At 43.7% G+C, this 67680-nt stretch overlaps 1 protein-coding gene across 1 annotated transcript; it reads right to left on the bottom strand.

The window, feature by feature from the left end:
* Positions 1-22340: 22340 nt before the first annotated feature.
* LOC119465086 (uncharacterized) lies at positions 22341-28165 on the bottom strand. The gene is made up of 3 exons (XM_049660979.1): positions 28110-28165; positions 24767-24807; positions 22341-23154 (listed from the first exon to the last, which is right to left on the bottom strand). The coding sequence occupies exons 1-3, from the start codon at positions 28135-28137 to the stop codon at positions 22747-22749; spliced, it is 477 nt and encodes a 158-aa protein (XP_049516936.1). The 5' UTR covers positions 28138-28165; the 3' UTR covers positions 22341-22746.
* Between the last annotated feature and the right edge of the window lie 39515 nt (positions 28166-67680).

Raw genomic sequence — 67680 nt, 5'->3', positions numbered from 1 at the left:
ACTGCCATTCACAGAAGTTTGCTAGTGCCACTTAATTTTGTTTGTTTATTTATTTGCAAAATACTGCAGGCCCATCTGGGCCCAGGCAGGAAAGGTAAAAGTACAAAACAACTAACACTGAAGAGGCCAATGTAACATAGTTCAACATGAGATGTTTCACAGAAGCCTTTTAGTTTGAGTGGGCAAAATATACTGAGCTCATATTCCTACACAGAAGACCACTTTTGTCTGCCTGCATCACGGCTCATCATGACCGATCGAACAAATAAAGAGCATAGAAAATTGGGAAAAACCTGTTGGTCTTCTAGCTCATTGTGTCATTTGAAGGAAAAAGAGAAATTGAAAAAGGCTTATTGGCCGCCAATTTGTGTTTAATGCAAACCCTGAGGAAACTCATACCGCTGCGGGCGAATATGAATGTTTCACCTTTTAATTACATGGTTGCCATGATCATGAATGTTAGTGTCCAAGTGCAGTTCACTGAGTGACATTTATTATGCTTCAGCTATTAAACAGTTGCTATGAAAATAAATGCTACTTCACTTGGAGTTACCTAAGGAAACAAGTATGTAAACGTTGTAGTGGTCGAGTATTATCCTTATCATAGTATGCCTTGCTGTTCGATGTGTCGCGGGGTTGTGCGTAGGCAGCGCTGCAGAAGCTTCACCCTTGAGCGTCTTGGAGGGCCTTGGACTGGGAGACTGGACAAAATACACCAAGTGCAATGATAAGGGACTGCTTACTGTAACATAGCTTGAAATTGCTGACCGTGCAAACGAAATACCAGATGCACAGTTGAAGCTAAAACCCAGGAATAATAGCGGCACCATTGGCTTCATTTAAAATTTAAGCACAATAATGACCAGCAAGCAGGACGTTGTTAGGGAGATCAGTGGCTGGTGGCTATGTGCTGTATTTTTTATCTACTGTCCCAAAAAATGATGTTCATAAAGCTTACCTGCACAGTTGGCATGTTATAAATTTTATTACTGTAATAAATGTTGGAGCCTAGCAAGGGTGTTAATTACGCGTGTAATGAGAGGACGTGGCTGAAGTATAATTAAGAGAAGGAGTGTGTTTTCCTTATTCCAACTTTACTGAAAGAAAAAAAGTAGTTTTTCATCTTGTATAACACTGCTTTGCTGCACTTTGTTTTATTTTCCTTATCTTGTACTTATCTTAGATTGACTAAAATGAGGTTATGATGTAGCATATACGGCTTTCATTCATTAGCACTTGTCTTTTCCAGTGTCAGCAATGAAATTTGAACGCAGTATGCTTGTCACCTGCGTCAAAAAAGGGCTGTAATGTAGCTGATTGTATGTTGAACAGTTCTTTCTCTTCATTCTGAGCATTACTAATAGATTTTTAAAATCTGTCGAAAACATCTTACAAAAAGCTGTATGACGGTCTCATATGGATTTTTGAAACTGCAATAATTACTTCATAGGTGAAATCCAAAATATATATTACAGGGAAACACCAGCTTTTTGCAAAGCAGATCAGAACATGAATGAACTAAGGCACACATATGAGAAAATGCCTTAAGTAAGCCCTGTGATCATAACGACAATCAAACATGCCAGGATATGTTAGATTTTGGAAGGCTCATCAGCGATGTCTGAATCAGTGAAGGACGAGCTAGAAGAGGTAGAAGTACGCTCTGCCAGCACATCAGACAAGCCCTCAGAGATGTCAATGTCCATTGTGGCTTGAGAGAGACCTACCTGAATATAAGAAAAGCATACTTCACTTCAGGAATGGTGGGGGACATCTACCACAGTCATGAAAAAGGCATGATCAAACTGGAAACATGCATTATGGCTGTATACAGCTGTGCATCAACTTACTGGCTCATCTTGATGCTGCGATGTTCCCGTGGATGTAGCTGCTTCACTTTAAGGTTGACTCATTGTTGTGGCATTGTCCTTTGCAAGCGTCTGCAGTTAAAGAATAACCCACCAGGTATTTTTAAGGTCCAACAATAACATTTGCTGTGGAATGAATTTACACAACTTTTGCAGAGTCATGCAAAAGGCCTCGCATGATCTGTGCATGCTTTCCCTACACACTGCATCCCTTTGTGTAGAAAACTATGTTCGATCTAAGTGTGCTTGTAAAATACACATACAACTGATTGAATCTTGGGGAAAATGGAGCTGTAGTACCTTCGGAGTACATATGTCACACAAAAATATCATAGACATAGCTGTAACAGATATATAATGTAATATAATGCCCCTCTGTATGCCTCCAGGCCTTGATGGTACTACCAATAAATGAATGAAAATGATGTTCACTCCTGTAATTTAAAGTACAACTGTGTTATTTTATCTCCACTGTCATTTACCTGTTAAAAATTTGTCAACCAACACCATATCTTCTGAAGAAAAGAAAAAGGAAAATGGTATTTAGCCTCAACACGGGAAGTGATTGAACTTTGCAGCATGATGATTGAACTTTGCACTCACAAGCAGAGTTACTACGTGCAGAATATTCTCTACGAAATTATTGTTCTTATTGACTATTGCAAAACTTAGTATGTTACGTGAAGACTAATATTTCATGATTTCTTCAATTAATAGGTTTCATTGCAATTTTGATTGTTTTCAGCCACAAGAAATACGTACAAAATTAAGGCAATAATAATTTTTAGAGCAGGAATTGTAATTGTTCGACAAATAGTTTCACATCGTGCGTTTTTTAGGAGTGTACGCTAGCTGATAAAAGTACTTTAGGGAGAAATAAATGTTTAACACTTTGCGGGAATTATGACAAAGTTGAAAAAAAAAGACTTCACTTGTATGGCACCACTATTTCGCCAGTTATAATTCACACGAGCGCGTAGTCACTAGCTAATATTGCAGTTCAATTTTCATAAATAAAAGAAACGTTCATTGTGCTTACCTACGAAAGGAGAGACCATCGCACCGATTTTCTGTTCGATTAGGGCATCCTGGCACACAACACTTCCTCTCGCAGGTGCGCCTACTGCTGACGGGAGTTCTCGCCGGTCTTCTGCGAGGCCGCATACTTTGAGCAGAACAACAGTGTCGACTGCGCTACCTGAACTACGGGCCGGCACTGCCCTAAATATGTTCGGAGTCTCCGGCTCGCCAGTCCATTCTTGGGCACAAGACAGGACGGATGTTTTTCCCGTGGGAAAACAGTCGCTTCGGACCTGGCCTGTACGTTCGCTTAATCGCCTGTACATTTTTAGCATATCAACATGGTTTGCTTTCTGACAGTAACCGGTTTTCACAAGATTACCAGTGTTATCAATTTGTCGTTTACCTTTGCTCGTTGTCGTTTACCTTACAAATTGTAGCCGTGGAGTTCGCAAGGCGGATCCACTTTGAATTAATTCTCAGGATGACGCCAGTTTCGAGATATTAATTCCCGAACTTTGCGGAGATATGCATTGGCGTTCCAGTTAATTTTGTGCTTCAATGCATAATGCGACGTTTTGTTAAGAACCTAACTCTAACGCCAATAATTTAATTATGGGGTTTTACGTGCCAAAACCAATTCTGATTATGAGGCACGCCGTAGTGGGGGACTCCGGAAATTTTGACCGCCTGGGGTTCTTTAACGTGCACCTAAATCTAAGTACACGGGCGTTTTCGCATTTCGCCCCCATCGAAATGCGGCCGCCGTGGCCGGGATTCGATCCCGCTACCTCGTGCTCAGCAGCCCAACACCATAGCCACTGAGCAACCACGTCGGGTAACTCTAACGCCAATGCATTTGTCATTTCGAGGCGCTGTCTCGAAAATGGTGTCATCCCGATAATGCGTTCCAAGGGGATCCGCCTTGCGAACTCCACGGCCTCAATTTGTAAATTGCAATATGGGCCATCAGGTAATTAGTGAAAAACTTAAGTAGTAAATTTCTCTTAATTATTCGATTATAGATTTCAATTTCTTGTACAAGTAATGTCCGCCTCTTCGTGTAGACCAGCTCATGAACTAGAATTGTGCTATCTGCCACAGGCAACCTTTAAGAATTTTTGAAAGTGTTCGCTGAAACACCCTGTATATATATATAGTGCAACCGATGGCGGTCTGCTCCGGACCACCGTTAGTTTCACTTTGAAATGTGGTTTACTTTTCATGGATCCGGGACCTCAAAGAGGTGCGACGTAAAGCTACGGCATTTCTCTTGCATTTACCGCTAAATCGCCATTGAATATTGTTTTCTACACGCACGTGTGCCAGAACTTTTAATTGAACTCCACCCAATATCGCTTGAAAATGTCAGCATGTTCTTATAAGGCGAATAGTATTTGTGACACAGGCCACCCTTACAATCTTGCAGATCTCTGTTCTTCTGCGAATAATGTTGACAGCAGCATGCTTTTGAATACGTGGATTGCTACTGCGCAGAGACTGAAAGAGAGCGTAGCTCAGCCGGTTTCGCTTCTTTTGCGTGCCTTAACGTCCGCGTCCGAGACACATTCCAGGCTTTCAGCCTCCAGCCGCTGCTCCTCAGCGTGCCGCTCAATTCATTAGTAGCGGACGTGCGCGGCGAACACGTGTCACCCGCAACGATGTAAGCGCGCTCGGCACTTCGGCGTAATGCAACGTGTGCGGCCACAATGTCGTACAGGTGCTGCGCCGGTCCGTCGTAAACAATTTAGAGCCGCTGGGAAGACCGGTCAGGTGCCCGGTGCCTCTGTCCCAAATGAGGTTTCGAGGACCCGGTGAGACGCGGAGCTCCGCTCATAGTGCCCGTATCCGCCGCCTGAATGGAAGGAAGCCCATCGCCGGCGAGCTCCGCTGACGCGGTTCCGGCGGGTGGCGATGACAGCCGGGAGAGCACGCCCGCGGGATCCTTACCCCCAAACACCATCGGAGGTACCGCGGGGCGTCCATCCACATTGCACTGTCGTGCACGTTTCCGTTCTAAGCGAGGGCGCCCGCCGAGAAAGGACCACGCCCATTATTTTCAAGGGTGCTGTCGCGGCACCCGGGCTTTGGCTGAAGAGAGCACGGACTCGGGGCTATCGGCCTTCACCGATCTCAGTTTCGAAGACGTACGCACAGATAAACAACGCGTACGCTCGCACGAAGATGCTCTGGAGCATTCTGGGGCTGCATGCATGTTCAACCGCACAGTGATCTCTTTAGCTGCCACCACCTGTTGCCACGCGCCTCACCGTTCCAGTCTCCAATGGGCTGAAGCGGACCTGCATGCATACGCAGAAAAGAGCCGAACAACACCTGAGCGAATTGTCGAAGGTCCGATAAGATCAGAAGATCAGCTAGTCCCCGCAGGAACAAATGACCACGTTGAATAAAGATTATTCCACGCCAGCACTTGTTCGGGCTGCTTCTGCAATCGCAGTGGCAAAATAATTTCACGTATTTTTACTGTATGTCTGGTAAACTTTGCAGAAAGGAGGCCTGAATGGAAGCGATGGTCGTGCGGCATGTTGCATTCAACAAAGCATCCGTTGCGTTATGGGCGAATAAATCGCTGCGAAGGATATTAGTAATTTTAAAGCATGGGCCTGGTGTGACACTGTAATCTTTGCGTAACATTTTGCACGGGCAGCGCGCCTTTCTGAAACGATCTTGACGAGAGACGAAAAAGAAATGTTATACCAAGCTGATTTCGTAGAATATACCTTAGTAATTGTAAATAAGTCAATGAGTAAATAGGTCGTACCATGACCATAGACTTTATAACTCAACGTCGTCCCTAATTTAGGATGTTTCTAGTAACTACTCACGCAGTGACTAAAGCTCACTGGTATTATCACCAAGCACTTTAAACCTGCAGTAGAGGGCAAGTCCTTGGTACTCGAGAACTTGAAGGAGGTATACAGACATCGCCTTCAAGTCATCACCGATCCCTCGCTTGACGTGGAACACGAAGCTAGTACTGCGGCGTTATTGATACCATCCCTTGAGACCTCATGGCGTGCCTTACTTCAGTACGATGTTTCTACGACGGTGAGCAAACGTCGCAATTAAAGCTGCCCGAGGAAACCTAAATCTTACCAAGCATCTCTGGTTGGCATATTAACTTTGTACTGCAGGCATTACTGAACTTCGGTAACTTCTACTAAATAATTCTTTACTTTGTCCCATTCATTTATTCCGTTGCATTACCATGTGTAGCATATCTTGTATTTTGTACCCCCTGTATTGTACTCGTCTAAACCTATACTGACCTTATATTTTTTTATACAGGGTGTTTCAGCGAACACTTTCAAAATTTATTTAAAGTTGCCTGAGGCAGATAGCCCAATTCTAGTTAATGAGCTGGTCTACTCGAAGAGGCGGACATTACTTGCACAAAAAATTGAAATGCATAATCTACTAATCAACAAAAATTCATTAGGTTTTTAACTAATTACCTTATGGCCCATATTTCAACTTATAAATTGTAGCCGTGGAGTTAACAAGCCGGATACACTTGGAACGAATTATCGGGATGACACCAGTTTCGAGATATTAATTCCCGAACTTTGCGGAGAAATGCATTGACGTTCCAGTTAAGTTTGTGCTTCAATCTATAAAGCGACGTTTTGTTAAGAAACTAACTGGAACGCCAATGCATTTCTCCGCAAAGTTCGGGAATTAATATCTCGAAACTGGCGTCATCCCGAGAATTCGTTCCAAGTGGATCCGCCTTGTGAACACAATGGCTACAATTTGTAAATTATAATATGGGCCCTCAGGTAACTAGTTAAAAACTTAATTAGTGAATTTTTGTTGATTAGTTGATTATGCATTTCAATTTTTTGTGCAAGTAATGTCCGCCTCTTCGAGTAGACCAGTTCATTAACTAGAATTGTGCTATCTGCCATAGGCAACCTGTGAGAATTTTTGAAAGTGTTTGCTGAAACACCCTGTAAATTCCGCGATTGTCCTATTTATCGTTGTTCCTTCATTAATGCATCACTGTATAACCTGTGGTTCCTACTGTAATTTATAGAATCCACATATGATTGTTAAAACCAGTATTCTATGCAACATTTCTACTTGTGATTTATTTTTCAGATTTAGTTGTTGCAACCTCTTTCCTGCTTTGATCTCTTGTGAGATTGGCAGCGTTTCTCAATCAATAAATAAAATGATTAAATTATAGCTGGGATTTCCGCTGTAATTTGCGAACAGCAGTCATTCCGCAGCCTAAAGCAGCTACGCTATACTTAAGATTACACTTGTGCTTCCAGTGGCTTCCCTCATACATCGACGTGTCTGGAAACGAAGCTGCTGTCATTCTTACGCTCCTAACACTGACGTAGAGGCAAATGGCAAGTCTGCCCCAAGAGACTCGGCGACCATTACAACAGCTTTTGGGAACCACTCTCAATCCTTGATGTCTGCACCCTACTAGCCATGCGTGACCAAGGAACTAAGCGGATAAGAAGGCTATTTACTACAAAAATTCCTCTGAAGTGTATTTTGAATGTGAGGGTACCGCCGGCTCATTTCGCCTACATAAATAGTTTTGTTGTCGTGAAACAAGGCTTAATTTACTGCATTAGAAGGGGTGGGGGACGGGGCGGCTCTCAGGGCTTTGGGGGGGGGGGGGGGAGGTGCACTGCCGCTTCTGCAACGGAACCAGGATAGGTGGTGTTGGAGGCCTTCATTGTTGGCCGCTTTTTAGTTTTGTTTTCGCACAACTCGGAGCACGTAGGTGTCACAGTTACCGGCGCATGATACATGAATCCGGACAAAGACACAAAACACATTTATAATGTGCCACACCAATAAGTCCGCGTCAAATCTACATACAACCGCATAAATGGTTACGCTGAGTTCAATCTCTCACCTACCCACTAATATCTTTCCCGAGTTCTTAAGTCATGTCACGAGTTCTTAAAACGGCCTAATAAGTCACGTGCGATGTGGCGCTTACATGTCTGAGTTGGTTTAGTTATTTCGCATTGCCCGGTGGATTAGTGGCATCTCTGCTGAGGGTTGTCTCCGTAGAATAGGCCTGGCTCGTTGAGCGTTGCCATCGGCAAGGGCGAGGTTGTCCCCGTAGCATAGGACGGGGCCGTTGTCCTCGGACCAAGCCGCGGGGCGTGGAGGATCAAGCCCGACTGGTGCAGGGCCATCGGTGTCCTCCTCCTGCTCAACTCTTCGATGTCGACGCCACTGCTTCACCGCCTTCTTCGCCCAGTGTTCTAGCGGACTTATTCCTTCTTCTCGTCTAGCGGTGTTCGCTCATTTCCCACCTCGCTCCTTCCAGGCCACGTCAGCCTTCTTCCTCTTCCTTCTCTTCTTTTTCTTCTTCTACTTTATCTCGTGACAGTTGGACTCGAAGAGCTTCCGTGACATACAGTTTGAATGTAAACGAAACCTAACAAAATAAAGAAACACATGACCAGCAGGTCACGTGCACGTCGCGTGAACGGCTCTTTATCTTTGGTAGCTGGCCATTCATCACGCTTCCATGCTAAAGAATTTCCATGTACTGACACACTCTAGGTGGATCTTTTTGTATTGTTGCAATAACAATGAGTGTGCTTGTAAAATGGAACAAAGTTTAGCGTAGCTTCCTCACTGTATTTTTTTTATTGCGACTTCCGTCTGTCTTCCGTGCACTCACAATCAGGCAGCGTGCTAAGCGACTTTCAATGAAAAGAGTGGTCGCCCGCAGGCTTCTCAATTTACTTTCAATATCGCGACTTCAATCACTTGCTTCTATGTGAATGTATAATGTGAATGTCCGAGAATAACTTTTTGGAATGACACAGTAGAGGTCAATGCTTTAATACCTTCATTGATAAGCGTACGTGCTACGCTGCTGCGGACGTCAATATCTTTTGTCGAAGGTAGTTCATATGATCCCATGTGATATTGTTCATTACTGTTTTGAGTTAATGGGCCACACGTGATAACACTACGTGTGTTTCTTTCGGGAAATAAGTGAGCATGACTTAGAGGTATACCTAATTAAAAAAAACACATTTCTATCATTGTATGCTTTTTATAAACACATCACGCCCGTCTTCATTTTCTTTCCGCCAGCTGAAGCCTTAACGCATTCGGAAGTCAGCCGTCTTCCGGTAATGGACGTTCTTAGTTTAACTTGTAAGTACATGAAAACAAATATTACAACGCTCCCCTGGACCGGAGATGAGCAGTTTACGTTCAGACAAAGGACGGCACAAACATGAGCGAAATATCACCTTGAGAACAGACACAAAAGTTTGCCACCCGGATGCTCCGTCGAGCAGACCAAGGTGAGCGGTGAATACTCCTATAATGTGTAACGATCGTGCCCTCACTGCGTCTAAAGGTACCGTAGAGAGGGATTTCATTAACGCTTGCTCATTTTTAACTTATCGCAGCTTTTCATGAAACCTACAAGAGAAAGCGTTAAGTCATCCAACATAGTAGACCTGGTGCTCACAACCCATCCTGACCGCATTCCGCCGCTTATGCACTTACCTGGCCTCAGCAATCAAGTAATACTTCGCGGTACATATTTTTGTGAACTAGCGCGCCTTGGAAAGCAAACAGAAACTATGACGCTTTACGACAAGGGTGACTACGGCAACATTATCAAGGAATTAGGCGACTTTTGTACTCTCTCTGAATAATTTTTCCCAGCATTCAGACAAGCCGCACTGGTCCCTATTTAAAAATGAAATAAAAGAATTAATTGACTTATACATCCCAATCATTACCGTAACAGAACTACGAGCCATCACCATGGTTTAACAATACCTTAAGGTGAATTAAAAAACGAAAAAACAACAACAACAAAAAAAGGCTATTTCGCTCGGCAAAGCTATCTAACGCCACTTCCACGTAGAGGTGGTACCGCATCATTAAAACAGAATATAATAAAACCCTTGCCGCCAAAACTAAATGTCCTTCTTTTCATCCACCCTACCGGCCAAACTCCCTAATAATACTGAACCGTTCTGGCAAGTTATCAACCATAAAACTTGCCCGCAAATATTTATTTATTTTATTTAACGATATCTTACAGGCCCCTAGAGGCATTGTGTAAGGGGGGAGAGTACAATAAAAAATTATGACTTATACAATAGTTAGAATACATCTGTGAATACATATACAAAAAATGTTGAGTACGAAATGTGCTAATACGTATAGTAATATAGTGTTACAATATGACCTAGGAAACAAACCAAACGCTTTAGACATGACAGCTCATTCAACAATGAAATGTCACACAGTAAAACATAGTCAAAATAATTACAGAGCAAGTGAGACATAATTAGGTTATAACAAAACAGTATTTAAGGCGTATAGTTGCACATTAATAAAGGTAAATGCAATAACAAAGAATAATATGTCAGGTTATGTAGAGTTGTTTAAGAAATGCGTCGTTGGAAGCCCGAAATTTTCTTGGTTACTTTATAGACAATGATGTTAGGAAGGTCGTTCCAAAGACGAATGGCTCTTGGAAGAGCGGAGTAGTTAAATGAATTAGTCTTTCCGTAGATGCGCATGAAATTGAACCGATTGTACAACCGTTGTGACCTGTAATGAGGGGTTTTAAGAGGCAGAACTGATGGCGCTGTGTTATGGACGTATTTATGAAATACGGATAGCAGGGCTAAATCACGACGATCATGCAAGAGCTGAAGTGAGAGGTCGAGTTTAATTTGTGTTATGCTTTTGTTATAGTCACAACAACGTGTAATAAAACGCGCTGCTCTGTTCTGAACAGATTAAAGTTTTTCGATTAAATATTTCTGATGGGGAGACTAGATGGATGCAGCGTATTCAATGCTGAGGTCGGACAAATGTTAGGTAAGCTAGTTTACGAATATATTTAGTAGAATTATGTAACTTGCGGCGTATGTACCTTAATGATCTCGAGGAATTAGCGCATATGTATGCAATGTGCGTTGACCATGAAAGAGTCGAAGTTGGGCTAGCACCAAGATATTTATATTGTGTGTCATGCAACATAGCGATGGAATTTATGTGATAAAAACGTAGAGTTAGCCTGCTTGCGGCTAAAAGAGATAATTTTACATTTAGAAACGTTAAGCTTCATTATAGCCAAGTGTTACATGTCCAAAGAGATATAAGTTCTAGATCTTTTTGGAGGATTGTATGATCATCAGCGCCCTTAATGAAACGATAAAGAATGCAGTCGTCCGCAAAAATGCGCACGTGAGGGGAAATGTTATCCGGTAAGTCATTAATGTATATTAGAAATAGTAACGGACCAAGAATTAACCCTGCCTTATGGTGCACCTGAAGTAACGTGTGAAAGCGGAGATGAAAAATTACTAACTGCTGTGAATTGCTGACGATTATAAAGGAAATTGTGAATCCATGTTACTGTAAAAGAATCTATAGTTTAAGAACAGATAATTTCAAAATCAAACGGCAATATGCTACAAGGTCAAACTCTTTCGAAAAGTCTAAAAAAGCACAATCAGCTTGTAGATCCTCTTCCATGTTAGTATGCAAATAAGTTGTTCAATCGAATAATTGCGTCTCACTTGAGAAATTTCTCCTAAATCGGTGTTGATTAGTAAATAAAATTTTGTTAGCTTCCAAGTGGCTGTAGACATTTGTTGCAATTACATGTTCTAGCATTTTGCAGCATGTAGATGTTAACGATATTGAACGGTATTTTTCCGGTGCGTGTTTATTACGTCACTTAAATATGGGCATAAGCTTTGCTATCTTCCAGTCCGAGGGCAGCAGGCCAGTCTTTAATGATTGCATGAATATGTGAAGGGATATGTGGCTTCAGGAAGGGATATTCTACGATGGACCATATCCATGCCATCAATCAGGTAATCGAGAAATCTGCGGAGTACAATCAACCTCTCTATATGGCTTTCATAGATTATGAAAAGGCATTCGATTCAGTAGAGATATCAGCAGTCATAGAGGCATTGCGTAATCAAGGAGTGGAGGAGGCATACGTGAATATCTTGGCAAATATCTACAAGGATTCCACAGCTACCTTGGTTCTCCACAAGAAAAGTAGAAAGATACCTATCAAGAAAGGGGTCAGGCAAGGAGACACAATCTCTCCAATGCTATTTACTGCATGCTTAGAAGAAGTATTCAAGCTCTTAGACTGGGAAGAATTAGGAGTGAGGATCGATGGCGAATATCTCAACAACCTTCGGTTCGCAGATGACATTGTCCTATTGAGCAACAATGGAGAGGAATTACAACAAATGATTGAGGACCTTCATCGAGAAAGTGCAAGAATTGGGTTGAAGATGAATATGCAGAAGACAAAGATAATGTTCAATAGCCTGGCAAGCGAACAAGAATTCAGGATCGCCAGTCAGCCTCTAGAATCTGTAAAGGAATATGTTTATCTAGGTCAATTACTCACAGGGGACCCTGATCATGAGAAAGAAATTTACAGAAGAATAAAATTAGGTTGGAGTGCATACGGCAGGCATTGCCAAATCCTGACTGGGAGCTTACCGCTGTCGTTGAAAAGAAAAGTGTACAATCATTGCATTCTACCGGTGCTAACATACGGGGCAGAAACTTGGAGGTTAACAAAGAAGCTCGAGAACAAGTTAAGGACCGCACAAAGAGCAATGGAACGAAAAATCTTAGGAGTAACGTTAAGAGACAGGAAGAGAGCGGTGTGGATCAGAGAACAAACGGGGGTAGACGATATTCTAGTTGACATTAAGCGGAAGAAATGGAGCTGGGCAGGCCATGTAATGCGTAGGATGGATAACCGGTGGACCATTAGGGTTACAGAATGGATACCAAGAGAAGGGAAGCGCAGTCGAGGACGGCAGAAAGTCAGGTGGGATGATGAGGTTAGGAAATTCGCAGGCGCAGGTTGGAATACGCTAGCGCAAGACAGGGGTAATTGGAGATCGCAGGGAGAGGCCTTCGTCCTGCAGTGGACATAAATATAGGCTGATGATGATGATGATGATGATGATGAATATGTGAGAAAGAATTTTACTAGACACTATGACTGTTTTTGAGAATTTTAGAATTAATATCTTCAACCCCACAGGATGTGGTTAGCTTGAGGTTATTTATCAGGCATGCGACACCTTCAACTGTTATTTCTATAGGTGACATATATCGGTAGTTTAGTTCTGATACATCCGGCAGATCAGACTGATCTTCTGTGGTGACTACGGAAGAAAAATAAGTATTGAAAGTAGAAGCACATTGAGTATCTGGAAGGGGAGTTTTATTGTTGTGTAAAGAAATGTTATTGCGGTCCTGATCTGGGTTTTAATGTGCCAAACTTCGAGGAATTAGTTTTTAGAAGAGAAGGCAAATCATGAGTGAAGTATTTATCCTTAGCAGAAGACAGGGCAGAACAGTAAATTTTTAAGCTTTTCTTGTATTTGTCCCAAGCTGCTTGCGTGTGCAAGCGCTTAGCGCTGTCGTAGTGGCGTTTCTTCCTGTTTCGCAGTAAGCGTAGGAATTTGTCGAACCATGGGTTAGATTTATCATTAGTTATCTTAATGAGAGGGACGTACTGGTTGACTAAGGCAGACATCTTATTCCTGAAGAGCATTCAATTCTCCTCCACGGATCGACTGTGAAATGAAGGAAACATCACGTGGGAAAAGAATATATCTAATTCGGAATTCATAACATTGAAATTGGCTTTATTATAATCGCGTATTTTTTTACTAGAAAAACCTGTAAAAGATGACGGTACGTTAATAGTTACGTGCGGTAACGAATGATCACTAAAACCATTAATAGACGCAATTTGGTCAGCTGTCTCCGGGGCAGTTCTGAGAATTAAATCTAAGATATTGTTACCCCTTGTAGACTGCGTAACAACCTGAAACAGGTTAAAATGTATGGTTAAATTGATGAATTTTGTTAAGGTATTACATGATGAAGATAAGTTAACCCAGTCGATCAGAGGAAAATTGAAGTCTCCCAGAATATAGATGGCATCAGACGGGTGAAGCTTCGTCACTAAATGGGTGAAGTCGTTAATGAATGAATTAGTAGAATTTGTAGTGCGGTAACAGACACCTATAAGTATTTGGGAGGAGGAGGACATGCATACAGCCCAGATAATTTCTATGTTAGAGTTTGAATTAATTACATAAGACGGAAGTGTTTTTATTCCTAGAAGGACGCCACCGCCTCTTTTATCTTTTCGGTCACACCTGTAAATGTTGTAGTCGTGAACCGAATCAAATAATTCTTTATCAGAGATATCCGGATACAACCAAGTTTCAGTTAGTGCTAGTAGGTTACATTTGCTATCTTCGATGAAGGAAGCAAGCTGGTAGCGTTTACGCACAAGGCTTCGAATGTTAGTTAACGATAATGATACTGGTGGAAATGCATGATAGGAGTTAGACCTATTATGGCTTTTTGGATAGGTGTTGCCCTTGAGCTATCTACTAGAAGGAATAACCGAGTTAGTAGCGATATCAAATATATATGTCTTGTTTTCTATGCGCAGCCTGTCAACCGTTAGTTTGAACTGTTTTTTCTGTGTCTTCGCTAATGCCATGAGCTGCCTTCTTGCCTGCCGTGTAGCTGGGGAGAAAAGTTTACGTGCTGACGTAATAATGTTTTCTTTGTCATTGAAAAAGGTAAATTTTGCAATTATTGGCCTGCGTTTATCGTCGTGTACCTGCCTATCCTACGAACTCGCTCAAATTAGTTGTTAGTCACAGTAACTTGAATCTTCTCTGAGCAGAACCTTATTATTTTTTGTTCTGATGATACCCAGTCTTCGTTAGGGGCGTATTCAATTCCAAAAAAAAGAAGGTTAGAGCGTCGCATCCGATTTTCAGCGCTATCACACCTGGACGAAATGTTAGACAATTGTTCAGTAACACTGCGCAAGTCAGTTGTAGTTGAGACAACATCGAATGTTTGCTGTGCGGATGTGCTGCCTGTTTCCAAAGCTGCAATTCTGGCATTCAGAAGTTTAATTTCGGTCTCCGCGATGCGCACCTCTCCTTATTTTATAACAATTCGCCAAGTAAATCAGCCTGCCCCTTCTCAAGCTTTGAAATTGTTTCCATGGCAGAAGCGAAAGAATCTGCCTCCGCCTTGTTTATGGGACCTGGATTGCTTTCCACATCGCCGGAACGAATAAGCAGTAGACCAGAAAAACAAGAGCACAAGCGATTGAAAAACAAAAACAAAAACGAAGAATTGGTTCAATGGATCAAGCAAGTGTGGTTGGCTCGACACCGCGACAGGGCAGTAATTACTGGACCTAATACAAGATGCTGCTTTCAGGTAACTATAACCTGTAACAAGAATGGTGGTAAGTGCGCCATCCTTGCTGCGGTGTTGAGCCCCAAGTGGATCGTTGACGAGTGGCGGTTTTGTACTGCTGTGGCCGTTTCAAGCGAGGCGAAGAGTACGTCAGGTTGCCAGAGCGAGAAGACGGTTTTGTCCAGATATGGCTCCAAGGAACCCGTAGTTGAGTTAGCCCAAGAGGCGGCACTGGAAAGCTGCCGGCATGAGCGAAACGGCTTCGCGTGAAGTGGACCAGGCGAAGACGGGAAGTTGTCGCAGGAGCGGATCCGGGAGGAACCTTGCGTAAATGGGCACACCGAGAAAGGCCATTCTGGAGAGGCGCCATCGGGGAACAGTTGGCTGGAACTGAGCGGCCCGTAGCACATCACGAAGGTAACCGCTGCATGTAACAGGAACGGTGGTAAGTGCGCCATCCTTGCTGCGGTGTCGAGCCCCCTATGATGATTCCGCTTTCTCGTACCCACCGTGGTAACTATGGCAGTTCCGCTACTAAGCCCGAGGGCGCAGGATTGAATCCCGGCCGCGGCGGCCATATTTCGGTGGGTGTGAAATGCAAAAAACGCCCGTGTACCTTGCATTAGATGCCTGTTAAAGAACTCTAGGTGGTCAAAAAATTAATCCGGAGTTCCTCACTACGGCGTGCCTCATGACCAAATCGTGGGCCTGGCACGTAATTCCACAGAATTTCCACAAAAATTTTTAACTTTACCTTACCGCACGTGGACGCCGCTAAAAGACTAACATCGACTTTCTCTTCTGTGTTTACTGAGGAACTAGTAGGCGACCTTCTCGATTATCCACACTCTGATCACCGTATGAGGCCTGATATCGCATCTGAGGTTAACGGCGTAATAAAAATAATTGTGTGCCTTGAACTAACATATTGGCTGGAATCGACAGGATAAAGGCAGATACTAAAAAACACCCCATAAATTTCCGGTGTTCTTCTATCGCACATTTTTCAACAGTCTCTCGACTGGCATTGTACTTCACGACTGGAAAGGTGTCAAAATCATTCCTGTGCACAGAAACAGCCCCCAGTCATCGCGAAAACAACTATCGCCCTATATATCTAGTACAAGTGTCCTTCTAAAACTAATGGAACACATAATCTATTCATACATCATGAAATTCTTGCTATCTCTAAATTTTTTCTACCCTGGCAAACGTAGATTTCTTAAATATCTCTCGTGTTCTACTTAACTAGCCGTATTCGTTAGCGATATGAGCTCCAGCTTCGATATTATGCACCCATGGACGCACTCTTTCTAGATTCAGAACAGCTTTTGTCAAGGTTGCTCACCAACGCCTTCTACACAATATTTCGCATTCGAACCTTAACCCCCTTGTCCTAAATTAGGTGCGTCACTTCCTTACTAATCGGCGACAGTTCATGTGGGCTGTTACGGGCCAGGGTTTGATGAACCTTCAACAGCGTCTGCTTGGAGCTCGAACCAGGTTGACCATCGGAGAGGGTCCAGCAGGGAAGACGAGGTGACGTCAAAACAAATAACGCAAGTTTATTCCATGGTTACGGGTGAGCGGTGTGCTCCAAAGAAAACATACAAGAAACGTTCAGCGTGCATGCACCTGCACGCTATGGCAAAGCAAAAGTGTTCTCCACGTGGCTGCTGGCTGGCTTTCTTATACCCTTCACGATCCAGGCAATCTCCCCCTCTCTTCTCTGCCACTGCAGGACATCGGGCAGACCAGAAGAAGTAGAGATGGTGGGTGAGCATAGCGGCGTGAACGTCGTCAGCGGGGGAGGAAGGGTTGAGGGCGGCACGGTGGTTTCGTCTCTGACCCTCGCGACTGACACGTCTATTCATGTTAACGAGCGAGATCGTTAGGCACGCCGATTACCATTCGTTTAAATGTGGTCGGAGCATGGCCACTCGAAGTGAATCAGAATTGACTACACGTGGTCCGGGTATCGCAGCTCTAACGGAATCATAACAGGGCTAACAACTGTGCCTCTCGTAACACATCGGTTGTATCAGGCGTGCCCCAGGGCACAGTTTACATTCCTCTATTCCCCGACTACTGTGTTAATTACCGCTGCATCAATAGCAACCATGACTCTGACAAACTTCAAAGGGATCTGTGTCACATGAAAAAATTCACCAACGATTGCGATACTCCCTAATGCGAACTTTGAGCACAGCTGTATACGTGTTTTCATTTCGCGATAGGTTGGCTGGCGCGGACAATCTGCGTCGTGTGGCACGTTGCATACGGAGCGAAGTGTGGCGCGAATGCCTCGATAAACGGGAGATCACGACAGGTGGTGCGTGAGGGACGCATCGGCGCGATTCACAGTAGCCGCCGCAGACAGACCTCCGCTCAAGCAGTACTTTGTTTCCATACAGACGACGCGCGATACTCTGGCGCCATCTCGTAGCCATCGCTATCGCAAAGCCGCGGCACTACACTTTCCTTCTCATGGCTTTCGCCATACCATCCTCCTCCGCTTTCCTCCTCGCACTCTCTTCGCTATCGCCGTCTTTCATCTCCCGCTGCGCTCCACGTTCGCTTTCATTCTTCGCTGTGTTCGTTCGCTAGGTTACGCCGAGGGCACTGACGTCGACGCCTACACTCGCCGCAGGAACGGTCGCCTAAGAGCGACGCTATGAAATGGTGCTACACGTGGCAGATGTCCCTCAACACTAACAAAATTGCTATAGATTCCCTCCACGGACGGTCCTCGTATTCAACAGAATACTATATCATTTACGGTTCCGAAATATCTTCCTTGCATTCACATAAATATCGTGGCCGTCTGCCCATCTCATCACCTCACGTGGTCATTACACACAATGAACATTACGAACAATGCTAACCGCAGCGTTTCTCATTTACGTCGTAACTTGCGTCACACCTCATAATCTGTAAAAATACTTGCTTACCAAACGCCCGTATGGCCGAAGCTCGAGTACGCATGCGCGATTGGGGACCTCGACCAGATTAACCTTTCAAATATGTTAAAATGAATCCGAAATCGCGTCATGAGGTTAATTTATTCTGATTACTCTTGTATATCCAACAAACATGAAAGCACTCATAGCCCGGGTCAACTTTCCCATTCTTAAACGCTGGCGCAAAATCTTGAGGCTTTCCATTTTTCACAAATGTGATCAATCGTCAATTGACAACCCCTTAATCACCCTCACTCACCGACTATCGCTTGGTATAAGGCACCAAAAAGCCGTTCATCGCCCACGTCCCTACACTTCTGCGCATCTGGATTCATGTTTCTTGCTTTCCCTAACTTATATAGATGATCTGCAGCAATTAACACATCCTTTACATTCCTCTATTCCCCGACTACTGTGTTAATTACCACTGCATCAATAGCAACCATGACTCTGACAAACTTCAAAGGGATCTGTGTCACATGAAAAAATTCACCAACGATTGCGATACTCCCTAATGCGAACTTTGAGCACAGCTGTATACGTGTTTTCATTTCGCGATAGGTTGGCTGGCGCGGACAATCTGCGTCGTGTGGCACGTTGCATACGGAGCGAAGTGTGGCGCGAATGCCTCGATAAACGGGAGATCACGACAGGTGGTGCGTGAGGGACGCATCGGCGCGATTCACAGTAGCCGCCGCAGACAGACCTCCGCTCAAGCAGTACTTTGTTTCCATACAGACGACGCGCGATACTCTGGCGCCATCTCGTAGCCATCGCTATCGCAAAGCCGCGGCACTACACTTTCCTTCTCATGGCTTTCGCCATACCATCCTCCTCCGCTTTCCTCCTCGCACTCTCTTCGCTATCGCCGTCTTTCATCTCCCGCTGCGCTCCACGTTCGCTTTCATTCTTCGCTGTGTTCGTTCGCTAGGTTACGCCGAGGGCACTGACGTCGACGCGTACACTCGCCGCAGGAACGGTCGCCTAAGAGCGACGCTATGAAATGGTGCTACACGTGGCAGATGTCCCTCAACACTAACAAAATTGCTATAGATTCCCTCCACGGACCCTCGTATTCAACAGAATACTATATCATTTACGGTTCCGAAATATCTTCCTTGCATTCACATAAATATCGTGGCCGTCTGCCCATCTCATCACCTCACGTGGTCATTACACATAATGAACATTACGAACAATGCTAACCGCAGCGTTTCTCATTTACGTCGTAACTTGCGTCACACCTCATAATCTGTAAAAATACTTGCTTACCAAACGCCCGTACGGCCGAAGCTCGAGTACGCATGCGCGATTGGGGACCTCCACCAGATTAACCTTTAAAATATGTTAAAATGAATCCGAAATCGCGTCATGAGGTTAATTTATTCTGATTACTCTTGTATATCCAACAAACATGAAAGCACTCATAGCCCGGGTCAACTTTCCCATTCTTAAACGCTGGCGCAAAATCTTGAGGCTTTCCATTTTTCACAAATGTGATCAATCGTCAATTGACAACCCCTTAATCACCCTCACTCACCGACTATCGCTTGGTATAAGGCACTAAAAAGCCGTTCATCGCCCACGTCCCTACACTTCTGCGCATCTGGATTCATGTTTCTTCCAGACAGCAAAATACTGGAACTTGCCAGCCGATGCTGTGAGCATCACCGCCCCTGATAAACTTAAAGCAGTTCCCGTGGACATTATTAAATACTGGTATTGCCCACTCGTTCTGTCCATATGTAACCCGGTACTTTGAGGCCTTTGTATCTGATATGAAGTATTGTAGTATGTACTACAACTTGTACTTAGTGTGTTTGTGGAATTTTCGCGTTTGTACTTACTTTTGTTGTATTGTGCTCTCTCTTTATCGGGTTTTTATATTATGTTTGTTCCCCTTCACCGTCTCGTTTCCACACTCACCCATTCCTCATGTAAAACCCGCAGAAAGAGGTACTTGAGGTAAATAATAAAAAAAGAAAAAGAAAGAGCAACACATAGCCAACACGCACAAAAGAAGGGACACAAAGACACGTGCAGGACGCACACACAACTAATACGCAGTAGTTAACGCGGTCTTTTCTTTTTATTATTTGTTTATTTAAAAAAATGTTTGCCGTTTACGCACACATCCCGCTTTGATTGTTCGTTGTAGTTTTTAATAATCTCGTCACATTAGCTTGGGGGACTGCAAATGGTTAAAATTTTTGTACATAGTTCGTGCGTGAAATATAATTGGAAGAAAGATTTATATCCATCAAAATACATGCAACGGATCTGCTGATTGGCGGCATACTACTCACGAAGATGTACTAGTAGCAGCACTCTTCTTCTGACTTCGTGTCTTCCTGTCGGTATTCTTGTGATTTCTGCTTTTTGACGTTTCCCTGCTTAGAAACCATACACTAGAAGCCCAGCAGCGCTCGGGCAATGGGCGATCGCCGAGGCACCAGCTTGAATGCCCAAAGATAACCCAGAGAGGGCCACAACCGAAAGTTTTGTTGACATTAAGATTACCCGTTCCTCCACTAGTACAGAAGTTTCACTGAAGAAAGAAAAGAATAATTCATTTTTTCGAAGTCGGTTGTATAAGCTGCGGTCCGGACGACGTGGATGCCCAAAGAAAAATATTTGGACGTTTTTATGGGTTCGTGGTTATGGGTGGATGCCTATGCTGCACTAAAAAAATTAAAAAAAAACAAAGAAAGGGAGAGAGGATGAAGTGGTGGTGAAGGGGGCAAGGAGGCAGCTGTGTTCGACCTCAACTGCCGCGCAGGTGGATGAAGATGACTCAAAGTTGGATTCCTGATCGAACGTTTCAAATCGAACTCCGTCTGAAGAAGCTGTGAATAGTGAATGGTGCAGCTTAAGCCACGCAGTCTAAGAATGGTGAACGGTTTGTTTCAGCGACTTTGTACAGGGTTTATGTGATATTTCTCTTGTGTTGTACTAACAGCACAAGGAAGTGTATGTCAATGAGGAGAGGCGATAGGGTGGAGCAGCGGTTGATGTGATCGAAATTGCGCATGAGGCCTTGACCGCTGTAGCAGCGGTTACACGAGGAACACTAAGATGTGTTTTCCTTTGATATACTGCCTTGAATAACTCCTTTATCGCCAAAGCGATCTTCACAGTGAAATGTTTGCCAGATATGCCGTCACTGCACAGAGGCTGGACGAGGAAAGTCTGCATTCTTCTGCGTTCAAGAGTAAGCTTAAACAACTTTAAACATCCATATGCCAATATATTTGGGTATTGGACACATCAGCACACACGTAATGCATGATTAAAACTTCTGAAGGTTGCTGAAGGGTTTGCCTGCGGATTGCGCTTTTCGCCCTTGCAACCAAGTCAACTGAGACAAGGAATACTGCGTAGTAATTTTAACAACTGGTGCTTTTTTTACTAAGTTAAATTAACCATTGTGTGTTGCATCTTCCCTATACATAAAAAAGGCAAATAGACATTGCAAATACAGGTAAGTATTCCTGTATTTACGCAAAAGATGTCCCTAAGGTCTAGCTCCGAGTAACGGTATTATGGTACGCTCAAGTGTTTTGCAGAGGGACCTGTCCTGCACTACCTGTGTATTGCTGTTATGCCCTGGACTTAGTCCCCCGCGGGTGCGCGGCACCTTACGAAGGCGGCAGAGTGTGTTTAGAAGCTTTGGGTTCAAACAGAAGGCCATTGGAAACTGAGCCTCGCAACATTCCGCACTAAGGTGAGTGAGTCGAGAGCAGCAGAGTATTAGATGAGATAATGAGATTTCCACAGAAAAATGGTAACTATCGATCTTTGGGAGAGGTTTTCTTCCTGAGAAAAAGGTAATTAGGTTCGTAAGGATTGGAAGGATTGTTTTTTCCGTTTCGTGCATTTATATGTGGTTTAATGCCCCATTAATATTAGGCAACGTTCACTGCAATAACTAAGAACCTCAAGCTGTGATAATGAATTGAGCGCATTGCACATTACAGAATTTGCACTGGTGTTCAATGTATTATAAGCGCAGAAAACAAATTAAGCATGTTATAAGAGAAATTGTTTTGAATCGATTCAAATGAGAATGCTCGAAGAAAAAAAAAGCAATGGTATCTAATATCAGATTGATATTCGAAGCTATTGGGTAAAAAAGATGTTCAAAGCCAGTCTTGTTGGCAAAAAATCGGCATATAACGGTGGCCGATGAACACAATTTTGGCAAAGTGAACAAGAATATCATGTTGCTGAGAGCTGGTTGGTTTCTTCAGGGTAAAGTGAAACAGCACAGCTAAAGAAGACAAAGAATCAAACGTCCACACCTTCGTCTTTCCTTTGGTGCGTGTTGGCTTCTTTGCTTCTAATTTGTACGAGAATGGATAGAAGTGAATTGAGAAAATGTTGAGCGTGGTGACCTCGGATACAGTGGGTGAAGAAGAGTTACCTTTCTGCTTAATTTAGGAGTTTGTGGCTTTATATGCGGGGAAAGAAGGGAAGGAGGGACGGAGGGGGAGTAGGCGGTAATGCGTTATAAACTCTTCGGTGAGGTTAATGGTAGAGGCGAGTAAGGCACATACGGGGTTTGGGTTTCTGCCTATCTTTAACCACCTTGCATCCTAAATCAAGAGACCAATAGCTGACGGCTATCCAAACACACGCGACGACGTCCGACCACCGCCAGCAAGCCTGGTACCGAACCCTGCTGCGTTGGCAAGACCAACGTCAGTGTCAGTGAGTAAGAGTGCGTTCTCGATGCCAATGCGATCGTTGAGATAGAAGAAGTTTGGTGCTTTGCGACAAGGCACAGCGTCCTCCGGATATGTGCAGGTCAGGCTTAGCTGGTTGAAAACCGTCTGGTTGCCGCAGAAGAAGCTGAAGTGTTGCATCTCGGAAGAGCCGTCGGCGTGGCGCACCTTGTGGCACACGTGGTACACCCGGCAGTAATTGGACACGTCGGCGAAGTAGCCACTCCGCCGGCACCTGAAGGTTTTCGTCACCGGCCCCACGACCAGATTGGCGCCGTCTGCGAGGTCGTATGCAAGCCGCTTCACCTGCGCAGCCAGTAAGCCGCGCCAGTAGTTAGGCTATAACGTATGCGGCCATCATTATGCGCAGTCCTTAAGTTCTCTTGGCGCAGAAAGGGCAAATGGTACCGAAGGTCCACATGCACCGCGGCCACGCACGCAGCAAGTAACGAGTGTACTTCTTCACTGTCAAACCAGAACAAGCGTTCATCGAACCGTTCCAATAGTGCGAAACGAGTGGGCGCCTTCAGTGTTCTTGTGTTGGTCAGTGCGCACTGACGACAAAGCAAAGCGAGCTCCTGCAGATATCTATAGAAGCAATCTCTCATTGTTTATATTGCAGGCTCAAAACAGCTGGGGCCATACTTTGTAATGATTTTTTTTTGCCAATGCATAAAAACAAAATCTTTTGTCGATACTTCGTGCCCTTTTCGACAGGACCGGCCACTCGGTGCGAGGGATGAGAGGAAAATTTAAAGAGGTGTTTAAAGAGCGAAATGTCAAAATCGAACTAAATACGAATATTTCTAAAATAAAACAATCTTCAATTTTCTAACAGAATACCAATTATTTTTTTCATTTGTTTAAAAAATGAAATATAAAGGTTACGTGAGGTGCGTGTGAAAAAAGAAATAAAAAGAAAGAAGGCTTATTTATACTATTTTATACATGTAATGCCACTAAGAACTGCACGTCCGGTCAAATGAGGAGCTTGTAAATGAGAAACAACTCAAAGGTTACTTTATATGGCACACCATCACAACAATAGCAATGGAATACAGAGGCATCCATGTTGCCACATGCACCGTGATGCACATAGAGTGTAAAGGCTTGTGTTCGTACAAAAAGCAAAGTAATACTAAAGCACCGCGCATCGTTTTAAAGGTGTATGGTATTTTCCAAATAGTAAATTCCATTGCCTAAACAGGGAAAACAAATGCCTAAGCTGCCCTAAAGGCGATGCATCCTTATTGAATATCTAAAGCATATTGCGCATATGTTTGCTACTTCATGCGTTTGTATCAGCAACTGGTGTCTCTGTGCAGTAAGCACGGCCACCCCGCAGCAATGTCATTCGCAACAGTCAACACTTGCATCTGTATTTTTCCCTGTAGGCTCCAATAAGTGTTGTTATCCCTTATATTAGAACAAAAATGTGTTTTCTACTATGGTGAACTGTGAATTCTCGAATCGCGTGCAAATCGAATATTCTTTGCTATTCGATTCATATTCAGAATTTTGTATTTCGCACACCTTCGGAGGAAATAAATATAATTGAAAAAAAAATGTTTACGAAGTGCGACCACTCTTCTCTGGGCTGTGAAAATCGTGTGATGAAAACGCGTGCTGCGACTTTCGCTGCATTCTACCGGTTGCATACATACGTTTAAAACAATACCAAGTGTGGTATGGCGGTATGGCCGCGAGCCGGGACCAATCGTTTGAAAGGTCTATAATATAAGAGTACATTCGCCACGCTATAAGCACACTGCCGGCAGGCTGTCAACGGTTCGCGTGGCGTTGTGAATGTTGCACTGTATTGTTTGTGACCACGACTATATATATATATATATATATATATATATATATGCGAGGCTGAAAGTAACGATGTCGGAGAAATGCAAGCTTAGCACCTTACCCTGGTATCGGCCACAGCAGCGTGCATCACAAAGGCACCGACTGAAAGTGACCAAAAGCAGCAAGAAGGCACATGATAACAAACGAATACGAGAGAAAAACAAGAGGAAAATATGAAATATATTAATATAGGGGTTAAAAATTGCTTTGGTGGAAGATAATGAAGGTATATAGTAAAACGAGACAAAATCACGAAACGGAAACATCTTAAGCTCCCCCAAAATGGAATTTCTGAAACAGAACCGCGGTGGCAGCAGCTGAATAATCGCACTGCGTAAGAAAAAAAAAAGAAGTTAAAAAAAGGCATTTCAGCCAATCCCGTATACGCCTTAATCAGGAGCAGCCACCATCGGAAACAAAGAGTGAACGGTCATTCCGAACACAATGTTTAGTGCAGGCGCCCGACGAACTGCATATTCGCACGTTTTTCTTCATTAAAATTTTTTTTCGCGGTTCATACATGGGTTCATACTTTCCGAGTCAGTTCAAATTTAAACTGGAAGCCACGAGGGGATATAAAGCAAACTGAACGTTTCGCTGTCAGCCAGAGTTCAGGCTGATCAAGCCGAAAGCAACGTAGCTAAAATGACACGCCAGATTATGCTGAATTGCTCTAGTCCGTCGCGAGGCTTGGTCCAGGACTGGGAATAATGAGATGCAGGCAACGAACCCTACAAAACTCATTAGTAGCTACAGGAGCACCTTTGTTCTTTCAACTTGTTTTTTCTCAGGCAACGTTATTTTGGTACGCTTATCTATGACATTGCGTAAAGATGGCCTAGCGCAACCCCTAGTAGTATCCGGTTCAATCACCTTTCTCGCTTCATCTTTCGTCACTTTTCCCGCGCTTTCTTTTTTTGCAAGCGCCCCCAAGCCAATTAAGCTTTCCCAACACTCGCTACATGTTATTTCGAGTTTCTCCATGTCGGAAGACAGAACGGAGAATAGAACGCCGGGTCAGGAGCTTTTTTTTCTTATACCAACGGCTGCCAAGATTAATCTTAAGTTACAAAAGAAGAAAACAAAATATGAGGTCTGATTTGTAATGAGAATCGTGTAAAGAGTACGTTTTAATTGGAAATAGATAAGAACCATGAATATATATAATTTAAACTCGGAAAATTAGACCCATATACCCGTTATGGTCCTGACAGCATACCAAGTCAAATACTCGAGCGTTGTGGGGCACATATATTGGTTTATTTAGCCGTGATCTTTAACAAATCGTTCCAGTGTAAAAAAAAAAAATGCCACCCAAGGACTCGAAATTAGCAAATGTGGCACATATATAAAGCTGGTGACCGGAGCAGCGTTGAAGATTACACGCCGGTATGGTATGGTATGAAGAACTTTATTGAGTCCTTAAGGTCAACCCTAGGTTGACGCGGGCCGCTCCCACGTTGGAACTGTCAGGCCGAGCCCTTCAGCCACATCGCGGGCCTTCTGGACTGCCCGTAATTGGTCAGGTGTAATCTACCTTCATCTGCTGTGAAACACTTGGACATCTTCATAACTATACTCAAACAGCGCGACTGATGCACGGGCACAGCGAAACACAAATACCACAGAACAAGCGCTGTTCTTGCGTGGTATTTGTGTCTCGGGGTGTCCTTGTATCAGTCGCGCTGTTTGAGTATTGTTCTGAAGATAAACCAAATAGCCCACACCTAGATGGTATTTGGACAGGTGCTGTACTCAAGTCCTAATAAGCATCTTTAAGAAAACCCATTTACCGAATTCGCTCCATATGGTTTTTCGCTCAGGTTTTTTTAATGCACAACGCAGGCAGCTCACGGAATTTATTTATGAAATAGCATTAGGACTCATCAGCTCTGTACAAATGGACCTACTTTTTCTAGATCAGAAAAGGCATTTGAGGTCGTACTGCATGATTTATTGTTGCATAATATGTCGTTCTTAGGTTTGCCAGACTCGCTGCTTGGATGGCTTAAAGGACGAGAACAATGCGTTGTGATGAACTGCTCGTCATCGTCTCCCGTGAATGTGTTACCTGTTAATCAGTGCTGGGCCCATTACTTTTTCTCAAAATTATTAATGATTTGCCCGATGGAATTCAATTCATCATTAGGCTATACACCAAACACTGCGTTATATATCCCCCAGTCACATGTCACAATGATGGCGATGTTTTACAGACCGACCTGATCAAAGTTCTTACTTGGTGCAATGAAAGGAAGATGACAACCGCGAGCTATCACATTCTTTTCACAAAATAAAAATTTAAAGTGCGAAGCGCATATTTTTTGAATGCGGAGTCAGTCCAATTAAATAGGCAGAGTCAAGTATCTCGGTGTCACAATTACTGATTTTCTGGCCAGGGCTACACATGTCGATAATATCAAACAAGGCTACGAAGTTACTGAACTTTTTTTCAACGCAATCTTAAGCATGCCCCACAGTCATTAAAAAGCGACACCATACTTTAATTTGCATGCGTAGCATGGTCAGTTTACTGGTGCCCTTGCAGACAATATAAAGAGGGTTTTAAATAGTTCTGCTGAATTCGTCACAGGTAATTGTAATTTTTATATCAAAATCTTTCAAATCCTGAATGACCTTGGCTGGAAACAGTTAGCCTCACGTAAACAGACGTTAAGCCTAAAATTTTTGATTTAGGACTACCAAAATCTAACCGGCATTGGTAGAAACAGTTATTTAAAACCATCATATAATGTTTTAAAAAGGAAACTTCACTAAAATAGGAACAAACAGGTGTCACCTTAACGCGTTTAACTATTCATTTTTTCCTCGCACGATTAGCAATTCGAATGCTCCACCACGGGAAGTAGTTGATGTATCTAATTTTTTTATTGCCGTATGGAGTATGTTCTAAAGCATGCAATTTTTTTTGTTCCTTCTCGTTTGCTTTTTCTCAAGCGTCCGGTAATATTGTCTGTTCTTGTGGCCATTTTTGTACTTATTCTATTTGAACGTATGTTTGTGGCTTTTGTTTTCTATAAGAGTATCGCCACCCCCGCCCCTCCCCTCTATCCAATGTAAGCTTCGTACAATAATGCCTTTTTTGGCTGTAGGTACTCGTAATAAATATATAAATAAATAAACACCACGTGACTCTAACTGCACGAGCCTTTAGCAATCGCGTACACATCTGTTGGGAACAAGCATCCCGAATTGTCACCGTTGCCCTCGTCGATGCGAAATCACTGCCGGCTGTTGGTGTCGTACAAGCGATACAACCACGTGTATTTGCGTGCAAATACACGTGGCAGACCGCACTGCCACGCAGACCGCACTGTGAATTGGTAGCAACAATGGGGACATTCATGAAAATGGGTGTGCGCGGGTATTGCAGGTGAACTTACCGCAGAGGTAACCAATTAAAGCTTCCATATTCCGATTCGTATGGGCTGCCAGAGTGGTGGTGGATTAGCTGCAAAGAGGAATTAAGTCAGTCTTACAAAAATGTTTAGACACACCTTTGGAGGACTTCTCCGTGACCAATTCCCGAACGGTAGGCTCGTTTGGTTAACCAATTAACTGTTAATACTTGTCAGTGAATTGAGCACTGATTTTTCTTAAATGACAAAAGGACCAATCGATAAAATACCATGCCATACATTTAATATTACTACTACTCTACTGCTACTACCACTACTACTAATACTAATGTTATTAATATTGAGTTAATCCCTTTAGTGCATTTTTGAGAGCCAGCCGAATCTTGGCAAATCACCTTGAGTGGGTAAGTGCCAATGCCTTTGATATGGAGGAAAGAAGAAGACTAGAAGGAAGCTACACGTGAATTATTGAAACGTATTCATAAAAATATAAAGTAAGGGTCATGGGCAATAGGCACTCACCATGTGATAGGCAAGCGGTAATTTCTAGCCGTTCAGAGTGCGGAGAGTAGAAGGAAAAGTAAAGCGGAGAGCGGGTGTGAGGACCGATCGTGAAAAAAGGCGTAACTAAAACCTACCGCGAACCAAACAATGTCTCGAAAAGTCCGGCAGCCATGTAGGGCCTATTTACCCAAATGGACCCCGAAAAAAAGGTGGTGCGGCGTTAGAGGAGGTTGCCTTGCCGAAGTTAGCTGCCTGATGGCATGCTCCCTCCTAGTTTTTTCTCCCTTCCTCCATAATTCTTAAGATCGTCATTTATCAATGGCAATGTCTGCGCGGCAAGGAGAACGACCTTAAGCGGGAGTTGACGGCTGAATGGGGAGCAGTGGCTGTAATTTGCGCGGGAGTTGCCACAGACGATTACATGAGTTTCTTTGGTCTTGGCGAATAAGCTAAGCAACGTCGCCTAAATTAGCAAAAGACGATACAATCTATCAAATGTCTTCTTTGATGAAATTAGGGCACGAACGGACCAGTATTTTTTTTAGCTTTTCATCGTTAGTTAGCTTGCGAAAAGACCAAGCGATCTGTTCGCGCGACGGCCCGTTTCGTCGCTCGAAGCCGTCGCTCGTCGCCGTCGCGCACAAAATCGCGTGAATGCGGTTTGGGCTTATTTTTTTAGCTTTTCATCGTTAGTTAGCTACACAAAACAACAGCCCCCCCCCCCCCTTTTTTTTTAGGTCTGACCATCGCCTGCGCGAGCCTCGTGCTCCTAAGAGGTCTAATTTTTGTCAGCGCATGATTGTCGTATTTCAGTGTCCAAGTGGTATACGGCGTTGGAGCTTCCTTGAAAAAAAAAAAAGATTATGACAGATTCAACCCCCTTGTTGGAATCTACGTGAAGCGAAGCTTTCTTAAATAGTCTAAATTTGAATTCTATGCAGTGAGAGAAATGATGCCTGCAGTTTTCTTTTAACGCGACAGCGTTAAGTGCCCTGTGTCGCAGAAAATCCGGCGTCGGCGTTGGGGTAGGCGTGGGCGCCAGCGTCCGCGTCTGAGAAAATCATCCTGAACCACCCCAACCACGCAGGCCCTCCGCGGGGCGCAGGAGCGTTAGTGAACTATTTGAATTTTTCAAAGTAAAATCCGGTCAGAAAAATCGTAAAGTACAACTTAACCACAATCTACAGACATGATAGCATCAGATTGTAATTTGAATCTACGAGAAAACATAATTCTATTACGGCGGGAACGCAAACACAAATCCCTTTTCCAACATTTCTACCATACCAACAGCGGAGCGCCCGGGTAGGTTACTTTCAAAAACACTCTCCAGATGGCGCTCGCGTCCTCGGCAGCGTAAAATGGCAGCGGCGCGCAGAGGCGAATGTAGGAGAAAAAATAAAGCTGCAGTTGCCGGAAAGCCTGACAAGCATTCACGGATCTTTGAATGTTTTAACGTTCCACTCTTAAAGGTGGAGCTTAAGCGTCCTCCAAATTTTATTTATCCGCCCAGGTAGCGTAGTGACAATGGCGTTGTGCTACTATGCTCGAGGGCGCGGGATCGAATCACGGCAACGGCGACCGCATCTCGATATAAGTGGAATGCAAAAAAAAAACATTAAAAGAATGCACGTTTACCGTGCATTGGGTGCACGTTAAAGAACCACGCATGTTCAAAATTTACCCGGAGTCCCACAATACGGTGTGCCTCAAATCAAATCGTGGTTTTGGCAGGTAGAACCCTGGAAGGTATATATAATTTAATTTTATTCCCACGTTGCGTAATAAAACGTTTACACTTTCTGCTTAAATGGAAATCAAAGCTGGCGGGGCATTATACTATGCGATGTGGATGCAGCGATGGCTTTCAGGCTATTAGACGTTTTGCGAGTGGTGAAAGAACATTGTGTAAAAATATTTGTACGCACACAGAAATATGAAACCTACCGACGCATGTTTAACGCTTCCATACCTCTGACGAACACCCCCAGCAAGTGACCCATGAGACTGTGAAACTTTCCCACTGAGGATGTATTGTGGTACATTTTACATAAGATTAACGCAGAGAATGGCCCTCTTCTGTACACAAACGCTCGCTAATCTTGCATAATAATAATAATAATAATAATAATAATAATAATAATAATAATAATAATAATAATAATAATAATAATAATAATAATAATAATAATAATAATATTATTATTATTATTATTATTATTATTACAGGGCTTTTCAGCACATTTTGTTACACGAAGCATGCGTCGTGGCGGAGGCATTGCTCTCTTTGTAAACGACAACTGTGAAGCTTTTTCTGTTGATGTTTCTTTTGTGCATGCTGAATCTATGATGGTCAAAGTTTGTAAGAGGTCATTTTCTGTGCATATCTTATCGGTCTATCGACCGCCTTCATGCAGCCTCTCACGGTTTCTTGTAGAGCTTGATGAAACTCTGCGGCAGTGGAGCTCAGTGGACCAATTCTGCTTGATCGGGGACTTTAATATCAACATTTTATGTCCTGAAAAAGTATCTGTTTGTGATTATCTATCTACGTTGTCCGCTTATGGTCTGGAATGTACAATTGGAGCTCCCACTAGAGCGGAATTAGTTAATAATTGCCTAGTGCAGTCCTGCTTAGATCACATAGCGGTCAGAGCTCCCAACTGTACATTTAGGTCATGTACTATTTTACAAAGGTTGGCTGACCACTACTTTGTGGCATGCCGTCTTGAATTACCGGATGCGCCTGGAACGCCGTCGGTTGGAAATACACCCGGCCAGCGCAAATGCCTTGTCCCTATAGTTAATCAAGCTAAGTTTGATAATCTTGTCGTTTCGTTTGACTGGGCATCCTTAACCAAAGAAGGCTCGTCAAGCAACGTGTATGAAAAATTCTGTACGCAGCTAAAAAATTTTGAATTACGTTGCACACGGTTAGTAGCTAAACCAATAAGAAAGCGTCACTGCTGGATGAACAGCGGAAATTCTTGCTGCGATTTCGTATCGAGATACCCTGTGGAAACGCTGTAAAAGAAATCCGAGAAACCAAACACTGCGATTAGAATACAAGTCGGCAAGAAATAGAGCTGTTGCTCTTCTGCGTGGCGCCAAACGCCGTTAATTCTTTCATAAATTTCAGCAATCTTCAAATAATGTAAGCAAAACTTGGTCTTTGGTAAATCATCTCAGAGGGATGAGTTCCAGTAAACGGTCTGTTTTCGATTCTTTTCAGCAACCTCCCACAGCAGTGGCTGATGCTTTCAACAGGCACTTTGTAAAAGCATCCCTAAGCGCTGTTTCTTTATCCACAAACACTCGGTCGTTAACGCATTCCATATCTGAGTCAGCTTTTCTTCCGAAATTTTCGAAGTGTGATCTGGAAGAAATTCTTTTCAATTTCCGTCCTAACAAGCCCACTGGATATGATGGAGTATCATTACACATCATCCGAAGGAATTTCAATGTTCTGGCAGATATTATTCTTCATATACTGAATGGGTTTTTGGAAGGGAATGAAATTCCGGCATGCCTAAAAACGGCAGTTGTTTTACCGCTACATAAGTCAGGGAAGAAAGATAAGATTGAAAACTATCGGCCAATTTCTATCTTACCGGTTATTGCTCAGGTCTTAGAAAAATTTCTTTTCCACACTATGTCTTCTTTTCTTAACAAATTTTCTATCCTGACCGATCGCCAGTTTGGTTTTGTTTCTGGGCGCGGTACTGTTGCACTGCTTGAAGAATTTGCAGACGACCTGTTCTCGGCATTCGATCAGAATCTTTTCACGTGTGCTCTCTTCTTAGACGTAGCGAAAGCGTTTGACACCCTGAACCACCAAATATTGTTAAGTAAACTGTATTTTTGGGGGATTTCGTGGACCCTTTTACAACATTCTCAAAAATTACTTGAGCAACCGATTTCAAGTGGTCGCTACTGATGATAAGGGCGTTTTCAGTTATAAGTTGTCGCTGAATGCGGGTGTACCGCAGGGGTCAATTTTATCGCCATTGTTGTTTAACATCTTCGTTAATGACTTTCCTTTGGCGATTTCCAAATGTTCTGTGTTCCAGTATGCTGACGACACTGTGTTACTAGCAAAACATCTATCTTACAAAATGTCAACTGAACTGTTGCAAAATGACGTGTACAATGCGATGCTTTGGTTCAGTAACAATGGAATGGCTGTCAATTCCCAAAACACACAACTGGTATGTTTTCGCTCTCCACTCAAGACTACTGTGATTAACTTGCCTCTCTACTTACATAAGTCTAACTGTGTTCCTTGTAAGTGTACTCCTATTCCATACGTAGATTTTGTTAAATATCTTGGAATATTTTTCGATAGCAACTTATCATGGCAACATCACTTATCACTCATTTGTTCAAAACTGAGGTCAGTCGCTTGGCTGATGTTTAATATGAAAAGTATTGCGCCTCTCTCTGTAAAAAAATTGATTGTGCATGCATTGGGTTATAGTGTATTGAGATATGGTATTACGGTCTTCGGATTCTGTTCGGATCGTTGGAGATGCAGGGTAGACAGGATTATAAAAAATATCCTTATAAATGTTGCCTACAATTCCCAAACAGCAACAGCTGCAAATATCTTCCGTGAACTTGGTCTGCCTAATTTTCATTCTTTGCTCGTTGAAACAGTTGTCATAAAACACTTTTGGACTTCTGCTTTCAAACAAAAAAATACCTCTACAAGGGAACTTCGTAAACACGTCCGCTATATGGTTCCTCGTTCATCCACAAAGTATGGTGCGGCCAGACGCTGTGCATATGTGCCGGACATGTTTAACAAGTTACCGAATGAAATTTTTAACGCTACTTCAAAAAGCATGCTGAAAGAACTATTGAAGGAGTCATGGTGAAACTAACTTCCACAACACTTTGGCATCATAATTTTCACCGCTTCAACTTCTGTTTCACGTAGAATAACCAAATGTTATCTTATTTTTTTCTGGTCATTTTTTTCTTTGTCTTTCTGTCTCATCAACATCTGTTTATTTACCGTTTGTATCATGTTCATGGCACGGTCCCACAAGCCAATTGAGGCTTAGACCGGTCTGTTTGTGTTGCTCTGTATTTTTTGGTGAATAAACATTATTATTATTATTATTATTATTATTATTATTATTATTATTATTATTATTATTATTATTATTATTATTATTATTATTATTTAACATATTAATCTTGTCTTGAGCGGGTCTGGTGACAGTGGCAGGGCGTGTACCCGCTACAAATTGTTTTGATTTATCTTGCAGCTTGCTGCCATCATCATTGGCAGCTATCAACATGACGACACTTGTGCGACCCGTCTACTGCGCAACGCACCACATCATCTGCTTCGATACCTTCCAGGTCACGGTGCGCGCGAACTGTCCCCGGGCTATCTCAATGTGAGAACACATGCGAACTACCTATGTAACAGCTGGTCTGTTCACAGCAGGCCAGACTGCTCATGGCGCAGCAAAACTGCCACCTTGACGACACCGATCACCTGCGTAAGGCCATCGTCTTCGCCGGAATCCTTGATTTGGTCTGGCGGCAGCGCCATGGCATGTCCCCCCTACAAATTGCTTTGATTCACCTTGCAGGTAAGCAATTCACGTTACATGAAATGTTACAGAAGCGACAACTACTTCCTATTGCTGCTACCGGACCCCACATGCGCATGCGTTTCCAGTGTTTCTTTTTGTGTTTTTTTTTCCATTAAGTGCTTATAGCAGTACTGTTGCTGTCGGGTGATAATGAGGTGAATACGGGTCCAGATAAATTTAGCGCTTATGATTTTGGAAGTACTATGCGGCCAGACGCGCTTAACTCAAGAAATACTAACCCATTCTGCAAAATTTAACACATTTGAAGAACGCATAGCTAAACTTGAATCCGGTAGCAATATTAATGCTCAAATTTCAGGGAAGTACTTCAGCTACGACAGTCAGTGTCTGACCTGGAAGCTACTGTACACTCACTCGTCATGAAAACTGAAAATCTGGAAAATCGATCTTGCAGGAACAATATTGTTGTTTACGGCTTGCCTGAATGCAAAAGTGAAACTTCTGAACAATGACTAGGTTCGATTACTAAACTGATTACGACAGAGTTGAGCGTTGCCATAGAGTTGGTGCAAGAAAATACATGGGCAGGCCGGCTATCTTTAAACTGTTAGATTTCAGGGCAAAAACTGAGATCCTGCGTGACACCAGAAAAACTGAAAGGTACTAAGATATACATAAACGAGGACTTCTCAGAATACGTACGCCAGATAGCAAACGAACTATGGCCGCACTCTGCTGAAATGCGAAAGAAGGCTCAAAAGTCAAAACTATACTTTCATCATCTGATAAGTGATAATGTTCGGTACAAATGGGACAATGTTAACAAGTGTATTGCGAAAACTAAAAAAAACAACGAGTTGAAAGTATCAAATGACCTTCGTATGAACACAACTCCTCACTACTTATGTTAAGTGCCCGGTAGCTTACTGAACAAAGTTGTAAACTTTACTTGATTCGTTGAATATCATCAACCATCGCTGGTAGCTGTAACAGAAGCATGGCTCAATGACTCAATCTTAGAAACGGAATTAGCTCCCCCTAGGTATATGGTTTTAAAAATTTACCGACTATTGGTCGAGGCGGTGGTGTGGCATTACTTATCAAAAACGGGATTAGGCATTGCGTGCTACCACCACTTCCCGAGACGGAATTTGTATGGTGCAAGTTAAGCTTTTTCGACCTGATGGAGGGGGTTAGTGTCATCAATCGTCTCCTATGCTCTGGAAACAGCATGTCTCTTGCTCTTGATGACTACATCGTAAAACACAAGCTTGATTCGTACAAAACTTTAATATGGGTTCGAGTCAATAAATGCTTCATTTATTGACTCGAACTTGCTTCAATCCACAGGTAGGGACAAAGCTTTCTGCGATGCATTACTTACCATGAGTTTTTCTATCTAGCACAAATTGTTCATCACGCTACAGTCAAAAATACAATTCATGACCTTGTTTTTTTAACCGACAACTCTTAGGAAATGGTTTTGAATGTAATGTATTCAAGGTTTTGCCACACCATAAAGTTACAAATTAAATTATCGGGTTTTACGTGCCAGAACCACGATCTAATTATGAGGCACGCCGTAGTGGGGGACTCCGGAAATTTGGACCACCTGGGGTTCTTTAACGTGCACCTAAATCTAAGTACACAGGTGTTTTCGCATTTCGCCCCCATCGAAATCCGGCCGCCGTGGCCGGGATTGGATCCCGTGACACACCATAAAGTGGTTGCTATCAAATTAAAACTGAACTGAATTGTGAGATTTTACGTGCCAAAACCACGATTTGATTATGAGACACGCCGTAGTGAGGGACTCGAGATTAATTTTGACCACCAGGGGGATCTTTACCGTGCCCCCAATGCACGGGACACGGGCGTCTTTGGATTGCGCCCCCATAGAAATGCGGCCACCGCGGCCGCCCACGACCTCATGCTTAGCAGCACAGCACTGTAACCGCTAAGCCACCATGGCGGGTACAAATTAAAACTGGCATCTGAGTGCAGCAGACAGTCACTAAAGACGGTAACCGACTTCAGCCGTGCAAATGACGGCTCGATTCTGGTTGTACTGGCAGCGTCTTTTGATGAATTCTTATTCCTTATTTATAGCAGTGTTGATGATTTCGTTGATAAGTGCTGCAACATCGTATGCGAATGCATTGCTAAATTTGTCCCGATAAATGTGTGAAACGAAATACTAAACATCCCTGGTGTACAAGAGAAATTATCCAGATACTCCGCCGCATTAAACGCTTCGACGGCGTAACAAGACTTATAAATGCCGTAGCGACTTGCTATGCTCGCTTAAACTCACGCTACAAAAAAAGATGCTCGAGGCCAAGGAATGTTACTATAACAGTACCATAGTTGTTTTCATTAAGGAAAAACCTTCCAAATTTTGGAAATCAGTCAACTCCCGGCTCCCAGTTCATCCTCCTCTTCATTTATTATTAGCGATCAACCATGCTCCGACCTTCTAATCATCGCTTACGCCTTTAATGAGTACATTAAATCTGCCTTTGGACAAGACAATAGTAATAGCCCTGTTTTTAATGTTTCTTTTCCTTTCCCACAATTACCAGACATTCTAGTAAATTGTGCAGGTGTGCACAATATTTTGCTAAAAATTGACGCATCTAAAAGTTCTTGACTAGATGGTATCCCAAACATGTTCTTAAAAATATTGTCACGTAGTAGTGACGGTGAAGAAAACAGTCGCAAAACAGTGAATGACGAAACGGACTTTTTATTTTGCGAACCTGTGCCCACAAAAGCAAGTTGCACTCGAAGCACAACGACAGCGGCGAACCCAGTCGGCGATCGTCGAAATCTGATGAGCTGCGAAACGCGTCGGCTTTTATACATGAGTCATCGAAGGTTCCAGAGTAATCCTTGGTGCCCGCGTGTCTTCCAGAAAGTACTAGACAATTCGCGTCGCTCGTACAATCAGGTTACATAAGCGCGGGTGACAACAGACAACGGATACAAGCATCAATAACGTTCGAGAAACTTCCAATACATGCAGGCGCGTCCTGCGCCGAGCCATAACGTTTAACATTTGTTAGCCGGTGAAAAGCAGTCACCGGTGAAAGATAAACAAGTACACGTGTCAACATACTCCGAATGGAACGCAGGTTACCTAACAGTAATCTTTATTGCGTCACTATATGACACCTGCTTCGTTTTTCTCATGTGAAAAAACGTTTTAACGTTATTCCTGTATTTAAGTCGGGTAACAAAACAGTTTTAAGCAATTATAGGCCAATATTTCTTATTTCGTCATCGTGTAAGCTTCTTCAACACTTCTTTCACAAACACATTGCAGAATACCCAAAGAGCAATGCGGTTCTCTCGCGTCATCAGCACAGCTTTCAACCTAGTCTCTCAACATTTACTCAGCTCATAAAATTCACGCTTGAAATTGCATCAGCACTTATCCGACGTGGCCAGGGCCGGTATTTTGTAGCGATGCCTTTCCGATGCTGATGCCTTTTCGCGCTTTTCGCGTTTGGTCAGTGGTCAGAGCGACGGCCCGCTCACGTTATCAACGGGATCAGCCGGCCGTGAGTGGTAGATGATAAATTAGTATACAGGGTGTTTCATTTTAGCTGCACCAAATTTTTAAAAATTGCCTGTGGCAGATAGCACAATTCTAATCCTTGATCTAAGCTACTCTATGAGGCGGCCATTACTTCCATGAGAAATCAAAACGGCTAATTGAATACTTAACATAATTACGTTAGTTAACTTTTTATTTGATTATTTTACGGCACATATCTTAATCTACAAACTGTAGCTAGTGAGTTTCCAAGGCGTATATCCACTTCGAACGAATTTTCTGGGCTGCGCTAGTTTCAAGATATTCATTTTCAAGGTGTCCGACGAAATGCATTGCTGTTCCAGTTACTTTTGCTCTTCAATGCATAAATCAGCGTTTTCTTCAGAAAGTTAATTAACTGGAACGCCAATGCATTTCGTCGTACGTTTTGAAAATTAATATCTCGAAACTGGTTCGGTTCTGATAATTCGTTCCAAGTGAATACGCCTTGCGAACTCAACAGCTATAATTCGTAGTTTGAAATATGTGCTGTAATGTAAATAATTAAAAAAAGATAATTAGCATAATTGTGTTAAATATTCAATTACGCGTTTTGATTTCTCATGGAAGTAATGGCCGCATCATGGAGGATTAGAATTGTGCTATCTGCCAGGGGAAATTTTAAAAAATTGGTGCCGCTAAAATGAAACACCCTGTAGAATAAAGCATAACGCATCGCTACAAAATACAGGCCCTGGTTGACACAATTTTCATCGACTATAGTGAATTTTTAGGTTGGTCTGTCGCAACAAACTTCTCTTGAAACTGAGGGCATTTCTAAAAGCTACGGAATTACTTTACTGAATGTCTGATTATTTGCGCATGCGTTCTCAGTTCGTCATGTTCAATCATCCGCAATCTCGCTCTGTTGGCACAACTTTAGGTGTGCTGCAGGGCTCAGTCCTTGGTTCTTCCCTATTTGTTATTTATATTAGTGATGTAGTTGGTATTGTAGCTTACACTCCAGTTAAAATTCGTTTGTATGCCGATGATTGTTTCTTATACATTAATATAACCAGCACTCATGAACAAAATATGTTTAACAATATGTTTTCTCTGTTCTGTGAGTGGAGTGACCGATGGCAAATGCAAATTAATTTCAAGAAATAGTAGTCATGAAGTTCAGAAACAACAAAAAAAAAAGACATTTGCACTTCGAATACGGAAACCAACGACAATCACTAGTTCATGTGAACGAGTTCAACTATCTCGGAATAAATTATACGTCTAACCTGAATTGGCATGACCACGTAGAACAAATATGTGCACGGGCACAAAGAAAGCTTGGCTACGCTACCAAAGCGTAATTTAAAGACTGACACTATCGATTGCAAGCTGTTGGCATACAAATCTCTGGTGTGCCAGGTTCACGAATATGCCTCCGTCGCGTGGCCACACCATTATTTGCAGGACATTGAAAAAAATGAAACAGTGCAAACAAAAAAGGCGAATAGATTCATTTGCCAGTGGTATGATAGCGACTTTCACCTGCAGTACAAGCTGCCAACTTAACACTTTCTTCTTTAGAGCACCGACGCACTTGCGAGCGCATTTCCTTGCTACATAAGGTGGTGCACTCAACGTTGTTCATTTCAGTACCCGTTAAGTTTTGCAACCCTTCTGTCCGGCCAACTAGGCGCAGACACCTACTAAATATTATGCCCTTTAGATTCAATCTGGGACTGTTACAAATTTTATTTTGTTGCCTTTAACCGTTGAATTATGGAATGAATTAGGTGATTCTTTGCATAACCTACCATTTGATAGTTTCGATAATCTTTTACCTGACCACGTTACAAGCGAAAACATTGAAAACATTGTATAACGACTTTTTTGTATACGGTACTACAATTGTATTCGCTATCTGTACCTACTCCCTTTATATGTCTTGCATAAAGACAACAGTATATGTAAATAAAATGAAAAATAAAGAAAAATAAAAGTATTTAAACAAGCGATATCACTCGCAGGAGCATGTAATGATCATCTAATGGACATGTAATGATGTGCATGCAAACCAAGTGACGAACTCGTCTATGCAAATCGTCGTTGCCATGCAGGCATTATCGATAATTTTAAACAACATGAGCAAAAACAACAAAAAGAGACGCGTTTGGTGATCCCTTCGTTACTTTGTTCTTTGAACTTTTTGAACAAAGAAAAAAAAAGCATAAGTGGTAGTGCACATGGGCCGGTTTCGCAAGAAGTGGGAGGATTTTTCTTGCATGCTCTCGTTGGCAACGTTACCATATGCTTTTTCAGCATTTCTGTGTCAATCCTAGATCTGTCGGGCGTTTCGTGCTTGTCGGTTATCCAGCTTTACTAGTTCCCGCTATAGGCCGGCTCAGCCAACCTTCTTTGAACGCAACGTAGTTGGGTAAACGTCCACTCGACGTCACAGCTACCGTTCGAAATGCAGAGCAACGTCAGCACTGCCATCGCTTCCTAGCGCATTACTGCCATGTACACGTATGCGACGTGCGGGAAATGCGATAAAATGCGCCATATCATATTCATGTAAACGCGGCTACTAAAACCAACAAACTTTCGTTCACTCAAGGCTGGCAGGTGCTCAATATAGCGTTACGCGCTTTAGATAGGTTTAATGTGGTTTTAACGAGGCAGCTATAACCGAAGCACGAAGACCGTGGTGAGCCCAAGAAGTACTCCTTTTTCTCCATCAGCGCTTCCTCTCTTTTCATCCCCTTCGCCGCGCTGTAACAATATTATATATGCCGGTTTTCGCTTGAGCGACAGGCAGAAAGGAGGCATATACCATCTAGGCATATATAATGTATGCAAAAATAATTATATCATATATCTTGACCACTTGCTCACACAAGGTGGGCAGTTTTCTTGAGTTTTGTAAGACTTGAATATATTATCATCTTTTACGAAAGGACGAAAATTGGGAATTATTGGGTTTTACCCGGAAACAAAGGACCCTACATATGAGTGGTACATTTCTGCGCTTACCGTATCCGAGGATAAAACGAAATCACTTGAGGAGCTCATTAGTGGGATAACATAACGTTCCTACGAGAAGACGGAATGCGAAGAACACAGTTTTCCAATATGCAGCACAACAAAAATATATGCACAATGAAGAGCACAACCTTTTCCAATATGCAGCAAGCGGTCTTCTCCACGCGTTTAATTTGACCTAAAAAAGACAGCAGACAACGAGTATCAAGAGCCAATAAGGAGGGATCGCTCAAGATGGTGTCACGATTCGTGTCGCGCTTCCTACTAATTACATCGTCGTACGTGGCCCACGATCCTCACTTTCGACATGACTGCATGCTCGCGTAGACGGTCACGTTGGGTGGATTGATTTGGACACGTGGGAAAATTAATTGAATTCTGGGGTTTTACCGACTCAAACCACGATTATCAGGCACGCCGTAGTGGGGGACTCCAAATTATTTTTGGGCATCTGGGTGATCTTTAATGGGCCCCGAATGCAAGGGATAAGGGCTTTTTTGCATGGTCGGGATTTCATACCGCGCCGTCAGGCCTAGCAGCGCCAAAAGAATCGTGCTACAAGTAGGGAAGTTAACCAAGGACATACACGGTTGGCTACCTTACACTTGGGGAGGCGGATAGGGTTAAGAATATATAAAAATAAAAAAATAAAAATAATAAAGAGTCAGTCATTGTGAACACAAATATTGACAACGGCGTAGGACAGACGTTACTGCAAGGCTCTAGTCTCCACTACATAACTTATGCACCTGAGTAAAGCGCTATGCAGCTGAGTAAAGTAGGAGAAAACACGCGCACACGTACACACGCACACGCACGCACGCACGCACACACACACACACACACACACACACACACACACACACACACACACACACACACACACACACACACACACACACACACACACACACACACACACACACACACACACACACACACACACACACACACACACACACACACACACACACACACACGCACACAGAGAGAGAGAGAGAGAGAGAGAGAGAAAGAAAGACAGACAGACAGACTCAATCGTGTGCGTGCGCACTGGGCGGGTGCGCATGCACACGCACGAACGCATGTACTCAAAGAATCAATTACAATGTACCCCAAGTGATACATAACGCATGTGAAAATGCATTAATAAACAATTCAGAGAACAAATGAAGAGAGCGCCAATAAACAGAAAACAAAGAAATAGTTAAAGAAATAGGTGTGATTATTCGGATATAATCCATTGCCATTTGGCGAGGTGATGCTTGATCAGAATTCCCTCCCGAGTGAAGTCCACTTCCTGCACTCTGTATTAAGCCAATGAACAAGACGGCTGAAACTGAAGTGTCTTGCACTTTTTTATTTTAATAATGCGTTAGGCTATGCGTTATTAATGCGTTAGGTTTATGAAGAAAACCTGCCTGTCGACTTATGTACGGCAAAGTAGGGAGAGAGGAATGGAGAGCAGGCCGACGCTGGTCGACGCCTGACGTCACGAGCGAGGAAGCGCGTCGCGGGGAGGAGGAGGAGGTGTTTATTATACATAAGGAAGAGACGCTTAATTCTGCAGCCCATAAGGGAGCACGGCGCAGCGTCGTAGGGGATAGGGGGAGTAGGAGGTAAAGAAAAAGAGAAGAGGTAGTTCAGGGGGCTCGTCCGCACATGGGTAGGCAGCAGAGGCGGCAGGGACCGGCAAGGGCAGGTACTCTCAGCGGTATGCTGCTATCCCACTCGCCTCCACGAACTCCACGAGGCTGTGTAGTGCGTGGAGATGGTAGCGGGATGGGAACAGCAGATTGGTCAGTGAGTCAGCAGGAAGTCCCTGCAGTCTATAGGCTCGGGTGACCTTCGAACGTTCCTGTGCTAGGGCTGGACAGGCGCAGAGGAGGTGTTCGAGTGTCTCGGGGTCACCGCATCGTTGGCACGAGGGGGAGGCGCTGCGGCCTTTGGCATGAAGCCTGGCTGCTGTCCATATGCAGCCAGTCCGGAGTCGCAGCAGGGTGGCTCTGTCTCGCCTGGTGAGGCCAGACTCGGGGAGCAGCTTAGGTCCCTTGCCATTTGCCACCCTCGGGTCGGGGTGGATCGCCAGTAGAAGCTGCTTCAGTCGTGGGGAGGGAGCACAGGTGCAGCGATACGCCATCCGTTCCGGACCCAGGAGAGTACCGCGCCCACTGGGGCGGAGCCAATGAAAGAGAAGGCGACGGCGCTGCGCGGTGGAACGTGGCCGGCTCTACTGGCGAGGCCCCGCACATTCTCAAGTTGAACAAATTGCGACAGAGTGCGAAAAAACGAACCGCGGCGCAGCTAAAAAAATGAGTATAGTACTTCCACACCCAAGGAATGCCTCCGTTAGCAAAATAGAGGTGCCGCAATTAGCGCAATTTTAACCAACAAGCTTCCTCCCACACTTATCATAGCATTTTCCTTACATGGCAAAGAGTACGAAATTATTATTCTTAATTATGTGTAGTACTCTTGAGTACCAATTCTATTGATCATCGATCATAGATGCAAAATAATGTTCAGCATCATCGACCTCCCACGTGACCTATGTCCTCTCAGTTCAAAATTCTAACGGTTTGCCGCGCGACTTCCTGGTTCATATGCTAAAACCAGTATTTTGCCCTATGATTTCTGCCGTTATGTCGCTTGTTTGAAGTGACGCGTTCGGGAGCGGTGAAGCCAATATTTTCAGTCATGCGAGACGTGGTCTGTATCATACACGGATCCGAACTGCAACTGCTTCAACTCTGCGGAGGGGCATACCAGTGAGCTTGCACGTTGCTACTTGCGTACCGGTTTGGCGGAATCTAGCATACGAAACAGCTTAGAAAATAGACGCTCGGTTCATGATACTCGCTGCAACAGCGAGTATCAGCGAGTTGCTGCAGAATTGGTAACAAAAAAATAAAATGCCGGAGCCAGCGCCCTGTGAATCCGTTGATTTGGAAAGGTGACACCTTTCAACGCGTAATTGCCCATAGGACCAGTCATCGGCAATTCAGCAGCATGAAGAAAAATAAAGTACTGGTTTCCCAAGAAATGCTTTTGTGGGTGGAACCACTATTCAGCTACCAGCTGCCTTGTGAAGCTTCAATTCATCGGTATGTGCAGTGTAGCTCACTGAAATAAACCAAAACCTACTTGAGGCCCTGAAATTTCTTGTGTGTCTGTTGACATAACTATATTTGCTATGAATGACTAGCTTGCTTCTGCTAGCTTAGCTTGCTTTAGATTATTAATCCTCGAAAGTACAGCCATGGGCACTTATTCTTGCAGTAGAGTAGAATATTTGCAGCATCAGACAAATATTCTTGTGATGCCAGTAGTAATTACTGTACCTGTCTAACTGAGGACACTGCTATTTTCTTTCAGTTATCAACAAATACTTTTGCATCCTGGCAGCTCGCAAGCTGGCAACGAACATCACTCGTATGAGGAGCTAAAAGTTTGTCAACAGGGGCAAGGAAAGAGCTTCCCAGTAAATGCGCTGCAGCAAGTGCATGAACTAAAGCAAGGTACATTTTCATGCGTTTCGCACTTGGCTGTCAATATTCTAATCACTTTGCTTATTGTATTTTATGTTAGTGTTATTTGCCTTCGAATATGTTGTCTGCATTTCTGATACATACTTGTCTTTCAGGCATAAGCTTAGGGAGGGCACGATCAATGTAAAGCTACGGACTGCAAGCATGAAAAATAAGCTCGGCTGTCACCATAGGGCCACCATTTGTACTTCGTACTTCGGCTGCCACCGCAAGACTACAATGTTTGCTTTAATTTAAAGATGCTAGACATACACCTCGAGGGTGCATTATCTCTCATCACTGTCAAGTGTTGATAGTTAAGGCTATAAGTACTTGTTTCTTTATAGTGTTCTGAATATTCAATTCGAATTAACTGCGCATGTTTGCCTAACTTTTCCTGAAGTTCACATTAACTGAAAAGATTTTGCGTGCAACATAGTGCACAGAAGCAAAACGAACTCGCGAGTTGTCCAAACCTAAGCCTATCTCATGGGAAGAATGCGCATTTAAAATGGCACAGAGTTAGCAAATGAAGCATGAAAATTGCACCTGTGTTTGCTAGTGTCACAAAGTGTTCATGCTGGGGACAAAATGGAGTGAAATTACAGGTTATTTAACTTACAAGGCTAGTGTAGGGCTAGTCATTTTAACAAAGGGTAGCACATCTTTACGTGCCTAGTATAAGCTTATGAAGCGCTAGTACCCATTACTGCGATTAACTTGTTGCTGCTTGAGACTGCTCGTCTCTGAATGTTTAGCGGCATATACTTAGTTTAATGGCTGGTGTATATTATGCTTTCATATAGCATGTGATAACAATGCTCTACCATGTTTCTTGTACATTTCATGTAATAAAATAAATAATTAGTCAAGACTGAAAACACAACAGATGTATTGTTATTAGTTAGAGGAGAACATTAATAACTCTTCATGTAGGAAACATAGTGAAAACTACTGACAAAATTGTATATGAAATAACAATTTCACATACAATTTCAGCTGGCGATGCATTTCAAGGCATGAGTTAGCGGCTCACGACATGCTGTAATGACAACGCCGAAGTGCCAGCTGGAATGAGCACATTTGATTTGCTGTTGCTTTGATGCTGTCAATAAATGAGGTGATACCGTGAATATCGTGTTTATAGTGCCAGTCGAGACCTCTGGGCCACCTGGCCTGATAAGAGACGAATATCGCTAAAGGCCAACGCGGCATAAGAAGCCGCAAAAAAAAAAAAGAAAATTTAGCAGAGATACTGAAGACTGCTTACGTGCGGGAATGCGGAAGCATTATAATCGCTTAGGTGAAATGTTGTTGATTTATGTATGCGACATGCATTAAAGTTCTGTCTGCTGAATCGGTGTGTGTGTGCTTGTGTATACGTTGTCCACAGAGCGAAAACATTCGGACCATTTTGCTGCAGAACGATGAATTTTTTTGTGTTCCCTTGCTTCATTTGCTGAGGCCTGCTTACGTGAGCGACCACGACGTTTCACAGCTGCCGCTGAGGTAGACGCTTCGGAGAGCACCCTAGTAGGCACAGCACCGGTGAAATCTGAAGAACAAGTGAAGCGCGGGAGGCAGCGATGTGACGTGTCCTATTACGCACGCACTAGGCACACCTTATTTTATACACTCATAATTTGGCGTCGAGAGTGCATCGCAGTAGACACAGCACCGATGAAATGTGACACGTGGGAGGCAGTGACGGAAGCAGTGATGTGTCATGTGCTATGACACGCGCACTAGGCACAACTTAAGTCCACCGTAACCGTGGAGCCACCGTGACGACGGGGACGCGTGCTCGTCTCGCACCCCAGAGGCGCGGGTTCGATTCCCGCCCAGACCAAAATGTACCAAATTTCCTTTCGAATTCAATTTAATTGAATTTGTTTACAGAAACGTGCCTGACAAAGTTGACATAGATAAACAACTTTATTGAACACCGAGGTACGAGAGCCGGGTTTTATCCCGACTCCCCTGCGGGCCGCTCTCACGTTGGGACAGCCTTTTTTGTTCCTAGCTACGCTATGGTCTTTTGGTGTGGGGCACTGGCTCCTTGCAATCTAAGCAAAAATTACTCTCGCTTCAAAAAAAAAATGCATTACGTTGTATTGCAAATGCCGAATATAATGCAGATTCCTCGTATTTATTCAATAAATTCAAATTGTTAAGCTTTAAAATAATCCGAGCATTTTTAACGTGTTTTCACTCCTCGCGCCGCCGGCTATTTTTGGTACCATCTTTCGGTAACGCCGCCGACGACAACGCCAGATTTTCGCGTAATGGGGCATATAACGGTTTCGCATTAATAAACGCAACCAGCGAGCGCTACGGCTGGGCCGGGCCGCGGCAGCCAACTGGTTGCGAGACGCCCACCATATTGCCCGCCACCGAGTAAAAAAAAATGATTCTGCTTCCTGTGCGAGTCGCGACATCCATCGAATGCTTGGATAGATTTCATGTGCTTCCGCTGCTTATTCTTGTACCACTGTGGAAGGTAGAGTTTCCCTTTATTCTGTGGGTTGATAGCGGGATCGTATCACGGCCGCGGCGGCCGCTTTTCGATGGAAGCGAAATGCAAAAACGCCTGTGTGCTTGCGTTGTAGTGCACGTTAGAGAACCCCAGGTGGTGAAAATTAATCCGGAGGCCTCTACTACGGCGTGCCTCATAATCAGAACTGGTTTTGGCACGTAAAACCCTAGAAAAAAAGAATAAGAATTCTGTGGGTTGGCGGTCGGCCGTCAGTAGTTGAACTTCGCTCCAGGGCAAGTCCGGACACGTGCCATGCGTTCAGATAGTCACGTTTGTGACTGCGCTAGTGTTCTATGTGCTGTATAGCTAAATGCTGCGATGGACGCCGCGCCTTTTGCGAGTGTTACGAGTGGTCCTGTTCAAGAGCGTCGACGGAAGAATGCTGAGGCTATGCGATGACGAGTCTAGCACGTCTCATTATTCGGCGCAAAACAGGAACGCGCCAGAGAGACAAAACAGTGAAAGCTAATGCTATCGCATTACTGTCGCATGAGTCCCAATGACCGCCGTCAAATTTTTATTGGAGTACCTACAGCGCTCTTAGGGCATTATTGTAGGGGAAACAACAATCTAAAAAATTCCGACAGAAGCCATCTCACGATAGATGTCGACGTTAATGCGATTAGCATTGAAGCAATGTAGCGACACTCGGTATAGTACCACCGCCGAAAGGCGTCATGTATGATGCCTATATGCAGCCTGACTTCTTCTCTTGACATGCTGACAGGCTGTGCCATATGGCGGCACCACCACGAAGTCCGCGTGGGACGCATGTGTGAATATGTATACAGAGAAAATACACCGAAACGTATATGACGCTGGTTCGGTTTCGAGCAATGCCGGATAAATCTTAAAGCTTAGTAAAAGATTTTGTTGGGCGAGTTGATTCATAACTGAGAAGAAAAACAGTAGTGCGGAAAAAAACAACGAGAACCAGACGAGTACAAGTGCCATTCCTGTGTGGACTAGTTTCGTCCTTGTGTTTTTCGTGCAACTGTTTTTCATTTTCAAATTGCAAAGTTTTCTTTTTGGTCACTGAAGAATGACACATACCCAGCGGCATTTAACCAGTGACCCAACTTGGTGTCAAATAAGTTCGGTGAAGAACGGCACGTATCCAGTTGCCTGTAGTCAGTGACCCAAATGCACGTTAACGAAGTTCATTCAAGTTCGGCTTGTGCCCAGTCGCATATTAATGCCTGTTGCCAAATTGGCATCAGAGATGCTCATTGTACAGTGGCACACATCCAGTACCAAATATATCCACTGACCCAAGTTGTTCCAACGGTTGCTTTCGAACCCTGTAACACCAGCACAGTAGCCTGACGCACTACCCATTAAACCATGGACGTCCCAGTCACCCAAGTATGTGGGAAAACGGTTAGAAAGATAGATAGATAGATAGATAGATAGATAGATATAGATCCATAGCCCCCGGAAAGTTCGCGAAGTACTCTAAGAATGCTAATCGCATTAATACATTTCTCTCTCTCTCTCTCTCTCTATATATATATATATATATATATATATATATATAGACATAGTATAAAGCAATGCAGACAAACACCCGCCGCGGTTGCTCAGTCAGCTAAGGCGTTGCGCTGCTGAGCACGAGATCGCGGGATCGAATCCCGGCCGTGGCGGCCGCATTTCGATGGAGGCGAAATGCAAAAACGCCCGTGTGCTTGCGTTGTAGTGCACGTTAAAGAACCCCAGGTGGTCAAAATTAATCCGGAGCCCTCCACTACGGCGTGCCTCATAATCAGAACTGGTTTTGGCACGTAAAACCCCAGAAAGAAGAAGAACGCAGACAAAGACAAATACTTCGCTATTCTGCTTAGCAAAATGTCGGACCACTAAATTACTAGGGGTCCCTTATGCTACAACTAAGTCGACTTGAAGGTGAAAACCCGAGCGCCGCTAACACGACGACCACTGTTTTTTGCTGAGTCATCATCACTCTGAAACCACAATTTAGTCATTTTTGCACGTCATCATGTTTTTTGCAAGTCACCCTTCCTATGATTCACCAATCTGCAACCGTGACTCAGCACTTTTTTTGCGGAGTCACTCTCACGTGGACCCTCAAATCTCATGTATATTTTGCAAGTCACTCCCCCACTCCATAACCCCTTGATTTACTCTGTATTCACACTTGATTCACTCTTGATTCACCCCATCACTGCTTGGCTCACCTTCATTCACTCTATCATCTCGGTTTTACTTCCATCACGCTTGGTTTGCTCTATTACTCCTAATTTGCAATTTTCCTCAATCTTGATTCACCTTATCACCACTTTATTCACCCTCATTCAGTCTTAATTCACTCTCATTTACTCTTCATTATCTTAGCTTATTCTATCTCATCATTACCTTTCATTTGACTCCTATCACCCAACTAAACCCTTTTAATTCAGCGTCATTTCACTCTTAATTGCCCTCATTGGCCTCTCTGTATGCCCATTATCACTTCAATTCACTTCATTAATTATTCTTCCACCCTTAATCGCGGTTTTGTGCACATTATCGCCTCTTATTCTAAGAGGACCATTTCGTGTCGATGACGTGGTTTTGAAACAGCCTTGAAGCGGAGACCTCGCCATGAGACATATAAGGCTTTCGCCTTAATAAAATGTTAAACATTCAAACACTACGGACACATTTCCAGGACCATCAATCACAGAAGGACGTTCTGCAAAACGGGAGGAAAAGAGTAGACATGCGTAACAACAACATCGGGCGTCAGTTTGTTCCAGTAGTGTATTGGGCGTGGAAAAAATGCATGTTTAAGTACGTTAACTCTAAAGGCATATTCGCGCACCTGTAAGGGTTGATCTGTTCCAGACACATATGTTCGAGACACATGTTATGTTCGAGACACATAACTCGGTTGTTTCATGTACTTTTTCTTTAAAATTCCAGATTTCGAGTGATACACCTTATGCATCCTATTGATACATAATATTGATACATATTGATACTTGACTGCGGCTGCTGCAGCGACGCTACCCGGACACGACCAGCGAAGTTCCTCGAGGGGTGTGACCCACCATTTGGCAGCAGCGGCAGCGGCCAGCGTGCAAACGTCTGAGATTTTGCTCCGTATTTTACAGCTGCATCAAGAAACAGGCTGGGACGCTAGACATCGACTGCCGTACCTGGCCGGCGCTCCTGGGCTAAAAAACCCCTATATATAAAAAGTATCGCCATTCTTAGATCTTGCCGCCACTGCGCTCACCCCGGCGTTTCCTCCTCGCCACCTCCAGTCACCCCAGCCTCCTCCACTCCCCCATTGGCCAATCCGTGTCACGTGGAAGCACGCGTGGCACTTTTGTATATATTTTTTTTCTTTCCAGCGCGCTCCGACCGCCATTCTCGGGCCTGTGCGACGAAAGTGCTGTACGCGCAAACTAATCAAGCTTGTTAGGGACAAGAACTTCGTTGTGATGGCATGATGCTGCACCTTCAGTTGCCGCAGCCGACAAGGCGAGGGCAAAAGGCTTTTTTTTTTGTTTACCATCCGGTTAGCGCAAACGCTTGCTGCACACTTGGCATTTGCGCCGTCTCGCATCGTCGCGTTGCTACATCCAAAACGGCATTATTAAGGCCGGTTACTGACTGACGAAGCAAAATCGAGCCTCAAAAGCTTCTCCGCAGGGCGCGATCGAAGTTTTCCGCGGATTTCCTCTGGTAGCGCGTTAGCTGTCGTCTGCCACGGCAGGCCCGACGTAGGCGGCGCCACTGTCGATATCGCGCCTCGATCGCGCTAACCGTATAGGGGTTTTAGCTAACCGTGCCGAGCGCGACTGCGGAACGGAGGAATAGGGAAGTGGTTGGCGCTACTTCTTATATATAGGGGTTTTATCCTGGGCACCTGTGTGGCGCCATCCTTTCGCCGGAAAAGAAACTATCGCGAAAAGATTGTCGACGTCACCGGCTGCTGCATCGACGCTACCCGGACACGACCAGCGAAGTTCCTCGAGGGGTGTGACCCACCATTTGGCAGCAGCGGCAGCGGCCAGCGTGCAAACGTCTGAGATTTTGCTCCGTATTTTACAGGTTGGCGACTACTTTTGTGACATTATCTCGCTCCCTGCCGCTGCTGCCAAGCGTTGGTGCATTGTTGATCACCCTGTAGTCGCTGTGATATGTCACAATTACGTTGTTGTGCTTGCCGTCGGGAACTAGATAAAGGACGCCCCCAGCCGATTTGCTCAGACTGTAAATTCGCATTCCACTTAGATGCATGCTCAGGCGTTTCGGAAGAAGCGTACAAAAAGTGAGCGAAAAAGCCATGGAAGAGTGATAAGTGCAAGAGCGGTGGGAGCGGTATTCAGAAATCGGGGCCCGAAACGAAAGGGGCGTATACGGACAGAGTTGTAGCGCAGCAGCTCCACTCGCTCGAACGCAAAATCGACGCACTTCTCGCTTTACCAAGCGAAATTGAAGCCATGGAAACATCTGTGCAGCTTCTGTCAAATAAATTTGACGAATTCCGCGAACGGTTGCACGCCCAAGAAGCAGCTATGAAAGATTTGACGAAAAGAGTCGATAAGCTAGAGGAAACCAAGGTAAATAAAGATCTAGCTCTGACGGCGAAGGATTTAAATAAGCTAGAATACCGCAGCCGGCGTTTGAATCTAGAAATCCACGGGATTCCAGAAACTGAAAATGAGGATCTCAAGACAAAAGTCAACGAAATTGCGAAACAAATCTCACTTCTTCCTGTGTCCCGAAATGAGCTTGAAAACGTCCATCGGCCACACGCAAAACAAGGCAGGGCACGTGGTGTTATTGTGCGATTTGCTAACCAGGAATTAAGAGACAAGTGGCTCTCAAGAAGGCGATTGCTCAGAGGCGAAAGCAGCCGTACATACATATGCGAGAGCATGACTCGACAGGCACGCGAGCTGCTCTCAATGGCCAAGGAATGGGCGACGAAATGAGGTTTTGTATTCGTATGGCATACAAACAGTAAAGTGTTAGTGAGGGGAGCAAGTGGAGAAAGGGCGACAGTCATTCGAGGAAGCGTGGACCTGTCACGTTTGACATGAAGGCGGGTGGCATCATGCATGCACAGTCGCAATCTTTTTGAGGGTGAACACGGGAACGCGTGGCCTTCTGAGCTCACAGCGTGGTTCAGCGGCGGCAACGAGAAGCATTGCTCATGCGCAGTGTGTCCAGCGTGCGCAAATTCTCCCGCCGCGCGCATTGCGTCACGCAAGCAAGTGCGTGTCGTCTGCTGCGCGCGTACCGCAATAAGGTAGCCGTACGGTTCGGGATTGGTGACGATGTTGAACTTCTCCTTACGCTCCCCACGATGCATCAATAAACTTGAAAATATATGTAATGTTTTGTGAGCGTTCTCATGATCATTGTTGATCTGTATAGCCAGGCCACGCATGCTCATGACACTTGTGGGCGTATTGAAAAAGCGGCTTCCGTCTTTGAGGAGCGTATATATATAGAAACTGCTGGAAAAATCTCTTGAACCTCGCTTGCAAACTATCTTAGTTGGTGATTTCAATATCAGTGTGTCACTAGATAACCCCTGCTATGTACGCCTAAATGAACTAATCGAAACATATGGCTGTACAAATGTAATTAACACACCAACAAGAATAACCGCTACATCTGAAACAACGTTAGATCTATGTATCACAAGCTTCGATCCTGATGATGTGAAAGCAGGCGCCATTATGTCCGACATTAGTGACCATTTCCCAATATATTGCTTCCTACCAGGCAACTGTGTAATCCAAAATAATGTAAGTATTATTTAGGAATTACCCAAAGCATAATATAGACATTTTAAAGATTTTTTTTTGTTTGCCGATGACTGGGAAATTTCCCAGAAATAACCGGTCCAAATGACGCCGCTCTTCTTCAAGCTGACATTAACGCCGTCTTTGAGTGGTGTAACACCTGGCTTATGGAACTAAACACTAAAAAATGCAAATTCATGTGAGTGTCTAGAAAGATTACTAGTTTACCTATTTATCACCTAAATAATGTACTACTCGACAGCGTATCTTCTAATAAGTACCTCGGAGTTCACATCAGTAGCAATCTAACATGGGATACTCACATCTCTCATGTTGTCTGCAACGCTAATCGCATGCTCGGATATCTTCGTCGTAACTTTGCAAAGTCGCCTTCGTCTCTCAAACTAACGCTATATAAAACACTCATTCGTCCTAAGTTAGAATATGCCGCTTCGGTTTGGGATCCGCATCATAATAATTTGGTACATTCGCTAGAAATGGTGCAAAATAATTCGTTCCGTTTTGTACTCTCTAATTACAATCGAATCTCGAGCATCACTGTAATGAAAGCTAACCTTAAACTACCTACGCTTGCTTCTCGGCGTGCGATGCTTCGCTTAAGCCTTTTTCACAAACTGTATCATCATCCTTACCTGCGCGATTTAGTAATACTTCCTCCCCATTAGGTTTCGCACCGTCTGGATCATGCTCATAAAGTTGGCATTACGTTGTGTAAAACAGAATAATTCCTACAGTCATACATACCACGCACATCAAATGATTGGAATTGCCTTCCCAAATTGGTAGTAACAATCTCAGATCATGAAAAATTTGTGACTTCAATAACGAATGCATTGTAACATCTTGTTGTATTTTGCCTCTTTATAGCAATTATTGTATAATTAGAAACACTGGACTGCTTCTTTGTATTTATTGTATTTATAGTATTTTTGTAACATGTATTCTGCCTCTTCATAACTATTATCGTATAACTAGAAACATTGTGCTGCTTCTTGTAGTTAAAATTTTGTTGTTCTGTATTTTATACCACTCCCCTCTGTATTGTCTGTTGACCCTGAGGGTATCATAAATAAATAAATAAATAAATAAATAAATAAATAAATAAATAAATAAATAAATAAATAAATAAATAAATAAATAAAAACTTTGTCACTGGTGTTATTGGAGCACTATTACCAAAGAAACTGATCACAATAAGCCCTACAACATATTCTTAGACTACTTTACATCCATCTATGAAAAGTGTTTCCCTCCTAAGCCCCTCAAAAAACACAGAAAATGCCGGAAGCTGTGGATAACAGCTGAACTTCACAGCAGAATTAAATTCAGAAATGGCCTTTTTCAAGTATTTTGTCCTCCAGAGATGAAAATGATTTACGTAATTAGAAAAAATTTCGTAATAAACTGAATAAAGACCTGAAAATAGCTAAGTCAGAATACTATAGTAGCAAATTTGCTGCTCATTCAGCAGATCCACGCCTCTTGTGAGACACAATTAATGAGCTAATTAACAAAAAAGCAGTCACAAGAACAGTCAAGTTTCAAAAGCCGGGCATAAGGAATGCAGAAATCGTCGATACTTTCAATAAACACTTTCTAGTTGTAGGAGGGTTTACAAATGACACCATACAAACGCCTTGTGATAACTATATAGCCACAGACTGTCCTTCCAGTGTTTTCCTGTTTCCTACTGACCAGAACGAAGTGGAACATTTAATATTGTCATTAAAGGATAACTGTGCATGCGGCCCTGATGACGTCAAGCTGAAGCCATTAAAAGCTATAAGTCACATTGTCGCTGTACCTCTGACGCACATTTATAATTTAATACTAGCTTCAGGCGTTTTTTTTTCGATCAAATGAAACTTGCTAGAGTGTCTGCAATTTTTAAAGGTGGGTCGTTTGACGAACTCTAACTACAGACCGATATCTGTCCTTTCTGTATATGCAAAAATTGCTGAACACATTATAAATAAGAGGATTACAGGTTTTTTAACGAGAAACAGCATTATCTCAAAAGAGCAGTATGGATTCTGCAAAAACAAGTCTACAGAGATCGCTTTACTTAGCATCAAAGAATACATTCTAGACAACATTGAAAATAAGATAGATGCACTTGGGATATTTCTGGATTCCAGGAAGGCATTTGAATGCATACAGCATGACCGGCTTTTGCGGAACATTCCCTTCTATCGTATTCGCGGTACCTCCATGCAACTGATAAAAAGTTATCTAGCATTCAGAAAGCAATACACTACAGTAAATAATATACAGTCTCAAGTTGAATTCATTAAGTATGGTGTCCCCCAGGGATCCATCCTTGGACCTGTCCTATTCTTGCTGTTCATTAATGATATAGTAAATATTGAGGGATATAATAAAATAATATTGTATGCTGATGACGCAAACGTATTTTTCTGAGGTCCAAACGTATGTGAACTGTATAAAGAAGCTAACGTGTGGATGAACAAGTTAAATATATGGTTAAATGCAAACAAACTTCAGAGTAACATAGCTAAAAGAAAGTACCTGCTTTTCAAACCTAAAGGAGTAACAAACATTCCATACAGACCAATCTACTTCCAAGGTAGCGAGATTCAGCAATCGACAACAATAAAATTCTTAGGAGTACATTTTGACGAACATCTCTCTTGGTCCCCCCAAATTGACACGTTAAAAAAAGATCTTTCCAGAATAATCGGCATTTTAAATAGACTAAGGTATTACGTTCCATCGAATGTTAAGCTTCAAATTTACTATGCTCTAGTTCATTCCCGCCTAACATACTGTTCCTTGGTGTGACTAACAACGACTGACACAAATCTTAATTCCCTCCTAATTCTTCAAAAGCGTGCAATACGGGCAATTTCAAACAGTTCACTCCGCGAAAGCACACGACCATATTTCAAAGCCTATAATATATTGCCTATCAAGCAGTTATACACACACAAGCTATGTTTGGAGATACTACGTCAGTATCGGTTAAATTCATCACTTTTATTGATACATATCATGTGAAACAAACCCCGTACGAACTACGCCAGAGCTTAATATACAAACCTCGATCACGCACCAACTACGGAGACCAACGATTAACTTCTCAAATACCAGACATGCTGAACCAATACCCAACCATACTACATTTACTGGAGTGTAGAACTTTATCTAAAGCATTTAAAATAATAACAAGAGAACTACTAGCTGAAGAATACGAACGTTCTCACGATGTCTAAAACACTTGACGCACCTTAACACTTTGACATGTTGTACCTTATATCTGTGTAATAGTGCTAATAGTGCCTTTCGCAACACTTTGACATGTTGTACCTTATATCTGTGTAATAGTGCTAATAGTGCCTTTCACAATTTTGTTTAGTACTGCCATTTCTCTCATGCGGACACCGATTACTTGTATGTACAATCAACTCGCTTTTCTGTCTTGACCTGTACAGCGTAAGCATGCATTTATTATGTGTTTTGTTTCCTTCTCCCACGGTATCCTGTCGCTGCTTTGCTGCCAGGGTGGCACTGCCAAGTGAGGCATTTCCTCAGCCTTTAGCCGTGTCTCCCAAGGAAATTTTGTAGCGAATTTGCCTTTAATAAACCCAAAGAAAGAAAAGAAAGAAAGAAAATAAAGAAAGGCTTAAATACTTTCGTCTGACAGCGAGGGGGACCAACCTAATTTTCTTCGTATACCGGAAGGCTTTCTGTAAACTTATAATCATTTGAGACGCATCGAGCTGCGCTTATAACTGTGTCCGCTCCAGGTTCTCGATATTAGACATTGTGAAGGGGTCCCAGGTAATGCAAGCATATTCTAAGATGGAGGCGAAAGTTAGACATAGTATATAAGGTTTGTTTAAGCTTAGCCGAAGCTGTATTGAAGCTATGCCTAAGATAGTTTAAAGTGCAACTTGCCTTTGTTATGAGGCGTTTTTTTAAAGTAATACGAAATAAAATGAGGGGTTAGCACCATATTGGCGCCGGCTACTCCTTTTCACAGGGCAAGCAAAACAAAAACGCAAAAAAGTGATATGCATTGGTGAAAGTAAAATGGAATGAACATTTTCAAAGTTCTACCCACAGAAAAAAAGCAAAAGGACATTAAGAGTTCCATGCAAAGTTCCGTAAACGAGTTCTCAGTGTACAGAGTCTGAAAACACGCACATAACTTCAGTTTATATTGTCACCTGTAATAGTGGGAACAGGCCAAGCGCAGAGGCGCAAGAAGAAAGAAGTGCGCGTGCTAACCGCTCCGCGGTTAGTTGGTCCCTTAGATGTACGATTATGCGAGATCCCTCCAATTTGCAGTGAGAGAGAGAATGTCCAAATTATTTTCGACGATATATGTCCAAACAACGCAAAACTCCTTTCTCACAATATATTAAATGGGCTATTAGAAGATCACTTATTGGAGTTAAAAATAAAAGACGTCATAGCGACAGATGCCTCGCAATCAGAAGAAAAATCTGGAATTGGAATTTTCTCTTCCGCTTTTGACTGGTCGTTTTCCTTAATACTTCCAGACTACATACCAGTATTTCTAGCTGAGTTTCTGGCGGTTACATTGGCTCTACGAAAAGTGCACTCATAAATCTCGGAAGTTCTAATAGTAACGAATTCTTTGTCATTATGTTTAGCTCTCACTGCAAATAGTGGCTCACAAGTTTCACGTACATTTCAATGTCTTATACCTTCTAACTTAACACTAATTAGATTGGTATGGGTGCCTGGTGACAAAGGATTAGTTATCAATGAATTAGCTGACAGCTTAGCGAGAGCTGCCCTTAGTCGTCCAATCCTTCTGATTCTTCCTGTATCAGCTTACATAACCGCGGCTAGGTTCAGGAGACGGGTAGTCATAAAAGACTCCTGGAACCTGCCAATAATACATTTAACTGATTATCGACACCTCCTATTTTTTTGGAACAGAAAATTCTGCCATAATAGAAAACTTGAAGTCCTCTTTACCAAATTCAGAGGTCGCATTTCTACATTAAACTTTTATGTGCATCGATCTGGGCTGGCGCCCTCCTCCTTGCGCTCATACTGTAAAGACGAAACAAAAGAAAACACGCTTTAGAAGAAAAATTTCACAGTGCTGGATTGAATATTACGATACGCAATATTCTATCTTTCGGTGCCTCTTCTCTCGGACATTGTCATAGGGATGTTGTGCAGATGTTGTAGGGTATATAATTGAATCAGGATGATTTCCTTGCTAAATTCTTAAATTTTATATGAATAAATTCCTTTAGTCATTCAAATTTTTTCAAAAAATGATCCTTATTAGACTCCGATAATTGTTTTCCTTCAATCACCCGATTCTTGGCCAATCCCCCAAAGTGGGTACGAGCCACTCTCGAAGGCAAGCAAGCAAGCAAGCAAGCAAGCAACCGCCCCGCTCGATAGTTAGCTTTCGCCGCCGTTTTCTCCAGAGCCCAGCTGCTCTCAATAAACGTCGTCAGCTCCCCTTTGAAGGCGCGTGGCAAAGTGGTGGAGGTGCGAGGTACTTCTCACTCATGCCGCAGACTACTCCTGGGAGCGGAAGCACCAGCCCTGTGTTAGTCGATACTCCCGTCCATCGGACCAGCCGCAGGATCCGGGGACAGCCTCCTGAAGACACCGCAGAGCTTCAGACTACCCCAACCGGTATGGAACGTGCAATGGCGAAGCGGTACACACTTCAGAATCCACTGGTGTCGAAGTCGTTCCATGGTGACGTCTTCGAAGACGTCCAAGACTGGATGACCAACTTCGAGCGCGTGGCCGAATACAACGAATGGGACGACGCGACTGAATGACGCGACTAAACGAAGTTTCGCCCTTATCTCTACGGCCGTCTCTTCAAAGGGGTGACAGACCACCATGCTCTATGTTGGTTGGCGAACATACGCGATCCTTCAGGACGACTGGCACGGTGGAGCTTGCGGCTACAGGAATTGGACGTCACTATAGTTTATAAGTCTGGCCGCAAGCACGAACACGCCGACACGTTGTCGCGTGCTCCCGCCGAATCTGTCAGCCGACAGTCAGAGGACGACGACGGCTTCCTGGGCGCCCTTACTACGTCGAACTTGTTCAGATGGCAGCGTGACGACGCTGAAATTTCACCTCTCATCGACCACGTAGGGGGTCGTCAAACAACCATACCATGTCACCTATGTCGCGTCGTGACGTCCTTCTGTCTACGAGACAATGTGCTGTACAAGAAGAACGCCCGCCCGAATGACCGAGCCTACCTTCTAGTGGCTCCCAAAGACTTACGGGAGGATATTCTTTTCGCTTGCCATGAGCCCACATCTGGCCACCTCGGCTCCTCACGAACGCTTGCTAGAGTGCGCGACATGTATTACTGGCGCGGTCTTTCGGAAAACGTCAAACAGTATGTTAAAGGCTGCCTGGAATGTCAGCGACGAAATTCACCACCCCTGAAGCCCGCCGGGTTATTGAAACCATCGAACCACCCCATAAGCCATTCGACCAAGTCGGCTTGGACATTCGACATTCTTGGGCCTTTTCCTCTGTCAACCGACGGCAACAAGTGCGGGATTGTCGCCACTGACTATTTAACCCGCTATACCGAGACAGAGGCGCTCCCACGAGCCACGGCTTCTGAGGTAGCGCAGTTCTTCATGTGTCACATTATATTGCGCCATGGTGGCCCATCCACTGTAATCACAGACAGAGGAACGGCGTTCACGGCACAGCTAAGGGACGAAATTTTTCAATTGAGCAACACCAGGCATCGAAAGACGACTGCTTACCATCCGCAGTCCAATGGACTTACGGACCGATTAACCAAGACCATCACAGACATGATCTCTATGTACATCGACCTCCAGCACAAAGCATGGGATCGCATCTTGCCTTACGTGACCTTCGCGTATAATACCGTCGCACAAGAGACGGCACGGTTCACACCATTTCATCTCGTTTACGGCCGCGAAGTACAGACGATGCTGGACGCTATGCTTCCGTGCCACGACGCCGAGCACTTAACTACTGACGCTGAAGAATTTGCTCAGCGCGCTGAGGAGACTCCAACACTCTAACAAGACACATAACAACATATAACAACGCCAGACGTCAGCTACACACATACAACATGTTATACAACCTGTGGTATTAAAAAAATGGAATAGTGGGGTCAACCACTATTACATTTCTATTACAAGGACCTAATATATTTGTTTTTCCAAAAAAAGATTTAAAAAATCATAAGTGCTCTTTTATGTAGCTCTGTTGTTAGCCATGGACCAAATATTTTTTGAGATTGAAATCTCTGTGGTTTAACAACATTATATCGGCCTGCAGTCTTCGCCCCTTACAAGGTTACAATATCAATTTACAAGGTTATCAATATGCCCGTTCCAAGACAAAATGTTAGTGAAAATGACACTAAATGTTTTCTTGTATTCATATACGAGTGTTAGTTCACGGCCATTCATGTTGTACTTAAAGCTGGAAGGTTGCTTTTTGTTTATAAATGTCATAACGTTACATATAACAGTGCTCAGGCTCATGTGTAGCAGACCAGCACATCAACGAATCGCGATCCCATTGAAATTTATGAGCTGTCTGCTTCGCTTGTGACGCTTCGGTAAATGCAACAGTCATCAGCGTACAATATAACAGAACTAGAGACATGATCAACAAAGTCATTGCATGTTATATATAATAAAAGGACCAGCTCCTAAAAAGCCAGTCCTGATGCCATGCTAGGTTCAACGAAAAAAAAATTATTAGTTTGTAAGTGACTCATGAAATGCGTGTGAATAATATTTAGCAGGTTACACTCGTTAGGGATATTGGCCTGTAGTCACAAATTTTTGTTTTAATCGCCGCGTTTGTGCACAGGTATTACAGTTGCCTTTTTCCAAGCACACGGCCGGGCACATTGATCAAGAGATATTTTATACAGGGAAAAAAATAAAATAAAAAAGAAAGATTGGGGAAATCGACACCTGACATTTGTTGGATATACCATCTGGTCCAGCGGCTGAGTGCTCCTTCACTTCTTGTAGTAAATACGTGATACTGATTTCAGAAATTTCAATAACATTCATTGGCCACTATTCTTTGGTGCTCTTCAAGCCTTTGATTCTATCTACCGGACTCAAAACCGCTGACTTTAAATAATCGTTGAATCTTTCTGCTTTAGCTTCTGCCTTTTCACGATAACATTCATTGTCAATTTCATACGGAATAGCAACGTTAGATTGCTTTTACAGCGTAATCTGTTATGGGCGCATTCCAATAGCCGTTTCTGGTCGCGATGAGGCCGCCGCCGGTGTTTGGCGGCGTAACCACTATCGCCGGAAATGCGAAAAAAGGTACCCGCTCTCCGCCGGGATCAAACGCAGGCCGGCTGCGTGGGAGTGGGATACTGTACCAGTGAGGCACGCAAGCGCTTGCTATCAGGCAGAAGAAAAAATCCCTTTATACAGGCGCGCAGGCGCAGATGACCCGAGCCTCGGCCAGCATGGTGGCGCCATCTAGTTAACGTGCCTGCAACCGCCGCGTACGACGAGATGAGATTCAGACGAGACGCGCAATCAACGCTATCCCGATGTTAGATGTGCGCCACGTATTCTGGGTACCTCTTCAGTACACGTTATGACGTCTCCTCGCAAGGTACGAACCGCTGCTGACGAAGTGAATCGTAGAGCTACGTGCGCCGCTACAACCAGGCATCATCGGGCTCAGCAGACTGCTGTGCAGAGAGCATTACAAGCCGTAGCTCGCCGTCGACGCCGTGCGGACAGTTCAGATCGTTCTCGTCAAAATCGAGGAGAATACACTTTGCCGCGAAGACCTTGTTGTGCGTGGTGCCTAAATTGGAGCTACTCTTGCGCCCCTCAACCAGCTTACGCTGTGACTGTGCTGCATGTGCCGTGCAGTCCTATGACTTTTTTTGTTTTTTACGTACTTCTAAGTTTTTCTCGGACGGGTTTTAAGTCTAAATTAAATTCTGGGGGTTTACGTGGCAAAACAACAATATGATTATGAGGCACGCCATTGAGTGAAACTCCAGATTAAATTTAGCCACCTGGATTTCTTTATACCGCACCCAATGGACGGTGCATTTACTTTTAAGTTTCTCTACAAGACTATGAAGGTAAGCATCATGCTTACTTCGCATTTCTTTCAGAACCATTATACCAAACGCCTTCATTTTCAAATACAATGCAGGCGCACGCGATCTACAATGAGACCAAAAGAGGCGATGTTTCTTCTTTACCATACGCTTAGAGTATTGGTGGAAAAAAGCAGGGAAGAAATTAATACTACCGGACCTCTTACAGTCATAGGTAGCGGTACAAGGTAGATTTTGAAGGAAAAAAAAAAGATTAAAGAGATGTATGAAAAATGCTAGATAAAAAAAGATGTATAGCATACCTGATTGAATCAAGCAGGCTAGGTGACTATTGTCACCACCCTCTTTCAAAGAGGATGTCCTTAAATCATCATAATAATCGTACAAATTTCCCTTATCATCCACGACTTCAGCGCGCAGCTACAATTACACGCAAAAGAACAAAAACTTGGGGCAAGGCAAACGCTTGTATTTTAGAAAGACTCTACGACGTGTCAAATGTCTAAGCAATGACTGAGTGACTGACTTTTAGGATAAAAGGCGTCCAACTCACAGGCTATTGAAATGTAGTCGCCGTTTTCATGAGAGAAAACCTTGCGCCAATGCGCAGTTGGGTGTCTCATGGTGCTGAAAGATATTTTTGCTATGACAACGTCGTGATCACTAATACCTGTTATTGTAGTAACGGAGTGCACTGGTTCAGGTTCATTGCAGAAAAATAAATCGAGCATGTTAGCACTGCGGCAGCTGAGTCTTGTTGGTGTTTTGACTCACTGACATAGTGAGTGCGCATCCACCATTTCGTGAAATTTAGGCCGTGTACAAAAAGTATAAATTGCCCATCACGTGTGATCAATTACTCCAATCTACATCCGGGATATTAAAATCCTCTGTAGGAATTATGTACAGTACCGTTATCTTCATGCGGCCACGGCGGCCGCATTTCGATGGGTGCGAAATGCGAAAACACCCGTGTACTTAGATTTAGGTGCACGTTAAAGAACCCCAGGTGGTCAAAATCTCCGGAGTTCCCCACTACGGCGTGCCTCATAATCAGATTGTGGTTTTGGCGCGTAAAACCCCATATCTTTTTTATCTTCATGCTTTAAAGAATATTGCTTAACTCAAAGAAAATTTGTGCATTGCTCGAGCTCGGTGGCCTGAAGAAGGAACCTTGGAATGCCTTGGAACAATCTCTAGATGTGCCCTGAGAGTTGCAGTGGTCTAGGGGCAAAACAAAAATTCTGCGCTTGTGTAGTTCAAATCCAGCGCTAATGCAGCTCCACTAGCGTGAAACCTAGGGAAGTGCGAAGCAGTGATGCGCCAGCGTTGTCGCTGGATGCATGCCTGCAGCTCGGCGTCCATGGCACAAAGGAAGTTCCGGAGCGCGCCAATTAACTGCTTATAGCGCCCTGTTCCTTCTCTCTCGCCACACGGCGCGCGCTGATCGAGGGCTGGAGTAGCGCTGGAGTGACGAGGAATCAAGCGCTTTTGGCGCCCTCTCGCGCTGCCCTGGTACCAGACTGGCGTTTGGGAAACGATTTTCACGAGTTTCTGCTAATTAATGTGCTTAATGCTTGATTATTCCTGTCTGTTAAATTATTATAAATCATGTTAGTTTATTTTCAACCGGTTTTGATCAATTCTGCGCTTGTTGTCACCCTTTTTTGAGAACTTGTTTTTGCGCGTGTCCTCGACATGAGATCACATTACAAGATTTTCACGATTTTCACGAGTTTCTGCTAATTAATGCGCTTAATGCTTGATTATTCCTATCTTTTATATAATTCTGAATTACGTTAGTTTATTTTGAACCGGTTTTGATCAATTATGAACTTGTTTTGACCCTGATTTACATTACACGCTGACATCCCGGGCCCCTAAAGTGTTTCGCACTTACAACCAGAGAACGAGAACGTTGTCCGAGACCAAGTTCTCGGCACGAGGCTTAGCCGCACTGAAAGCACGCTAGCGAAGCCGATGACAATTGCAAGGTATTCGACTCATACAATGCGAATTAGATTATTGCAAACAGAACTGGTCATGATTAAAATATTTATGACATCATCATGCATAGATATGTCGTGAGTAATATGTTGCAGCTGAGGTGTTGAATGTTTCCAGCTAGTCTTGGTGATCTTGCATTTCAAGCACCGAACACCAGATAGACCGCTCAGCACAGTCGGTATGAAACGAGCAGATGCTCACTGCCAAGCGAGTCAGCATTAGCGAGCCATACTGGGGGATAATTTTTAAGTTTTATGGAATTTTTAAAGATAGCCTGTTGCAAATAACATAATTATTGTGCTTGAGCTCGATTATTCAGAGAGGCGGACATTACTTGCACCATAAATCGAAACACATATTGAATTAATTAAGAAAAGCACTAATTATCTTTTGAATTAATTATCTTCGGAAATTGCATATTTGCGAATTGTAGCCTGTGACTTTGCAAGGTGTACCCACTTGGAATGAATTTCCAGATTGACGCAAGTTTGGAGATACGCACCATCAACCTTGCCGTAAAAATGCACTGTTGCTCCACTTGCTTTTTAAACAAAATGCTTTTTTCTGCATTGAAGAACTTAAGTAACTGGAACGCCCATGTACTTCGTTCCACAAAAAAATTTAAAATTAAATTATGGGGTTTTACGTGCCAAAACCACGATCTGATTATGAGGCACGCCGTAGTGGGGGGGGGGGGGGACTCCGGAAATTTGGACCACCAGGGCTTCTTTAACTTGCACCTAAATCTAAGTACACGCGCGTTTTCGCATTTCACCCCCATCGTAATGCGGCTGCCGTGGCCGGGAACTTCGTTCCACACTTGGGGAAATAATATCTGGAAACTGGTCTCATCCTGGCAATTCATGTTAAGTGGATACGTTCGCAAGCTCACTGGCTACAATTCGTAAATTACAATATATGCCATAAATTTATTCATTCAGAAGTTAATTTGTGACTTTTTGTTAATTAGTTGAATACGTCTTTCAATGTCTCGTTCTAATAATGTCCGCCTCTTCGAATAATCGAGCTCGAGGACAAGAATTACGCTGTAACATGCGAGTTTTCGAAATTTCATGACTTCAAAATAATCACTCTGTATAGTAATATCAAATTCACATGCTGCGCGTTCGATATTACTTTCTCACATGATAACATAACGCTGGTGGGCAGGCCAGGTAGGTGGGGTTAGCTAGGAGTAAGGTGCAGGGGTTGGAAGCAATCTGGTTCCCACTGTTGCACTTCATGCGTACACTTAAACACAAGTAAATCATATTGCAGCACAGAACGCGCACAGGAAGTGATAAACGTCCCAGCTGAGGCACGAAGAATCAGATAACACCGAGAGAAAAAAGAAAGAACCAACTTCAGTTACCTCAAGGCAAAATCTGAACAAATGAAAAATAATATAAAATAACACAGATCCGCAAGTCTAACGAACATGCTGAGTACTTCGATGTTATGTCACACATTCTATGTTCAAATGGTGTGAGTGACTGATATTGAAGGCAAGCGTACACCTTTTGCTGATATATGGCAATAAGCAGATGAAGAATGAAACCGAGTAGCAGCAAATGGCTCAGCAAATAATAGAATATATATATATATATATATATATATATATATATATATATATATATATATATATTGTACAGGAGAAGAAAGACAGGCGCTTCAGCGGCATCGCCAGCGCCTCGCAACAGGTAGCGGGATTTCATGTCGAACAAGATTTTAGCCAAGCCTGCGGCATCATTTGCGCGCTGCAATAAACATCATTATATTTCTTGGAGGTACTGAGTATCAATCCCAGCACCTCCTGAAGATATATCTATATGCACACACAGAGACATGCATTTAGGAAGCCACCGAATATGCTACGTACGCTCTTCCTTGTTTCGTGCTGCTGCTGGGCACCATGATCCCAGTATTACTGGCGCTGCGCTGCCGAGCTCAAGGTCTCGGTTCGCTACCGGCCATGACGGCGGCGTTCCGATGGGATGCAAAAAAAGGCCGGTATTTTGTAGCGATGCGTTATGCTTTATTCTATGCTAGTCTTACCATCCACCGCTCACGGCCAGCTGATCCCGTTGATAACGTGAGAGGACGGTCGCTCTGACCACGGACCAAGCGAGAAAAGCGCGAAAAGGCATTAGCATTGGAAAGGCATCGCTACAAAATACCGACCAAGCTCGTGTATAGTGCATTGGGTGCACGTTAAAGGGACTGACAACTGGCCAGAAGTTTTTGTGAGACGTTGATGGAAATGAAATGACCATGATTCATTTTGATTGAATCCAGAACGATGTTCGCGATTTAAGTAGAAAATATAATTTTAAATTGGGAAATAAAGTCTCAAAAACCAGTTAGGGGCGCGAATTGGCGGTGAAGCCTTCGTACTTCGGATGTAGTACGAGATTACTGTACGTAAGTCGGCTGCTATTAAGTAGCGCATACTTATTGCTTAGAATTGCAGTTTGTTTATAATTAGTTATTTGTGCTTTATTTATACATGTACCGAAGTAAAAAAATGTTCACGCTAACGAGCGGTGCTCGCGTCCCTCAATGCATGGCGGCGCACATGATTGCAGCTGTACGCGCATGAAATTCTCAGCACGCATGCGATCTGACAGATCTTCTGTCAGGCCGCATGGCCTTTAGCTCTTGCTCCTCTTCTTGTATAATAAATATATTAATTAAATTGAATTTAACGTAAAATTCTTTGTTCCAGCTCGCTCAGGTCTTCGTGAGACGACATGCTTCGGAAATCAAGAGCGCGCGTGTGCGTACGGCAACACGCTGAACTGCGTATTACGTGTAAAAGCGTCGTTGCACTTTAAAGAGTTTAATTGGGCTTGGCTAAAAAACTCTTTTTACTTGTTATAATGACAATAGCTGTTAGACAGGATACCCCGACAGCGAGTAGCTATTATTGTAAAAAAATGTCACAGTTTCGCCCTAAGGGCGAAGCAATGAATGCGATAGCAACACAGCAATGTCATACGAAGTAAGGTGAGCGGCTTTGGTAGCAATATGAATTGTAGTAAACATGAGCTGATTAAGTAAGCAGGTGTGCTGCGGCGTAAGTAGACCGACATGAAGAGAGACCCGATGACCACGAGAAGGCGCGTGTGAAACGGTGGTGTTCATGAGAAGCGCTTCCCGTGGGCAGCGCGTGCGAAGGGACGCACCTGTAGCGCTGCACTGCCGATCCGGGCAGCATTGCATGTGTAGCGTGCGTTGGAAAATGTGGCCCGACTATTACGAACTGAATGAACAAGCGGGGTGTGAGCGCGCACAAACACGAAGAGATCACACTGAATGACAGCAGACAACGACTGTCAAAACGCTGGCAGCAAGCATACGCCGCAGCGGGCGAAGGTACGTGCGGTCTATCGCTTCAACGGAAACTGAGCGGCGAATGCACTTAAAGGTCAGAGCCGTGTGGAGATAAGAGACGGTGCGAGCGAGCGACGAGCGCGGTTGTTGGCAGAGAAGTGCGCCCCCCCCCCCCCCCCCCTCCTTGCTCCCTCCGGCGCTGGCTTCCTGCTTCCTTGCTTGCGCGTGGGAGATTGAGTGCGTTCGCTCTCTGTGATAGCGCGCGTCTCCGCACGCTTCCTCTCGGGCATACGGCGCGCGGCGAAGATTTTATCTATAGGGAACCTCACGGCGACGGCGACGGCGACAACGACGGCGACAACGACGGCGACGACGACGGCGACGACGACGCCGACGGCAGAAATCCGGTTCAAGTGTCCATATAATTGCTATCGCAATAAAATGTCACAGTTTCGCCCTAAGGGCGAAGCAATGAATGCGATAGCAACACAGCAATGTCATACGAAGTAAGGTGAGCGGCTTTGGTAGTAAACATGAGCTGATTAAGTAAGCAGGTGTGCTGCGGCGTAAGTAGACCGACATGAAGAGAGACCCGATGACCACGAGAAGGCGCGTGTGAAACGGTGGTGTTCATGAGAAGCGCTTCCCG

Source organism: Dermacentor silvarum, chromosome 1 (genome assembly GCF_013339745.2).
Source record: "Dermacentor silvarum isolate Dsil-2018 chromosome 1, BIME_Dsil_1.4, whole genome shotgun sequence".
Classification (NCBI taxonomy): Eukaryota; Metazoa; Arthropoda; class Arachnida; order Ixodida; family Ixodidae; genus Dermacentor; species Dermacentor silvarum.
Note: the sequence above shows the minus strand (reverse complement) of the source record. Positions and strands in the feature narration are given on the sequence as shown.

What these genes read in the sequence shown, in the direction of transcription:
- LOC119465086 (XM_049660979.1), bottom strand. Translation starts at nt 28,137, where the DNA reads ATGGAAGCTTTAATTGGTTACCTCTGCG. An exon ending in TTTAATTGGTTACCTCTGCG is followed by an intron (nt 24,808 to 28,109) that starts GTAAGTTCACCT and finishes GGTCACTTTCAG; the next exon opens with TCGGTGCCTTTGTGATGCAC. An exon ending in CTGCTGTGGCCGATACCAGG is followed by an intron (nt 23,155 to 24,766) that starts GTAAGGTGCTAA and finishes CTGGCTGCGCAG; the next exon opens with GTGAAGCGGCTTGCATACGA.